The 72,089-nt window shown below is 33.1% G+C and overlaps 1 protein-coding gene across 1 annotated transcript; it reads right to left on the bottom strand.

Annotated features, from left to right (window-relative positions):
* Positions 1–22,921: 22,921 nt before the first annotated feature.
* On the bottom strand, positions 22,922–48,804 carry LOC129218277 (homeobox protein OTX2-like). The gene is made up of 3 exons (XM_054852508.1): positions 48,750–48,804; positions 25,746–25,906; positions 22,922–23,521 (listed from the first exon to the last, which is right to left on the bottom strand). The coding sequence occupies exons 1-3, from the start codon at positions 48,802–48,804 to the stop codon at positions 22,922–22,924; spliced, it is 816 nt and encodes a 271-aa protein (XP_054708483.1).
* Positions 48,805–72,089: the final 23,285 nt, after the last annotated feature.

Genomic DNA, 72,089 nt, shown 5'->3' on the forward strand with positions numbered 1-72,089 from the left:
TGGAGGTGTAGAATTACAGCATTTCTTGTTGGGGGGTTTTGTCTCTTAAGTGGGTCATAAAGTCGAGAAGAAGAAATGGCTTGAGAAAAAGAAGAATACTTGCGTTCAATTCCTTAATCAGTTAAAAGGACTTCAGAGGATTCACATTTCTTAATACTCAAGGGCTCTATTTGTCAAATATATATAAAATAGTTATAAAATAATCTTAGGAATAATGGAAGTAGTTGAGCGCCGTTTATTATCCAGGAGAAACAATTGGAACCGAAGATTAAAAAATTAGCATCTTATGTAACTATTTTTTATTTGAGTGTGTGCATTTTTTAAAATTGGCGTACAAATGTCGCATAAAATTGATTGAATTTTCACTGTTTTTTCTAAGTAACGTATTGCGTAACATTTCAGCACTTACTTATTTCGAAACTACTTTTAATTTTTTTTTTTTTTTTTTTCCATTTTTCCAATGTTTCAGTCATAAAAGAGCGTAGCTAAATATTCTACGAAATGTATAAAAGTCTTTGAGGATTTCAACTAATTCACTGACAGATACTTCTAATGTTTGCTGAAACTAGCTTCAAACTTTTATTTTCGACCCCCCCTTTTTTTTTCTTTTTTTTTGAAAAAAGTGCATTTTGCCCTTTTTTTCAGTTTTTCAAGGTCAAAAAGCGCCGGCTAAAAATTAAACAAATTTAGCGAAATTTTTTATGGGTAATAACGGGCCCATATAGCAACTTTTCCGCACTATCCAAAAACAGATTTCCAAAAAAAGTTTTTTCGGCCCACCCTAGTGTGTACTATCCATTGTATGCCAATACGTGGCTGTCTCGCACGGTTTTCTTCCCTTTTTTTCTTGCTCCCCTAATTATTTTGAGCAGTGTACTTTGACGACATGTCATTCTTCTGAAAGGGCGATAAATCCAATCTCATCTTCTGTACGTTCCCTTAAAACTTTGAAATGGAATATCTCCTTGAGTTTTGGTCGCAGAAATGTCAAGTTTTTGTGTCAGTAATAGTTTTCAATGTAGATCATTTCTCTAAATATTAGTTAGGGGACCTAGGGCCCGTATAAAAAGTTAAATTTTGTATTTTTTGACTCATTTTTATTTTTCCTTCAAATTTTCAGTATCTGAACTCTGCATCTGATTTTAAACATTTTTGCAATTGGAAGTATAATCTAGGACAATCAATCCAAAATCGGTTGCGAAAATAAATGTCTTGCAGGTTAAAACGGAACACTCTATATATTGGCATTCCTTCTCCCTATACTCCCTCCCATTTGTGGTTTGTAGTCACACTTTTCACAATTTTCAAGGTTTTCAAGCACTAGAAAAGGATTTTTTTTTTCAAGTACTTTTCTTTCTTTAAAACAAATCATGCTAATTTCTGGGAGTTGGGGGCCCCTAACAAAGCGGGGGCCCTAAGTTATAACTTGCTTAACTTGTACGTAAATCCAGGCCCGTTGCCATGTTCCACTGCGTTATTTCGGAATGATACAGTCATTAGCTCCGGCACAAACACACAAAGAAAAATAAATGAGTGTTTCAGTGAGATGCCTGTAAAAATGCGTCATTCTCTTGTATAGCTAAACTACTTTGCAGAAACCAAAACTCTTGGCCATTTAGATAAATGTGTCTATTAATGGAAGTAATTCCTCACAAAATTTAATATTTATCGCGTTTTCATTTCAATGTATAAAATATTAACTCAGTCAACTTGCCCAAAGTCTCAGTAAAGTATGCTGAAGATGTTTTTCTTCACAAACGTAATTGAAAAAGTTGGCACTATTCACATTTTGCACTGATTTTCAATTACGATTTTGTTGTACGGGAGGATGGCCCAAAGCGGGTAGGTTTTCGAAGAACGCTCGAAAATTGTAGTTTTTGGATTTCTATCGCAACGATTTCGGTTTTATTTCCTAGCAAGTTTCTTGAACTTCAAAATAAAAAGTGATTTTTTGTATTATTTCAAACTCAATACTTATTCATTCGCAAACTTTACAAACATTTGAAAAACCCGCTTTGCCCTACCAGGGAGCCCAAAGCGGGTATGCTTATCTAATTGTGGTTTGATACATTGGCCTATTAAATATGAAGTTATAAATGATTAAAATAGTTGACTAGCTACCTGTTTTTATATAAAAAAATATATATAATTGCCATCCTAAAAAATAACTTTTTAAAGTTATACTTATTCTATTGAAATAGAAAATCTAAGTCAGCTCACGAGTCAAGAAATTATAAATAAATATATGATTGAATCCTATAACCCGCTTTGCCCGAAGGCACGTTTTTTATTTCAATAATTAGGGGAAAGTGGGGTAAAACCGGGACCCTAAGGTGTGCAGGCTTCCAGAAATCAGTTTTTAGCATAAAGGGACAAAATTTTGCAAAAGTATGCACTACTTATCTGTTAATGCAACCACAGTTTCAAAACCATAAGTGTTTTTATTTTTTTAATTTTTATTAATGTTTTTGTAAAAAAAGGTCATTTTACCCGGTTTTACCCCATTAGTGGGGTAAAACCGGGTAGACATGTTATTGCTATTGGGAAATAAATTTTTTTTAAAGTTTCCACAGAAGTCTAGCTTTATTTAGTGACATATATTAACTATTTTCATAATATACTACAATAAGTATAAAAGGACACATATTGATGAGTTGACAGTAAATTTAATTGTCTTTTCCTGTAATTTTTTTGCTGTAATCTAAGGCCTATTGACACCAGTCGCAAGTAAAATAGTTATCTTCCTTTTCGCCCCCAGAGCAGCTTTCATGGGCACAACGACGACATTGGAAGCATTAGATCCACCCCTCACCACCCTTGGAGTCCGAATATAGCTCATTGCAGTAAATGCAGGCCGTACTGTCATCCTCTTCACTGGACTCATCCCTCATTTGCTTTTTCGGTTTTTCTTTTTTTGGACGCTTTATTTTCTGTCTGTTCCTTTTTGGTCCCTTTATAATGTTGCCTTTTCTTTGATTCGTTTACCTTTCTTTCAGGTTTTTTTTCTTCCGTCCATCTATGATCTTCTTTCTATCATTTTTCTTTTTCTTTTCTTCTAATGCTGCCTGAAGATGAAACTTGTATTGGGAGCCCGTCAAAATGACAATTTTTCCTTTTCTCTTGTCCTCCTTCGACTGCGTCTTTCTCTCAGTTTATGGGGGTAGTACCCGGTTCTGCCCTTCGGTTTGTACCCGGCTTTGACTCGCACGTACAGCTTTCGTAAAAAATGCCGTCATATGACTATACAGAACACTACAGACGATTACTTAGAATGATAATGAAGGTAATTAAATGTTGTACATAGAGAGCTACATACCTTTACCGTTGCAGAAACAGGAACGTAGTATAGTTGGTCTATTTTTGTTCAAAAGTTTGAAGTAAAAACCATTCAAACAGAATTTTCTTCACAGGAACGAAGAAGCGAGCTTATTGCGTTCTAATTTAATGGCCGCTGCTTTTGCATCAAGCTGAAATGTAGTTTCTCTCTTGTTCACGCGATTGCAGCGCTTACAGGGGCTAGAAAGGGGTACCCGGTTTGCTCCCAATTTCCCAGTTTTACCCCACTTTTCCCTATAACCTTACATTTAGAAATGAAACAAACGAAATGACTATCGTAGTTTGCAGATGGATGAAGTCGAAATAACGTAATAGTATTGACAATCAAAAGAAAATAAGCTGATCTTCGACTAATCACAAGTTACAAAACTTCGTTTTTTTTTTAGAAATGTATATATTTTTTCTATTTTAAGCCTAGTTGAGCCATGCCGCTTCACTGCTACTTCGCTGAGACTGATTAAAACTCGGGGGCTTTCATGTAAACACGGCATACGTAAGCATCGCTGATTACACACCTTGGGAGGGGGGGAGGCATACGAAGACCTACCTGCTTTGGGCCACCCTCCCCTACCCTTTTATGCCATATAGAATAAAAAGTATATTTTTCTTTCTATTAATATTTTGTAAAAACTAAGTCAAGAAATAACGCAAAACATAACAAATGTTACTGATTTCACAAATTACTTTATTCAGTAATGATAAATCTTAGAGGGTATGATCTTCGAGAGGAGGTAACCATGTATCCATTAATAGACGTTAATTGAAGAGCATTTTAAGGAAAAGTGGGTAAGCTGTTAAAACTGTGGGTTGCATATGGCACCTTTTAGGGTAAAACGCTTGTAGCACCGGCGGCTCCCAGTTGAGGATGCCATTTTGGCTCTCTATGGCACCCTATAGTACCCCATGGCCAGAAATAGCACACTTAAGGGTAAGTTTGTTTCAAACCAACTTTTCTTTTGGTATAGTTGCCTCAAGCATTTTTTCCCAACCACGTAAAGCACTGATTAAACATACTTATTAATTGACAAATGTATATGGATCAGTTATAAAGTCAATTCCACGTGGTTCAAGGGGTGTAGACAATGACGGACCAAAAAACTGCAAAAAAAAAAAAAAAAAAAAAAAAAAAAAAAAATCACATAAAAAAAAAATCACGAGAAATTAGAGAACAATGGTTCGGTATAATTGTCACATAAAAGTCTGACATTTTCACGAAGCATTAAATTCCCATGCATACAGGGCACCAGTAATAAATTGAAGAAATCACAAAAGTTTCTTGTTCATCCTTCATCGCAAACTTAGTTGCAAGTTTCAGAAATTAGTATCGTTTCTATGTAAGATAATTTTATAGATCATTTATATTCACGCATATTATCATTTCTTTCGAACATATCAATTTTATTCGCATATTTTGGGCTCATAACACGCAGAGTTTTTCGTCAAACCTTATTAAACTTGAAAGCATGCAAGAGACTCATTATACTAAAATTTAAATAAAGTTATGAAAACATGCTGAAATATGAACATTTAAAAAAATTGATTCTCAATGCACACTCGCGAAATATAACAGTTTGTAGCTTTCAAAATTTTGAAGTCGAACTGATTTGGCAACTTATTAAACAAATTCCAGTTGAATATCATAAAAACTTAAGATGTCGGCTACCAAAGTAGCCGAATTTCAATTATTCTCGGATAGATGATAAATCGTAATTGATCGTTCACAAAAATTCGCAACATTTGCTTGCAATCGTTCAGTGTGATTTGTGATTAAAACAGAAATATTTATTAATTTCGAAGCCAAATCTATTTGGCTGGGAAATTTTGAAAGCTATAAATTGCAGCCTTTTACGCTAGCGCAGTGAGAAATTGTTTTAAATGTTCATATTTCAGCAAATTTTCAATATTTTTATCTCAAATTTCTGTATGATGATTCTCTTGTACGCTGTCAAGGTTTTTTTTAATTTTTTTTTTTTTAAAGTTTGGTAAGGTTTTTTTGGAAACCTCTGCTTGTGTTATGAGCCAAAAACATGCGAACAAAACTACTATTTTCGAAAGAAATTCTTATATCTTTGTGAACATAAACATACGTACTACTTTCACGAAAATCTATAAAAGTACTGTACATTGTAAGTAAACTAACTTCTGAAATTTTCTGTTTATTCCCAGATTTTTACGATTAAGGATGATCGGATTTTTTTTTAGATTCTTCAATTTGGTGCTGGTCCTCTAAATGAATGGGTATTTAATGCTTATTTTAAAACGTCAGCTGAGGCATCCCTTTTATGTGACAAAAGTTAAAAACAATAATTATCTTATTTCTCGAGAAATTCTATAAAATACGCAGTTTTCTGTCCACCACTGTATATATCATATTTGCTTAATTTGCTAATCAATAAATTACATTGTCATGTGTCATTTCCTTTACTCTATAAAACAGCACCTCATGCAATATAAAGACACCCTAGAGTTCATGGAGTTCATTTTCAAGTTGAACATAAACTCAAAAGACGCTATATGAGTCAAAACAAGCTGAGCTTGACATTGATTTTTTACGGCATCGCTATTTCACAGTATGTAAGCTAGCAACAGTAGGTGGGGGACAGTGGGAATCCACCACGCAGAGTTATTGACAATGCTCTCTCGTCGAGATTTATGGTTGAAAATCTCCCACGCAACTAGGTCAAGAGAAACATGTTAGTTTTCGTGCTAAAGCTAGTCGGCTATTAGATTTATGATTTCGGCTATACCCTGAGTTAAAGAAACTGTGGGTCGTTTATAGTGGAAAGGTTACTTGATATTGTGTTCAATTTAGGTGTGTTTACAGGGTCGTCATCAGGCTTGGACTGATGGGGTAAGTATTCATCGCTCATTGGAGTCAAGAATGAGATTGAGCTTATGCTGACAGAAACAAATCACCCTATTTTTTTTTTTTTCTGAAGAATTTTTTCAGTGAAAATTAGTGAAGTATAATAGCTTTAGCGAGAGAGAGAGAGAGAGAGACAATGTCACACCAAAATTGAAATCATTGAAATAATTTCGTTTATTTTCACGATATTCCTGAGTTGGTTAATCGTTGTGATACTCTCGGTTTTCTTCACGATACTCCCGAGTTGTTTAATGATTGTGATAGTTCAGGTTTTTCGCCGATATTCGTGATGAGCTGGTTAATCATTGTAATATTTTCGTAAGATTCATCACGATATTCCTGAGTTGGTAATAGATTGTGATATTTTTGGTGTTCCTGTCTTCTTTGCGATTTTCCAGTATTGCGAACAAAATCGACGCATGAATTGAAGGAATTTAAGCTCATCACTCTAGCAAGGTTGTTAACGCGACAGAAATGAAGCCGATTTTTATGAAGGAAATAAATATTTTACTTCGTAAGAAAGTGTTAAAACGGCGTTAAATCGTAATATTTTTAAGCTATGATATCTACAAACTTAACTTGTACTCATCTGTAGAGCTGGTTTTAAAGTTGAACAATGTCAAAGTTCACCTAAAATTTATTAAGTATCAAAATGAACATTCTAATGTAATAAATTTGCATTTCTAAAATTGAACTACTGAATGAATCCAACAATATAGTTTCAGATGCAATGGAGACATAAGTTTTAGCTTCAAAAAATCTGCGGATTGAGATCAGGTTTAATGATATGGGAAATTAACATAGTTGCAGGTTGATCTGAAGACAAAATGCAGATCCTTTACTATTTTCAAGGAAAAAAAAGTAATAATCTCCGGATTTTTTTAAAAGTTTATTTTTACTCCAGATGTTGCATGTGAAAAATTAACATGTGTTTGGAACATGTGAAAATAAAACCACAGAGACATACGTTTGCTAAAAGATTTCGTTTTGGAAAAAAAAAAAATATATATATATATATAGGGGAAAGAGGGCACATGTAAACATGGTATGTTTTACTAGGATAACGTCAAGTAAACAAACTTGAAAAATTCTCAAGTAATAGCAGTATTAGTCCTACTTCTTGACCAAACTTTTAGAGCAAGGAACCAGTTTATGTTCCTGTGGTAGCAGCTTCTTTATTTTAGCACATGCGGATGTAATTTTATCACTCTCTTCTTCACGTGGAAACATATTTTAAGCTAACTAATACGCTAAAATCAACTATTGCAAACCATTATATGAACGTTCAAGTAAATTTTTGACAATGTTTAAATTTTTAAATTAAATTAAGAAGTCTTTATTTTTGAAAATTAGTTCTAAAATAGATGATGGGGCACTTTTGAACACAATATGTAGGGGCACGTGTGAACAGTTCCTATATCCTCTCCGTAATATAATACTAGCCACCTTGCAGTTCTTGACGAGATATCTCGTCCATTTAACATGCAATTCTGGGATTGTCTAACCGCAAGGGGGCTAGTGTAGGGTTATTACAAGTGTTAAAAAAAGGTGTAAAGATTTATAATTATAATTTTCGTACAATCAGGATGTAAATTTATTGTTCATTATTTTTACATTAATTTTATCACTATTTTAACACATTAATTTATTAATCACTTGTTTATTTATTTTATAATTTTATTTTTTTTTTTCAAATTCATTTGTTGCTAAATAGTTGGTCAACACTTTAGTGTTGCCTAATATTTACAAGAAAAAAAAAAAAGACAAAATATTTTCCTTTAACTAAAAACTAAAGTTTAAAATAATTTTAAAATTCATCATCACATTCTGTATGAAGCTTAAACGCACTATATAACAAGAATAAGCTTAAAATAATAAAATATTCTTTATATTATTTAATATAAAGAACTGTACCCCCCTATAGGGATACATGTGAACAATTGAAGACATTAGCAGTAAGTTACCGCCCCTAAGCCAGGGATAAGGCCCAGAACCACATGCAATATACCAGACAGCCCATTTATCACATCCAGATACACTGAAACCTGTGTAAGTTGACCACTTGCGGTGCTCTACTTTATCGGTCAACTTAAACAGGTGGTCAACTTACAGGGGTGGTCAACTTTACAGGTTTTACTGTATATGGTAAATGGGTTGGATGTGTCTGGATGTAATAAACGGGCTATCGGGTATATTGCAAATGGAAGACATTTTTTTAAGCTCCACAAAGTAAAGAAGTATATTTTTTAAAAATCTGAAAAAAATCCAGAGCACGAAGAAAAGACTATTGAATCATATTGACACTTTTGTTCTGAAAAATTGATATTTTTTGAGAAATTAAGAAATGAAAAATTAATGTTCACACATGCCCCCTTTCCCCTTTATACTCCATCCTGGTTTACTCGTAGTATAAAATTCAACCATTCTATTAAAGACGTTGCAAGGCAAGTGTGGGACTTCATTCATGAATCGAAATCCATTCTAAGGATGTATTTTAATGTAATTGATGCTGTTATTGCTCGGAATGCATTTTTCGCTTCTCCAGAAAATATACTGTCAAGCATGTTAACAGACCAAAAAGGTTCATATCAGAAAGCTAGAAATCCGTAGAATCCTAAAGGCTAGAGAAAATGTATCTGTTGATAAAGACTGCGCACTTGCCGTGTCCCGAAACTTAGTTTGAGGCTGCAGATTAAAGAGACTCACAAAATTCCCGCAATAAAGCTAAACTTTCTGAAGAATTAAAAAATAGTTTGTAAATATTCTCTTTATTTGATTTTTTTTCTAAAAAAATCTCTAAAATTCAAGTCTCTTGCCAGAACGGAAAACATAAACTCAGAGTCACGAAATTTTGCACAGTAATTAGCCTATGAAAGTCCCAAATTTTCCGCACTAAGGCTAAGTGCTCTGCTGAATTTTGATTCTTTCGACCCACCTTAATGGTCACCCCTAATATAGATTCACATCACTATGACAGGACAACGCTCGATCACACACAGCAAGGGTCTCAGGGGACTTGCTCTTCCAAATTATGAACTTCTCTTTGTCACAAATCGATCATATATGGGATCACTTGAGACGGTAAATTGAACAGCCTGTGAGTTGATCGAATTACTGACGCGCTTACATTAACTGTGGTACACGAGACGATGTAGGACATCGCCTTGGGCGGATCCAGGGAGGGGACCATGGGAGCTATGACCCCCCACCGAGAAAATTTCAAGAATAGTTAAAATCCCCTTTTTTTGAGCAAAAATGCAAAACATTTCCCTTATAATGCATACAAAGTCTAACAATAAGAAAAACGATGAGAGGGGGGCTATGGCCACACTGACAAAGTTTCAAAAATAGTTAAAAACCTTTTTTAGAGCTAAATAGAAAAAAATCCTTATTATTCCTCGAAGTCCTAACAAGAATATAAAAACAACGATGGGGAGCCATAAAACCACCCTGAGGAAGTTTTCAAGTATAGTTTTTTAAATCCTCTTTTCTAGCTAAAATTGAAAAAAAAAAAAAAAAACCTTCATTGTAATTCATGTGAAGTGTAACAAGAATGGAAACAATGCCGGGCATGGCCACCCCACAAATATCAAGTGTATACCAAATGTTTGGGTTCATTTAGCATAATGGGCTCGTCTTGTTAGATGTGTTTACTTTCCCCATGAAGGAAAGAAAAGGGATATGCGATAATAAGTGTGCGATAAAAAGTTATACATTTAATGATTGCGCATTAAGTTAAAGTTAGATTTAAGTTTTAACCTGGCTTTATGTAGTGCTATGTAATTATTTTTCATTACCTTTTTAATATGGGACCCTCCAAGCCACTCCTCTTCCTCTTGTTAATATTACCAAAGATCGTCTACAAACCACGTTTTAAAAAATAACTTGTAAAAGTTTCCAGGTATGGGTCCCCCACCTCTCCTTTTCGCCAACATCGTTCAAGATCGGCCTAAATTTTGTTTTAAGCGCTTAAGTTTCAAAATGTTTTCGGGGAAGAACTCCTCCTTCCCTAACATCGTTTAAAATCTTCAAGAATTAAGTTTCCGGAGCTTCAATTTCGAAAAATTGCTGGTCCTCTAAAAGTTACTCATGAATCATGGGAATGAAAAGTGTTGTCAATGCTGTCAAAAAAGTCATGGGGTGTTGAAAAAATTTTGGGAGTGGACCTCAGAATCTCTTCAACCCTTAACCTTTCCAAAGAGTCTTAGAATGCGTTTTTAAGTCTATAAATTAGTAAAATTTCCTGGGATGGGCCTTTCTCTCCTAATCTCTCCTCCCCTTAACATCATCAAAAATCGTCTAAAACAGCCTTTTTAGAGCTACAATTTCGGGGGGAGCGCTCCTACCTCTTCTCCCCTATCATTACCATATTACCAAAGATAATTAGAATGCATCTTTAAGACTGCAAATTAGAAAAATTTCTTGGTGTGGGCCCTCGAATTTCTCCTCCACGTATCATCGCACGAAAAGATCGTATTAAACTGCGTTTTTGGCTCTACAATGGAGAAAACCCAAACCTCCCTCTTCTTAACATTATTGGAGATAATATTTGCGTTTTTAACCGACTTCAAAAAAGGAGGTAATGATTTCGTCATGCGGCTTTTTATGTATGTTTTCGGATTATTCCAAAACTGCTGGACCGATTTGAAAAATTCTTTTTTTTGTTTGGAAGGGTATACTTCCCAGATGGTCCCATGGTAAGTTGGTCTGGATCTGATAAGGGGTCTCAGAGAAATCCAAGAAACTTTGAATTTCACACGATGTGGATACGTTATCCAGCATGCGTCAGCGGACGGAACACGTCACAGGTCACGTGACGGGTGTATTTTCGTGACCGGTATATTTTCACAGAAAAAGGTTTTGCCTTCGTCTAGAACGAGAATGCTCGCGGCATATGGATGATTAATTTTCGCCGCCTGTTAATTTTTACTTATAGGTGTTACCAATGTTTTACTACGTAGCAAAGCAGTAAATTAAATACATTTTGCTACTTTAATAGCTGAATCAATTACCTTAATATTATTTTTAACTAATATAACTTAATTTATTCGCTAAAATGTTTTTTTTTTTTTGATAATTCAGTTTTAAACATATTTAGTGTTCAATCTAAAGGAATTGAATACAGAACATCCGTCCCCCGATGATTTAGCTTATATTCTTTAATAATGTGTTGTAACTGGTGTCTGATTTCTCAAGTTTGACCAGTATTCTAGATTTACTATTTCACAATGCAGCCAGTTTAATTTGAAATTAGGGTTACATTAATTAGCAGGCTTCAAAAAAAAGGAGGAGGTTCTGAACTCATCGGATTAGTTTTTTCTTTGTACACTGTTCTATAAATACTCGAAGATGCCTGTGCACAGGGCGGGGGGAGAACACCTGTTGCCCTGGGTCTGAGAATGAAGGTGGCCCAATATTTTTAAAACTAGGAGTGAACTATAGGAGTAAACAATATGGAGGGGGGGGGGCCGGAAATGTCATTTGTGACGGGCACTAAAATTTCTGAACACGCCCCTTTCTGTACCGATTAGGAAAATTCTTTTTTTTTTTTTTTGTTTTTGTTTGAACCAGTATACTTCCCCGGCAGTCTAATGGTAATCAATTTCGGGTTTGATGAAATTGAGGGAACTCTTCAAATATCATACTCAGATTTAAAACGATTTGTACTTCATTAACTTTGTATATCGTCTCACTTAGTGACCCGGTTTTTTATGTTTTTTTTTTTTTTTTTTTTTTTTTTGGCTTAGTGGATAGGGGATGGTCTATTTTTACTTTAAGGTTGATTTACCCTATTTGTTCTTTAGAGAAAAGTTATGAATAAAAAACAATACATTTCATGTAATTTCCCTCACGAACGATTAAATATAAAACCCATTGTTAAAAAAAATGCCATAAAACAAAGGTATGTGTTTTCTTTCCACATAGTTAAAGAAAGTACTAAAATACATTATTATTAAAAGTAATCATAATGAAAATTTTGAATCGAGGATTCTCTGAAGCAAACATAAAATTCATTCTAGTGTAATTTTTTTTATCTTCATCTATAATGGGGGCATTTGAAGAACCATGCGACTTTCATCACGAGTTACATGACACGTATTCTTGTGAAACAGAAATTACAATGTTACAATTTATAATTTACAATTTTACCACTTGTAATTTACAGTTTGTTTGTAGTTTGGGAAACCGTAAACACTTAAATGGTTTTAATTAAATTCTGAACCCAGTCTATACTTTTTCATTAGAAATGAGATGTATCAATTGTTGCATTTCTGCTAATACTCGTTCATCGTGAGGTTCAGTTAAAAGTTTAAAGTGTCCTAAATCAGATCGAGCTATTACTTTTCAAGTCTTGACTATGCTGAGAGCTACGTATATACTCGTCCTTTCGCAAAGTTCGATTTTTCTAAATCTGCGACAGCTTTATCGAGGGTTGTGCAATACGTATTTTTGTGAAATATAATTTACAATTTACAATGTTACAATTTTAAAACTTGCAATTTACAATTTTACAATTTTAAACTTAAAGCGATTTCTCTTGTTTTTTTAGTGACTCGTGCATTTGCTTTCGGAAAGCAAACCGTGATAAAGTCGAACTAATAATGAAGACAAAATTATTTTGTTCATAGTTGTGCATTTGAAAAAGCCTTTCTTCACAGTCGTCGGAAGTCTCCGAGACGCTGTGGTCTATTTCTTTTTCTATCGTGCTCATCTTAGTTGTTTTCAGACTCATGTGCTCGACGTTTTCTTACTCCACATTCGCGTAAGAAAGGCCTCAACGTCATGTACCACGTACTCTATCCTACGAACTTATTTTATATTTACACCACTAAAAAAAAAAGAAAAAAAAAACTTTTTAATAAAAAAAAAAACCTCCTTCAAAAAAAAAAAAAAACCAAGGAACTAAAAAGCAAAAAATAACACATACTATTTCCTACCCAAAGAATGAAATGAAATTTATTTTACAATTCCAGTACAAAAATCAACTAAACTAAAATAAACACTGATTTTAATTCCTATACGATGAATTATATAAATACCTAACTAATTATATACGATCTCTTAATTTTTAATAACCTATTGAAGTCGGGGCCTCGTATAAACTACTACCTAACGTAACTGAGTAGGTTTAGTCTTAAAGACTTTCGCGTTTTGTTAAATTTGTGTTTAACGCGGGATTTGGTGGGTTGTCAGTTACGTTAGGTAGTAGTTTATAGGAGGTCCCGACTTCATATGGTTATTAAAAATTAAGAGATCGTATATAATTAGTAAGGTATTAGAATAATTCATCGTATAGTAATTAAAATCTATGTGTTTATTTTATAATTTGGTGTTTAGTTTAGTTGATTTTTGTACTGGAATTGTAAAATAAATTTGATTTATACGTTTGGGTAGGAAATCGTATGTAAGTGGTAATTAGTTATCTTTTGCTTTTTAGACCCTAGGTGTTTTTTGAAGTCGGTTCTTTTTTTTATTTGAAAACATTTTTTTATTCATTCACACTACTTTATTCACTCATTTAATTCCGTCACATATTAAATAATGATTTTTATTTATTAAATAATTGTTTCATTATCTTTTATTATTCATTCATCCTTCTATTTTCTCATTCCTTTTATCAAGAATATTTTTTACAATCGAATAAAAAATATTTTATTTTTCACTTTGACCCATGAAAATAGGAGACGAAAATTTTTCCCTTTTTTTTAAGACACAAATTTACTGCCAAAAATTAAAAAAAAAAAAAAGATTGTTTCTTACAGCACATAAAGAACAATTCATTATGAAATAAATTGTTCTTTATGTACTGTAATTTTCAAAACGAATTTCCAATTTGTTCATTTTAAAAAAGCTAAGTCATCTTAACTACTTCACTTTGCCCCACATTCCTCTACTAGTAGATGTGTAATTTAGGATATTAAAAGAAACGGTTTTGATAATGGAAAGTTTATTGGATATTTGCACAGGGTTGTACATTCCTTTACACTGGACATATCGTCCTTCATTACATGAAATATATATAATTCAGTATTGTGAAAAAATTGCATTTAAATGATAAGGCAAAATCTGACCACTGTATGAAAACATCTCCCTAGGAATTTATGGTTTTTGTTGGGATTTTCTCTGATAAACAAATACATAATTTTTAAATAAAGTAATAAAAAGTTGGTAATTTTTGTTCACAATTTTTTGAATTCAAAAGTTACGGATGTTTTATGAGTCATTTTTTAAAATCTAAAACAGTTAAATTTTGCTTCCAAATTTGTACATGTATCACAGTACAGTCCCGAAAGCTCGATACTAGGTTAATGGAACCGAGTTGGTAAAACTCGGCGACCCTGGCATAGTGAAACACCTGTTGCATAGGCATTCCCATTAAACCGATATTTTCAAGCTCGGTCGCCCCCCCCCCCCCGGTCTACATTAGAGTCCCAGTGAAAGGTATTCTAGTGCACATTAGAGTCCCTGTGGGAGGTATCCTAATGTACATTACAGTCCCTGGTTTACATTATGTCGAGTTTTCGGGACTCTACTGCATTAGCTTCTAAACACTACAAAAGAAAAATAAACGAACGAAACATTCAAATCGGTTTTCTTTATTTAATGTATAACAAACACTAACACTATAATACTTTTCATACAAAATTGGGTCAGATTTTGCCATCATAATTTTTTTTTACAATAGGGAGAATAACCAATAAATAATTGACAAAAGACTTTTGACAGTACAAAATGAGGCAGCTTTTTCAGTAACATTTGAAATAATGCATAAAATGTCATTTTATTCATTGCATTGCGTTTTGTATAGTCATATATTTACAAACATTTAAGCAATGTATATTTCAGTTAGTAGAAATTGTTTCTGTGATGGAACTTCCAAACCTTAAAAAATGTCTTAAACAATGAGATGCCAAAGGTTTGCAAAGGTTAATATTTCCACGTATCTTATATTTAGTATATCTTCGGAAATAACCAATGGAAAATATTGAATTGAGAAACATTGAAGTATGTTAGACCATATTATTTAACATGAATTTATTTCTTGTTTGGGAATGTATGGTGCACATATTGAAACTTTAAATTCCGTAGTTGCATCCAAGCAACGAAAGATAGTACAGTTGAAGCATTTTTAGGTTCACATTTCTGTAAATCTTTAGAAAATAATTAGTTGAAAAATGTGAACCATAGAAATACTTCTGCATTTCAAAGTGAGCTACATTTCAAGAAATATTATTGTATTTCTAGGATTGCTTTTGACACTATCTTTGATTTTATATTGCGTAATATTGCCAGAAACATGAAATTATTTGAGTGTGGAAATCAAATTTGTTCTATATTATCAATGAGCTTACTCTACATACCAAAAATATCAACCGTATCGTATAGCGAGAATTATATAGATCTTATGGCATCTCAGAACAAAATTGCGTTGTATGGTATTGTTTTTAAACATTTTTAACTTATACACAAAACAGCAATTTCATCTTTCCTAGTTAGGAAGTAACCACACTGGTATGAATATTTTCTGGTTTTGGTATTTCTACCCATAGCAGATGTGTATGGGTAAAAATATACATACATATCTGCATTGAGTAAATTTAAAAACTAAATTTTATTGTTTACAAATAAATGAATATTAAAGAAAAAAAAAATAAATGAAACATTGATTTGTTGACATAAATATTTGAATGATTAAAATTAATATGATTTACCTTTCATGCTTCAATTGTTAGGAAAACTTGATTAGAAATGCCTTTGAATAGTTGGATATACGTCTGTAGAAATATTGAATCGAGTATAGTTGAAGTGTTTAAGGTTCGTCTTGATATGACCCTACTTAATGCTTGTATGTATATGAAATGCGTTTATGCTTTCATCCATACTATTGAAAGAACATTTTTGCTGACAATAACACTATGGCTATATGTTCTATACAAATGTTTTCGAAAAATACTTTTACATATATGACGCCAGTTTTATATAGTGTGAAAAAACAAAAACAGACATTGATATCTGATGTTCGGTTATAATATGTCGTAACCATCAACCATTCAAAGGCAAATTCTATTTTTTAGACAATACTTAGTAAAATACAACTCAAGTTAATTGACTTAAGAAATTAATTAGAAACTCTTTGTAGATTAAACAAACATTTCTTATCAGCATAAATAATGATGTGAATAGATTGGATTTTTATTTTTGAACTACAGGGAGGAGACATATGAGGGTGTAGGGGAGACCGGGGTTATTGTTACATGGGGTAAGTTGTTACATTCGAATTTAAAATTAACCGCCAGTAGAAACTGACTTCCAGTGCACTAGATGATATCCCTCACCCATCTGCATTCCATGACGGTTACTAGAGTGCTTGCAGTCAGTAGCAGGAAGAGTGCTCAAGGAAAACGGTTTTTTTGAGTCTGGGAGTAATTTTTCTTTCCGCTGTTATTTTTCTATTTGTGACGAAGCCGTTGCAGATAACGCGTTGATTTCTATACCACGTGAAAGCCTACATTTTCAAGTAAGTGCTAACATATTTAAAAGTCTTGTAAAAAGATAAAATACCAGTAATATCTGCCTAGATTTGAAATGGCGTTGTATGGGGCAAGTTGTTACAGTTTTGCTGGGGTTAGTTGTTACAAGTAACAACTTGCCCCATGCAAGTTTTAATTTAGTATTATATTTTATTTTTAAAAATGATATGGCGGGGGACTAAAAACAAGACAGACAGGCGCAAAAACACCTAAAGAAACAGGTCTGGAGGTGGCTAAAGAAGTAGTTGCAGGTAGTTCATTACGAAAGACAGCCGATGAATTTCATGACACTAGAGAGATTCTGCAGTAAGATGAAAAATGTTGGTGCTGGTAAGTAGTATTTCTGATCTGTTTCATTGCATGATTTAATTCATATAAAATAATGTACTTGGATGAAGATAATTATAATAATTCTGATCTCTTTAATTCTATGATTTAATTTATTGTTAATTATGCAGTGTTGAAAAAGTAATAACAACAATAATAATAATACAAAATAATGTATTATTCGAACGTAGGTCTTTCTCCAACGCTGCAGACAGTGTAGAAGTTAAGACGGTCCGCAAGCGAAAACTATAGATCAGCGTCACTTTAACAGATACACCAGTAAAAAATGTTTTGCAAGCCTGGGGCACCAAATTCTGCGGAAAGGAAATTGTCTCTAACAGAGAAGAAATCAATAGCCACAAAGACAAAAAAAAGTGCAAAAAGGTGCGTCCAAACAGTGCGTCCTTCGGATGAAGATGCTGAAGACTGGTTCTGCATAGAGTGTACTAAATCGTACTCAGAATCCAAAAAACCTACTAAATGGCTTCAATGCCATAATTGTGACAAATGGGTACATGACTTATGTGCTAAGTTTGATAAAGTATATGTTTGTAAAAATTGTAATTCGGACAATGATTATGATGATGAAAGTTTATCAGAATAAGTCATTAGTTAAGTAAATCTGTGAAGCCGAAATTTTTTTGATTTTTTACGTGGTTAAGAATTTTTGAAACTGTAACAGAATAAACCACAACTGTGTAAAATTTATTTTATTACTAAAATATATCTCATGTAACAACTAACCCCATATAGTTTAACAACATGCCCTGTGGTGAGCTAAGTTGTTACAATCTACATTTGTTCAAAAAACTTGAAATATTTTGGAGTAGTGGCTTCTAATAATTTTTTAAAAAATATTTTATGAAGGCTAAACAATACAGATGCATTTTAAAGTTTCACACGTGTAAATACTTGAAATAGTTTAACGTAAGAAAAATATTGAAAAAAATTGTAACAACTAACCCCGGTCTCCCCGACATGGTTATCACCTACCTGTATTGTTTTTTCGCATTGATTACTGAAATACGGTTTTTTACATAGTAAGTTTTAGTTTATTTAAAGCATAAAAGTTAAAAAATTTATTTTTACTTGCAAAATCGGAAAAAATTAATGCTCAAAAAATTATTTCGTAATGATACATTCCTTACAGCAATCAAACATATTTTAACTAGATAGAAATTTGATGTGTGAAAAATGCTATACTTTACATGTTCTTATTTTTGGTTAAATGTTTACATTTTCCTGCAGGCATGGAAGATTTGTAACTGCAAAATGAGTATCATGTATAAATAAAGGTAAGAAAAAAAGTAAGCATTTCCTGCGTAATTATTTTCAAGTAGTGGAATTTAGATGGGGCTGCTTCAACAGAAAAGGATTATCAGATCCAATACCTACTGATAACAACTAGTTGCTGTTTCTATTCTGAAATAAAGAGAAAATAATACTTACTTTTTTTCGAAAGGTTTAAGCCTTAAACGCTCTCTGAACTAACGAAACTAATGAAAGCAGACATACAAAAATTGCACATATTCGAACAAATATAAAATACATAAATAAAGCTTCTTTGGAATTTATATGATAAGTAAATATTGGTTATTCTACCCGATAATTTTGAACTTATTCCTTATGTTTTGAGGAAATACTTTGTACAAGCTCCTTTTGAGTGGCGCACGCGCACATATTGTTTTTTTTTTTTTTTCCTTTATTTATTTCACATATTTTTGCTCTAAAAATAGCGAAGTTATGTAAAAAATGATTCGAAAGAAATCTGAACGAAAATTTTCGCGCACCACTCATACACGTAGCATTTTGAAAAGACATGTTTTCTATACAATACACGAAAAAATGATCATCTGTACAAGAAACGCGTTATATGTACAACGCTGGATAGCAGTGATCCAGCCACTGCTGGAGAATCTGTCCGAGCAAGACCCTGTGATTCTATGCTAGATCGCCATGATAAACGTAGACATCAACTTTTCGATGACCGATCCACAAGCCATCTGACATAGATCCAGCCATGAAATTCATCAGAAAAAGATCTAGTATAAATTTGCTTTGCAGAACATAATGGAGGGTACTGAATAGGGTAAATGTGATGCTTTCAAAAATACAAATTTGAACTAATGGAAGCACGAGCTCCAATGGTCTACTGATGAAAATGACGTCAAGATTACTGAAATGCAGTGCCTAATAAGGCACTTGGAAATTGACCTCTGCAAATCAAGTCAAACGAGAACCGCCTGCCAGTGTGAATGAATCAATAGCTTGCTCTGATTTCCATTAACTTACATTTTACTTCATGCAAGAGCCATCGAATGCGCTATAATTTCCCTTTTGTAACGATAAATGCCTTTTATTCTTTGAAGCAGCACCATCATCTGTGGATATGCACAGATAATGTAATCATAATGATTTGCTTAAACCCCAGCTCTGAAGAATGTATCGAAAATTGACCATTCTAATTTAATTTACCCTATATGCGGACACTTTTAATGGCGTTCATTGGCAACTAATGGTTTTTCAACTATGAGGAAAACGCCTGGCTAATCGAAAGTTGCTTATCATGTTTCAGTTCTGTTAAGTTATAATTTAATTCAGTTTTGTAATTTATTTATGAAAAACTTGCCTCAACTGGAGCAGCGCTAGCAGCAACAGAAACATTCCGCACAAAAGTATAAGCAACTCTTATGACGATGCAAGCAGCATTTACGACAGCACAAACAACACTTGAAATAGCACAAGTAGCTTTTGCTGTAGCATAAAATATACTTGCGAAAATCTTTAAAAGCTTATTATGTCTTACACTGTTAGCTATGCAATGGGAGTTTTTCAATTGCGATTTCATGAAAGTGTATGCACTCTCTCGTCAGGGGCATCTCAATGGGAGGTCACGGGAGGTCACTTCGATCTCCCAAAAATTTCCTTATTCGGCACATTTTATCAGACGATTCCGTAAATTGGAAGGTAATAGTGCCGAATTGAGTTTTATTTTTTATTTATTTATTTTTTCATGCGTATAATAAGTCTTCTCATTATATCTGTGGGTATATTCTAGGTGTGTATGATCTTTATTATTCGTTAAAATTTGAAGTTTCATTCGGCAAATTGAGAACTCCCCCCCCCCCCTCTCAAAAATTTAAATTCGGGGCACCCCTGCCTCTCATATTTTTTTCTAACAGGATAATTCCACTCCAGTACATTTGAAAAAAAAAATATCTTAACAAGAAATTTTAAGGAGTAATGATAAAACAACAATGATAAAAAATGATGGAATTTTTAAATATTTCGTCAATATTTCTTATTGGATTAGGTAGAGTATCATGAGGGAAGAATTTAGCAATCCAGTTTAAAATCATCCATGCCTTGTCCAATGAAAGGAATGCGAAATCAACCCGTGGCGGCTAATCCGAACAATAAGAGATAAACACTGACGTAGGGAAAGCCGATAAGGGAGGATAATGGTTATACCCTGTTAGTCTAAATACTTCACATACATAAAAGTGCCTGCTATTTACAAGGAAAGAAAACCAGCATGATTTTGCATTTTTTTTATATAAATAACAGGGTAAATTTAGTGGATTGAATCACTGTTTTGTACATTTGAAATAAACATGAGTTTAATAAATTAACTAAGTGAAATCAATGGAAAAAGAAGAAACGAATTCATTTATTTTCTTCATAACGTTCACAAATCGTTCTAATAGAGAAATTCCTGATTTGTTCTATTTACTTTTTCACTTAAATCCAGTATCTCTTCACTGAATTGCTCCATTGAGTCACTTAAGAGGCGAAAAATCCATTTTGGGCAGGCAACACACGTATAGTATACAAACGTTACAACTCGTACAATGTTTTTTTCTTCCTTTTCTGGCAGGTGCTCATTTACATTTGACCATCGATATACATACCTTTTGTATCCATCGTTGGCCACAAAGGTGCCAGATGACCGACGGAAATATTCTCGGAGTAAAAAATTTCCATGCATCCCACAATAAGATAGAATTGCCATACTTCTCACAGACATTCAAAGTTCACTTACCTTAGAATATCTGAAAGAATGCCGTCAACAAGCAAGAGTTGGTGTGTCTTTTAAAAAAGTTCTCTCAGCCTTATTCCAGATTCGGTCGGTAAAAACACCATTTTTGCTTCAGTAAACTCCATAGAATGAAGTAATGCTGACACAAAAAAAATTTAACAACCGAAATGGTCAAATATTTTATAGACTAAATAAATAATATTTAACCATTATAAGAGACAATGAATAAATAATTTTAAACCGTTTTAAGAATTTCTTTCACCAAATACATTTATTGTTTTAACATTTTGTACAATGTGTAGTTAATATTAATAAAATACTTTGTCATACAAATAATTAATTAATTATTTTCATTTGCTTAATGAATCAAATTTTGTGATTTTTCAGGGCTTAACATGCTAAGTGCTATGGTAAGAAGCTCTAAACATGCTAAGCTTTGTAAATAATATTCAAACAATAACATCAATTTTTATTAAGTCATATTTTCCACTATTATATAATTTCATATTTTTAAGTAAAATTAGTCAATAGTAATCTATGTTAATACAATCAAATATAAAAGCATACTGAAGATTTTTTTTAACTTTTCTTTTCTCTTAATGAAGATAAAGTTTCATTCTAAATAATAGAAAATATTCACGTAACAAAAATATTTACAGTTGAGAGCATACTCAATTATTTAGTGCTTTTAAAAAAATACGCTACATTTTCTACGAAACCCATATTTATCTAATGAAATGCATGGATTTATCGCTGTGAAAATTTTTCGATAGATTTTTAAATGTAAAACATCACTTCTCCGTTATAGGAACAATTGCTATAAAAGAACACAACTCAAATTTCCGACAACAAAATTTTCACTGATAACTCAACATATTATTATCCGATTGGTATCAGAGTGTACTTTGATATATTTTTTACTTTTATCGATGGGCAGCTTCATATGGAAAGTTTTCGATTTTAAATTTAAGTGTATTCATTCTTGAAACACAAATTATCCTGAAATCTGTTGCTTGTTTCGGTTTTTTTCAGCTCAGACGTTCATTGCTAGATCAGAATCATTGATTAAACCTTTGTCAAGTTGTTTTAAAATTGAGATTCTACGTAAACTGTTTTGCACCATAATAAACAATATAATGTCTATCATTAATTAATGTAGCGTGTTTTTTCATCTTCAGCATCGCTATGGTATTAACCCGCGTTTATGTAACATCATAAATAAGTTTAAATTTGATCTTAGGTAGCAACTTTTGCTTCTGCTCCTGCTGTCGTAAGGGAAAAAAAAAAACCTACTTTTCTGAACTTAATAAGTTATTTATTCTTCGTTAAATTTGACTGGTGGTCTTAGAATACATGGCAAACTAATAATCAATTGTTTATCAGTTTTTCACTCGCAAGAGCGTATCCAGAGTTGAGAGGAAGGTCAACCCTCCTGAACAACTCTTCCTTGGTTTCGAAGAATGCTCACGATTTCTTAACAACAACAATTTAAATGATTAAATTTTAAAATCAATAAGTTATTCTTAACTATTGCTCTCCATGGTAAGCTCAATTGATTTTGAACAGTGAGTTGATAAATATTTCAGGGCTATCGAAAATTTTTGCATGCACATTTTCATTTGCATGAAAATTTTTGCTCTTCCCTACGACGGAAGGTTTTGTGGTTAATATCGTGCCCTGATCTAGCAAGGAGGACTGAAGTTTGGTTGGAATCGGTCCATGTTCGGGTCTTGCTCGTCGGTACTTCTGGTACGACCTCCGGTCCTAGAGGAGGTTGAGTTTTTTTGTGTCGGGACATTGCAAGTGAAGGATCGACGCCATTCAGAGCATCTGAAACTTCCAGGCCGCAGACTTGTCACTGCTGTACTCGAGGCAATCGGTGCTGCCTGGAGGGGGCAAGCTGCCGTTAATGGGGGGCGTCCGGGAACTGAGGGACTGGTGGGACGAGGCCAGTCCTCCCATATGGGTGCCCGTCATAGCCGGGGCGCTCATCTGCGGCGAGGTCATGGTAGTGACGGGCATCGGTGGCGGCAAGTAGTCCATGTTCATGTTGCCGTAGTGGTAGGAGGTTGGACCGTAGGACTGCGAGTAACAGCTCGGCGGAGTGTTGGCTGCCATTTGGTAGGAGCGCTGCATGCAGCTGTTGGCCCCCATCAGCTCGGCCGCAACCGGACTGATGGTGGCCGGACTCCAGATGCTGCTGGAGTTGGCATTCGACGAGACCGGCGGTCCGGATGACGGCGTCGACGAAGAGTGCGGCGCCGGCAGAGAGGGTGGTTTGTATGGGGACTCCCCTCGCGACGATGGGGGCGTCGACGAAGACGGGGGACTCTTCACTTTCTTGGGCCTGCTCTTGCTGCTCCCGCCGTTCTGTTGCTGCTGCTGTTGCCGGCATTTGGCTCTCCGGTTCTTGAACCACACCTGGAAACACAGAAGAGTCAAGATCAATTTCACTGTGTTACAGTGAAAATTTTTAACGCATGCAAGCCTCGGAATCGAGATCCCAACACAAAGCACTTTTTTAAAGGAAACCAAAAAAAAAAACAAAAAAAAAACAAAAAAAAAAAAAAAACTAATCTTTCGCTACGTTGCGCATTACGGTAGATCGCGCTTTTTCTGTCTCCCAAAAATTTCAGGGGGAAAAAAATCATTCATATTTATTAAGAAAAAAGTTTTCTCCTCACGTTTTTAGCAATCTGTTAAAGTGGATTTTTTTCTATTCATTTGAATTTGCAACATTTGGAGAGAATTCCTTGAATTGTGAAATATTTAAAATTCATATTCATATTTAAAAAAAAAGCAAGCAGCAAGTTCTTTTGCTGTTTTATTTAAAAGTAGTAGTTCTAACCATTAACTGAATTCATTATAGGTACACATACCATTTACTTGTATTAAAGTTATGGTAAAAAGTTTGAAGTTATATCCATCAAAACGTTGTATAACTTGAATGCAGTTGTATTAGATACTAAAAACCAATGGCAGTTTACCATATCTGGAGTAAACTGGTGATTCTCAACCATTTTCTCGTTGCGGTACAATTTTAATCGTTTAAAAATTAGGTGCCACTCTAACAATACCGCACACTAAAAATAATTTCACCTGACTAATTGGTAGATGTGTCTATCGTCTTTGTAAAAAATAACGTATGATACAATGAAATCCATGGTAACCAAGTTTGACGACAAAATGTTGTGGTATTACTAATGCGAAAGCGAGCAAATAAATTGCGTCTAAAACTTATACATACCAAGCAGGCTACTATAAACTAGTAATAAAGACATAATGTATAAAGACATAATACATAAAACAAAATATGCACAATTAGAAAAAAAAAATAAATACATAGCTTTATCTGGGTTTAATTTTGAGCAGAAAGTAATACATGTATTACTCATAAGCATTGGACTCTATAAGGAAAGTTGAATCGACCGTGCTATTTAACTTGTATGAAACTTCGCAACAGTGTGGGTTCGGGCAGTTGCGACACACTCCATAATCGTGTGGCACACTAATTGACAGTCGCTGCTGTCTGGGTGCTACATTCAAGCTCTAATATGCGATACAAACTTCATTATATAATTTTTTTTCTTACGATTATGAATTTGTTCTTGCTATCGATAGAAATACACAATGTTTTGCTAAAACATTTGAATATACTTTCATTCACTGCAAGAAACAGTCAAAGTGATATGAATATGTTTATTTGCAAGCGATGTAGATGTTAATACTACAAGTAGTATGTTCATGTTGTAAGTAATATGATTATGCTTTCAAATGATGCAGATATTAAACCAAAAACACTAAAATATATTCCTGACATAAATTTTAAATTCTTATTGTAAACCTATACGCTCTGTTTTTACAGTTATAAATATTTCAGCAGGTAATAACCCATGCTATTTTTAAAATAAAATTGCATAATTATTATCAGAAAGTACATGGTTGTGAGAGTGTAGCACATTCCTCTGGAAATAATACAACAATAACATAACTGAAAAGAAAAGGTTTTATTATAATTTAATAACAAAATTAAACAATTAATTTTCAAATAATTAATATTAATGTATAAATTAATGTCATGCAATATGAAAAACTTAACATCATGTGTAAAAAAGAGAGACAGAGAAAGAGTGTAATAGAGCAAGATTGTGTATGATCCAAACAGGGGATTGCACCACTAATATACAAGTATTTTTTTTACTTAATATGGAAAAACACTAATTTCATTTTTTAAAAATGAATAAAGGAACGGAGAAATATTTGAGGGGATTTTTTGCATTAAAGAAATTGTTTAACCAACAAATGTACATACCCCACTGCAATTGGACTTAATCAATCTTGTTTCGAAAACAAAAGCGCTGAAAAAATTCTCTTACCTTTTCGTTTGGCAAAATTGTTGTGCTCCAACTTACCTGCTATGATTCGGTTTCAATTCTCAGAAATTGACCAAATAAATAAAATATGTATTTATACAATATGTCTGAATTGTTTTCGTAATATATATTTTCCAAGAAATAACTGATGACTTGAAAGAAAAAAATATTAACAGCAAATAAAAAGCAGATAGGGCGTGGGAGAAGGGGGGGGGGGCGTGATGTGATTGAATCTACCTTCCATAGATCAACCGTCTATTGAAGCAACTAACCTGAACTCGAGATTCCGGCAGGTTGATTTTGAGGGCCACTTCTTCCCGCATGAAAATATCTGGATAACGAGTTTTGCTGAAGAGAGATTCCAACACATCAAGTTGTGCCCGAGTGAAGGTCGTCCGCTCTCTCCGCTGTTTCCTCGGGGGAGGAGCCGGGGCTGAAAAGCACAACACACATTAGTCACCCGACAGTCTGCCCCTAACTTGAGAAAACACACGTAGAATTAATTCCGAGGATTGCGATATGTCAAGCAGAGCAGCTGGAATGCTGAATTTGGGAAAGTCATTCACGAATCATAACATTGAGAGGGGGGGGGGGGCGCAATAAAATAACGCAAAAATCAAGAGTGATTCATTTTAGTAATATTTTCTGCGACTTAAATGTTTCGTTGTATTTAATTTCAGTTGATAGCTTGATGTTAAACTGTATATTCATTTAAACAAATATCTATTGGTTTACACTCTTTACGATAGAAGTTATGTAATCTGCATAAGTTCTTCTAGAGTATGAATTTCTCCTAGTTTTTGGATGACTTTCTCGAAAGTATCTTTTTGCCACAAGTTTCAGGGGCGGCAATCAATCGCCAGAATGTGATACAACAATGGTAAAAATATTTAACAGTGTTCGCAATTATGGTATCAACCATGTTTGCCATCTACCACCAGTTTTTGGAAGAACACCGAATCGTGACTTTGAGGGGAGGGGGAGCGCAATAAAATGACACAAAAGGCAAGACAGATTCATTTAGGTTATATTTTCTGTCGTATTTTTTCATTTAATTAAAGTTAATATGTTGAAAGCTAAATTCTTAACTCGATTTATTAAAATGTAGTGCCCACTTCTAGCGAAGAAGTCAGATGAAATTATTTTCTTAAGCACACAGAAACCCAAAATTTCCATGCTGTTATTTAAAAAGGTGGTGTCCGAGTATGAAACATTAAACAGGCTGTATCTAGCCCTGTTGATATAGATTGCCAATTCCTGCCATTAAAGTTGGGTACATTAGGTTTCCATCGCTATCCAGTCCGATATAAATATTAGAGGTCATCTACTTAATTTGATCATGATTAGTCTAACCATGTAATCGACAATTCATCTGGACACAATTTATGTTTGTCTATGTTTCATGCTTAGCATTCTGAAACGTCAAAGTTATAGAAGCAGGTACTAACTCGAAATACTGGTTAAGCTTGGCGCAAAATTTTAAGTCGTTTTCTTTTGATCCTGATTTGTTGTCAATTTAAAGATTGCATTAAAAGGGAAATATTGGCGAATGATAATCAAAACTAATGAAGTATAATAATAATAATAATAATAATAATAATAATAATAATAATAATAATAATAATAATAATAATAATAATAATAATAATAATAATAATAATAATAACAGTAATAATAATCATTTAGTAATAATAACATTATTATGTAATACTAAAAGGAAAAATAAAATAAAATAAATGAATCACTTTACTCTGAAAGTTAAAGAGCTAGTTTGCACCATTTAGCAGATGATTTGTTAAAGGCAAAGTTTTTTTTTTCTTTCTTTTTCTTCCTTCCTTTCTTTTTTTTTTTTTTTGTAATGCTGGAAAGCATTTTTAGTAAGTTACGTAAAACCTGATCAACATTTGTTAATCGATGGAAAATAATACATAAACTGCTATAAATATGCATCAACCATCGGACAGCTACTATAAATAAGCGAACAGCTAAAAAACATTGATTCATTAACGAACAATGATACATATATTGCTAGAAAACATTTACCATTCAACAAAATCCTAGAAAACGTCTATTAATGAATGAACAATGATACATAAACTGCTCAGAAATTTTTATGTACCGTTGAGTTGCGTACAAACTCTTTTTATTTATCGAAACAATTATACGTAAACTGATAGAAAATATTAATGAATCAATGAACTGTTGGATAACATTTATCAATCAAGAAACAATGATACATAAACTGCTAGAAAACATATTTAAACTCATATATTACCACAATGCCACTGCAAACTTGACACTAATTTTAAAAGTTATAAGTATTAAGGTGGAAAAAGAAAATGAGAGTAATATTTACTAATTACTTTGAAACAAAAAATATGTTTCAGCAGCTACTACTTAAAAAAATATTGCAACGACTATTACAAAACGTATAACCTGCACATATTACGACTAAGTTTCATTGTATAATAATAAAATGATTTCAATGTCATTGTGGGCTGGCTCATATGAATTTCGCTGCACGAAAAAAAGGCACATTAATATGAGTGTTTTCGGAAGTGTATAGATTTCCCGCTTGTGAGTCACGACACTTTCATGGGACAGGTATATTGTTTAAAGTTTGTTTCTCAACTGAGTTATAATTTTTGAAATTATTTTGAAAAGAAAAATGTAAAACAAGAGAACGATTTAAGTTTGGTTTTTTAATTGCAGAAAATTTTGGATTGTCTGTAAACGGAAGATAAAAGCTGATAAGTATGCGTAATGTAATGCCATTTTGTTATGCCACTGTGACGTTAAAGTGTGAATTTATTAAAAAAATCTCTTCTTGGTCATAGGTAGTTACATATCTCTGAATGAACCACAGACTCGGGGGATAGAACAGGTAATAGTGATTTTAAGTATAGGAACTATTTCTGTACGTACTCAAATACCATTCCTTAAAAAAATAAATTTTGTGGTAAGTAAGATACAAACGAATGCGCTTTACAACTTAAAACTTATTGAATACCATGTTGTAGTTTCAGTGCTTTTAAGCAGTTACATTGCTTTACATGGTAGCAATTATGGCTAAAAAGCTTCGAAACTAACAATAAAAATAGCATGTACCATTAGGCAATGGTAAGCATTGGTGATTGTAATTTGAATTTGACAATTTAGCGAATGACCAAGAGACGTGGTATTTTAGGAAATTGCCATTGCCTTAATTATATCTGATGCATCAAATAGTTTTACTACATAAGAGGGTAGGACAGAAAAGGTAGTCGCTATTTATATATGGTCTGAATTATATGGTTAGGACATTTACCCCGGACGTAGCAAAGTATTTATCTTATTTGCTTTGTCGGTATTATTCATAAACATTTCGGTAGCCTAAGTTCTTTTGTAAGAAGAAGACTTTTGAAGCCATAATGAAGGTTCCATCAGGTCTGCCAAACCTAATGTAGCGTGTTGTCTACAAAACGCTCGTTCATTTTGCCGCATCCCAGCAAATTTCGGGACGGCCTATCCAAAAATGAGGGCCTAGCTATCGAAAAAAGCATCAAACGCGGATTCTTGTTTGCCGAGCGGTGAAAAATTCGTGAAGTAATCCTCCAGAATGCAGCCTCCAGAATGCAGCCTGTTGAGGGGAAGAGAAGTATTAGTGGCGAAAAAAATATCAACCATCTTCTAAAAAACTGAAAGAACTGGCCATGACAAAGGGCGTTAGAGGTCTCCAGCGTTGCGAGGAAGAATGCAAGAAAATGTGTTGCTAATCCTGTAATGACCCTAAAATGAGTGCAAGAAAGCAGGGAAAGCTTGCGGGGTACTGAAGCACTTCATTACCATTGGCGACATACTCTTTTCGAAGCTCAATGCCCTTGATGTGGAAATAGTCTTGTGGGACGATTTTGATGTGAATAATGTCTACCAAGAAGGTTGCTGAAGCCACAGTGTTGCATCAAGTAAAATTATTTGGACACCTATTCACCTAATAGACACTTGTACTTTTGCTCCTACAGTGTCCTCTGACTATTCTGTCATATACAGGAGGACACTTGGACAGTTTCTACAACTAGCATAAAAGGGGTGACCACCTTGCAAATGCTCCTAATATGTTAGATACTTGTTTCATCGGGCGGCATTAGGAAGAACATCGATTCTACTTCTAAAAAATGCAAGCAAATTTTGAAGGTTTCGGTAAAACAAGATTATTTATTTATTTATTAATTTGTTTATTCTCAGTAACAGACGTATCTCACGAGACACGACCGTTACTGAGCCAACTGACTGTGCGCAACAGTTGATACGTCTATTAAAATGAAAGCTCCCCCCCCCCAAAAAAAAAAAACATTTTCATATTTGGATACATGAAAAAGACATTTGCTAGGTGATAGACTATATTTAAAGGTATAGAAATGGGACAAAGGGTTTATTACAATGAGTAAAGGTCTTTGTACAATATGTTGAGGTTACTACACGAAATAAACCATTTTGAATCGGAGCTGGTTATCGGATTGGGTGAGACACAACCTTTCAGTTTCTAGCCTAATACTATATGAACCTCACTACTTGAAACTAAAACAAATTTCACTTATTTATTGTGTGGATTAGGTAATTTTCAGAATGAATAAAATTAAAGGTTTGCATATGAAATGAATTGTTTGTAAACTTATTGTGCGATGTAAACAGGACAGCATTTTCCAATAAGAAATGGTGTGCATTAAAAAATGCGCTAGTTTTTGTTTATAAAAAGTATAAAACTTAAAAAAAAAAAGAAAAGGCATTTCTCAATGGCATAAAAAATTGAATGTACAGTTACATAATTTTTCTTAGTATCAAGTTTAATTGAAGATTTTTATTTAATGGACATTTTTTTTTTTTTAAACGAATATTTTTTTACTGATAGAAAGTTTCAAAAAATAATGTATTTTAATTGGTTAAAAACCTACAGATAATGAAAGGAAAATTTATGAATAATCTACAAAAAATTTTTCTGGAAACGTGAAAAATGTGTTTGAAATAAATATAAAATAAGTGTCCTAGATTTTGAGCATGATTTCATGAATAAAGAGAATTTTAAAAAATGTTGCATTTAGGAATGAAAAATAATTATTTAAACCTTAAGTGAAAGTGCTGAAAGAAAAATAGAAATTCGTGTCACATGTCACGCTGTTTTACATAAGCAGATTGTTTTAAAATATATGTGATGTTACAGTTTTTGTTGCTCTCTCCCTCTCCCTCATCCCAAACTGTCATAATCCACTCCCCACTCAAAACGTGTCATCGTTTGCGGACGATCCTTAACTCTGTTTTTGATTAATTAAGCATACGAACACTTAATGTTCATTACTTATTTAAAGTTAAGTGATTTCATGCAGAATTATAGTCAAAACAAGTAAGTTTTGTTGTTCTATCACGAAGATATATATATAATGCATTATCAACTTTTGCTTAGGCTGATTGATTCTAATATATATAGTTAGAATTTAACGTGATATAAATAAGGCAAGAAAATGTATTAAAACTGACAAAACTTGATTTTGTTTAGTAACTTTATTACCATATGAGCACGAGATATTTAAATGATTTGAAGTGAAATTGTGTAAGCTAATGATAGGCATTCGTGAAACAAAAAATAGTTATGTCTTAAAAACCAACTATAAATACGTACTAAAACGGAAAACAGAGAAATAATATCTTCAAATCGTAAAACAATATAATAAATAAACAAAAAAAAAAGTAATGATACTAAACATCGATGCTTAGAAGGAGGAAAAAAAGGTTTGTATTCTGTAAGCCAACCTTTATTGCTGGAGAGAAAAAAAAATTTTCTACTTTTTTTTCTGTGGTACCTGTAACATTATTTCGATATTTGATACAGTGAACAATAACCAGCAAAATTAAGTATCATAAACTTTTAAGGAATATAAAATATTGTCTTGAAACTATTAGTATCTTTAATTCATAAATATTATAATGTATGAAAAAAAAAACAATCTTTACTATATTAAAATTTAGAAAAAAAAATAGTTCTTCAGCTTTGTATATTGTAAGCTGATCTTTCATGTTAGTGGAAAAAAATATTTCGTATATTTTTTCCTGTGGTACCTGTAACACGATTTCGATATTTGATACAGTGAACAATAATTAGTAAAATTAAGTTCATAAACTTTTAAATGAGTTAAAATATTGTCTTCAATACGTATTACAGCACGGAGCAGTCCCAGTACAAAAACAAATAACAAGTAATTTGAGCCTACCCTAATCTCTTATGCAAATTTTACTTACATGTGAGCTACTCTACACAAGATTAAAACTGTTCTTGAATTTTCCGCGCTTTATTTCGCGGTCGCGTAAGAGGATTACGCTTTTTTCAAATCCGTTTTTATCACACATTTTCAAATCGCTAATAACCATATTTACATAAAATTGATAAAACGCCGAGGAATATGTAAAAGTATTGAATGAGTGTATAATTCTGTTTTTTGTAACTTCATATTCAGTTTCGAATTCCTCCGTTTTACATAAATAAAAGTGGTAGAAAAAATGAATTTAGATTCGATATTTATCTAAATAAATTTTCATCTGACGCTTTTAAGGCTTCCGATATCAGATATTGAATATTAGAGTTACACAAATATTGTTTTTTAGAAGAAAAGTAATAAAACAATGTTTCCAATGCTCGAGCAAAATTATAATTAGTTAAAACATGCTTTTAGTTTGATTTCTTTCTGTTTATTACAGATTGGAAGCTATTGCCTTGGATCATTTAAATTGTATTTCACATTCTGGTACTTATTTACAAATGGTGGTACAAATAAGAATAAAAAGAGGTTTGAATATATAATCGTTGCTCAGATACTTTACGCGTGTCTTAAATGTTATAAACTCTGCTTGTATTTTTACGTAAAACATATTCAAAATAAACAAACAAATACCAATAAAATGAAGTAACCGGTAATTTACAAACAAATATTTAAAAAATGAAGCAATAGGAAAAATATTTTTTCGTATCACTCCATTTTATTGATATTTGACAATACATTTTTAATATTTTACTATTCTTGTTTCTAGCATCTTCGCGCTAACAATTCGTTTCATTTTAGCTCAATATTATACGATAGTATTTTTCTTTTTAAAAACTGTTTCTACGTTTGGAAACTTTTTGAAGTGTATAATATGTATTTAATGAACAAAAACGTGCGCAAGCTGAAAAAGGAGTTTGCCTAAATTTTCTTTCATATTTCGCTTTGCTGGTTTCACCATTTTTACTACTACGAAAAGAGAACTTGATTTCTACTGCAAATCGGTACGCTGTGTACCTGTAAAATACGAAGTCAACAGAAATTTTACGAGTTAACTGCATTCTGGTATTTTTTTTAAAAACATTTATTACTTTTTTTATTGCTGATTTAATTTTTCTTCATTTTTCTTTTTTATCTTTCAGTTTTTTGCAGCAAAGTAATGTATGCAATGTGAGAAAATCGCAAAATAAAATGCTGAAAAGAAGATATTAAACACGAAAATTGAAAAATGAACTATTTGAAGAGCAACTTTTCAAGCAATAATTCTCTTATAGGTTAGGATTCTCAACCTTAATGGTTTAGTTTGACTCTTTAATGATATTAAGTATAAGTAAAATATTCATCTAGTATATTGATACCAAAAAGCAGTTTGTCCCCCAAGCACAGAAAGTTATGACTAAAACCTGAACTTTTCAAAAACGGTATTGAGAACCTAAATGAAATGTGAGTTCCCTGTTAAAAAATCAAAAAAATTATAAATATTGCTATAAAATGAAGTGGTTGCAAAGTTAAGAAAGTTTTACAGCAAATTATGCCGGAAAAAAAAAGATCGCTGCTACAACTGGTTGCTGTTTAGTTTTTTTTTTTTTTTTCAAATTTTTAATTTTACAGGCGAATAGGATTAGGATACAGTAAAAAGATCTGGCAGCATGGATGCTAGCTTATTTTCCATTTCAAAAGTGTTTGGATTTGTTTTTTTTTTTTTGGTTTAGTGTTAATTTTGAGACTGATTGGATCCAGAGAAATTAAAAGGATATAAATTGATGAGAACTTTTATCACGTGCTTCAAATTAAAGTGCGTGCAAAAAATACTCTACTTGGAGTTCTAGACATTTTTTAATTGAATTATTAAGTGTAATATGCATACGAAATCGCACGTATTATCATCGGGACGGTTTTGATCGAGCAGGTTGAAGACAAATGTGTTACTCTGCTCTGGGCAGGTAAACAGCAATATCTACAACGTTTTTTTCTTTTTTTTCTGTATTTTTGTCATCTATTGTATTTTACCTTTGTTGTACAAACTTGCTTACACGTTTTCCGCTGAAAATAAGCATGGAAAGAACGTCAAATCCCAGGATTTTACTTGTGTTTTTGTTGGAAATCAAACATTTTTTTCTTCAATTATATCAAAACTCATTTTTGTATTCATACTGCCATTTACCTACCACGTTCCCTTTATCAGTTTCTGATTGTTTAAATATATATTTTTCATTCACCGAAATATGAAAAACAAATACTAGTCTCTGCAAAAATGAATCACTAAAGTTAAAAAATATTATTAAGAACAATAAATAAATACTTCAAAGGAAATCTTTTGTGCTCCAAAGAGAAACACAATCGAAGCACTGGGCCATTTTGGCATCTTGATGCTAAGAATCGAAGTGGAAAATGAATGTCTATCTTCGCTTATCAGAAGTTGTTCTTTCTTAAAGTTCTTTCAGAGTGTGATCGGTGACATAAATAAATATATATATATATATATTCGATTGCGCAATCAATAAATTGAAAAAAAAAACACTAATTTGAATTTTGTCATCTTGAATTCAAATTATGTTTTTCGCAATCACGAGTGTGTGTGTATATGTAAGCGTGTGTGTTTGTGTGTGGGGGGTATGTGTGTGTGTGTGTATGTAGGCATGTGTGTTTGTGTCTGTGTGCAGGCATGAGTGTGTGGGTGGTTGTGTGTATGTGTGTGTGGGGGTATGTGTATGTGTGTGTAGGCATATGTGTTTGTGTCTGTGTGCAGGCATGAGTGTGTGGGTAGTTGTGTGTATGTGAGTGTGTGTGTTTGTATGTGTGTATGTGTTTGTGTATGTGTGTAGATGTATGTATGTGTGTGTAGGTGTATATATGTATATGTGTGTAGGTGCGTGTATGTATGCGTGTAAGTGTAGGATATTGACGAAACCTGGAAACGGTTTTCGCTAGAGGTGCAGCATCGTGAGGACCCGGTGGACGGTGATGCTGCGGAGGCTGGTGGTGGGAAAAATGATAGGACCGTCAAAAACAGTCAAATAAAAGCAATAAGCAATCGTGATTGCTCAAAAAAAATCGTTGAAGAAGGAAATAAAAAGGTTAAAAAGATGTTAATGATACCCTAAATCTTTCAACAAAAACATCAGCCTACGCCACTGCAAAACCACTGAATGCTTTGTGTTCGAGAGTGGATATTGCTTCCCATTCCGTCGTCGAAGGAACCCCACTAGACACCACATTACGGAAACTAGTGTAACCATATGAAATATAATTATACTAGTGTCTGTAAAAAATGAATAAAGTTCTGAAATATTATTATTATTAGGAATAAATAAATAAATAAAACGTTTCTATGTTCCGAATAAAAACATGATCAAAACACTGAACCATTTCGACACTTTAATGCTAAGAATCGAAGCAAGAGATGAATTTCTAAATAAGCTTCCATTTATAAAAAGATGTTCTTTAAAGTGTTTAGGATTTTGAACATTAACATAAATTTCCCATTTTATTAATAGCAAATGAAAAAAAGTCAGCGAAGGAGGAAATTAAAAGCGTTAAAAAGAAGTTGACGTAACCCTGGTTCTTGCAAAAAAAAAAAAAAAAAAAAAAAATCAGCGACTGTCAGTGTAAACCACTGAATATTTTGGGAGGAGTATGGATTATGGATATTGTTTCCCATTATGTCTTCAAAGTAACCACAATAGACAACTCATAACAGAAACTAGAAAGATTATATGAAATAATAATACTAGTTTCTGTAAAAATGAATGAAATTCCAAAAAAGCATTGCTATTAAGAATAAATAAATCAAAAGAAGGCATCCATGCTCCGAACAAAACCATAATCAAAACACTGAGCCATTTTGACATTTGATGCTAAAAAATAAGGAAGAAAATGAATTTCATCTTAAGCTTTCATTTTATAAAAAGCAGTTCTTCTTTGAAGTTTTTCGAATAGTGAACAGTGACATAAATTTTCCATTGTGCTATTAACAAATTGAAAAAAAAAAAAAAATCGTTGAAGGAGGAAATTAAAAGCGTTGAAAGAATTGGACGCGACCCTCCTTCTTCCAACAAAAAAATCAGCGTACGCCACTGCAAACCACTGAATGCTTTGAGTCGAGTACGGATATTGCTTCCCATTCCGTCTTCTAAGTAACCACACCCTCGCAGAAATTCTTCAGCCTGTGGAATCGGCTTCCTCTTCAGCCCTTCAGGACAGTGACGTCCGGTAGCTGGGGTCACCCGTTGCTAAGCGACGTCCAAGAAGAGGAAGGTTCGGCAAAAGGGAAGGTCTATCAATAAAGAGCATTTTCGACTACTCCCTAGAAATCGATGGAGAAATTTTGAGGTTACGTTCGGCCTGCATTGCGGTGGTGATCGTGGAGGCCAAAAAGAAAAGGCAGATAAACAGGGGCCAAAACGGTTTTTATAGAGGATAGAAACTAGCTGAAAGTCATTGAATTTTTATTATTGAATAGTTAAATCGAAGAACAATCGACGATCTAATCTACCAAGTTTGATAAATAGCTTGGTACAAAACTGCCGAGAAACAGCAGTGGCTTAGCTTCAGTATCAAAATTTTTACTTAGGTGAAATATATATTCATGGTTTATCAATAAAGGGTATTTTCTACTACCAAGAAATCGATAGATAATTTTTGAGGTTACGCTCGGCCTGCATTGCGGTGGTGATCAAGGGCCAAAAAGAAAAGGCAGATAAACAGGGGCTAAAACGGTTTTATGAAGGATTGAAACTCTACTCGCTGAAAGTCATCGAATTTTCATTTTTGAACTGTTAAATGAAGGAAAAATCGATGATCTGGAAAGTATAATTAATAGCTTTGTACAAAGAGCTTTGGGTAGAACTGCGGAGAAACCGTAGTTTGACTTTTGCACAAAAGTTTTGCTTAGTAGAAAAACATATTCATGGTTTATCAATTAATTTAATTTTCGACTATTTCCTAGAAATCGATGAAGAGTTTTTGAGGTTACATTCGGCCTGTATAGTGGTTTTGATCGTGGAGGCCAAAAAGAAAAAGCAGATAAACAGGGACCAAAACAGTTTATAGAGGGTAGGAACTGTACTCGCGGGAAGTCATTGAAATGTTACAAAATAATAATAATAATAATAATAATAATAATAATAATAATAATAATAATAATAATAATAATAATAATAATAATAATAATAATAATAAAATAAATTGAAAATTGAATTGTTAAATGAAAGAAAATCAACCATCTGCAACGCTTATTAATAGCTTTGCACAAAGTGCTTTGTATAGTACTGTCGAGAAATCCGTTGTTATTTAACTTTAGTAACAAACTTTTTACTTAAGGTGAAAAATATATTCATGGTTAATCAATAAAGAAAATTTTCGACTACCCGCTAGAAATCGATGGAGTATTATTGAGGTTACGTGTTCGGCCGGCGTTGTGGTGGTGATCGTGAATACCAAAAAGATAAAGTAGATAAAGAAGGGCCAAAACGGTATTTTAGATTAGAAAAACTACTAACTGATCATTGCTGAATTTTCAGCACTGAATTGTTAAGACGGTACTGCAAGAAAAATCAATGACCTACAAAGTCTGATTAATAGCTTTGAACAAATGTTACTAAGTGCTTTGTGTAGAATTGCCAACAAACCATAGTTGGTTAACTTTAGTGCAACATTTTTATTTAAGTGAAACGTATCGCTCATTTGAAAGAAGAGTGCTACGATACGAAAAAATGAAATTTTATAGGAGAAGCGTTTGAAGTTGAACTCTTCAGGCAATTTGCATTAAGAAACGTAAGTTTGCTGTGCTCTCCAGTGGTTAATATTAGAACAAAAAATCTATCATCATTTTCCAAAGAAGATAACGTCCTTTGAAGGCCTTTAAGCGAGAAAAAAGGAAAATTAAATTTCGTATTGTGGCACTCATCTTCCAAACGAGTGAAATGCTCATGAAGCGAAAGAAAATCCAACAGTTAGTCATTCAGAGTAACTGAAAGCCGAAAAAAAATTTCTCCACTTTTAGCTCCTCCACTAATATTTTAACGATTTTTTTGTATTCGTTGGTAGAAAAGGGAAGAAAAACTCGCTAAGTATTTTATAGTTATCCGAACTTAAGAAATAATTATTATTAAATCCATTTAAAATGAATTTTTGTGCTGGCTCAAAGCAATTTAGTGGTATCCATTTAATGTAACTTTGAACCACGTCAGAAATGGACTGTAAAATAAATTATTTCAATAAAAGTACTGCATATTTTTATCAGAAAAAGAAGATTTTTAAATGTTTAAAAACTCCCCCTTTAAACTTCATATTTCCACAAGATTATTATCACTTACAATATTGTATCGGATATTCCAATGAAGAAAGAACGATTTCAAGCGCTTTAAAAGTAGCTGCTGAACAGGAACTTCAGAATTATTGAATGACGCAATGTTCTGTGTTCAATATTTCCAACCTTTTTTTTTAAATTAAGAGTTATTAATTCATTATAAACTTAGTTTTTTAATTAAAACTAATTTTGTAACCTATGCGCAAATTGAACCTCCATGCTCAACGTTCCTCTAAAGGGTTACTAAAGTCAAAAAACAAAAATCTCAAATATATTATTAACCAGGAACTGGAGTAAATATTTACTTTTTTTCTTTGATGCTAAATTTTGCTTGATGTTAAAATTTTGATATAATTTGATAACTAAGCCTTTTGTTGATATTTCCGTGAAATACCGAGGGACCCTATATTTAAAAACTGGAAAGTTGTGCAAATATAGTTCAAGTTCTATTTTATATATATATATATATATATATATATATATATATATATATATATATATATATATATATATATATATATATATATATATATATATATATATATATATATATGTGTGTGTGTGTGTGTGTGTGTGTGTGTGTGTGTGTGTAATTAACATTTTCTAACACTCTCATACTTGTCACAATTTCCCATTGTGACGAAGAGGAAACACAATGCAAAAGTCAAATTTATAAGCATTGGTCCATGGAAAAATAATTGATTTTTGTGAAACTAAATGAACGGATAACAATTACATTGTTAATCCCTAATAGTATTTACATTTCTTACTCTGCTTATCCAATCATTTTAGATTATTTTCTTAAATAACTTAAGTTGCAAGATTTTTAAAAATCATATTAAGCTCTCAGTTTACAAGCATAACAGCGAAACTTAGTTAACAATATAATACAGCTGTATTGGTTTAAAGATAAGCATTAATTTTATATGGATAATAATTATGAAAAGTTTTAAGCAGAGAAAAGCCAATTATTATGTTGAAAAAAACGTGATACTTAATGTTTTCTGGTTTAGAAATTTCTTAATTAAATAATGTCAGTAATTACATTCAGTTTTTGTTAGATCGAACTTTGAAATCCTATAAGCTAATGGAAAGAAAAAATTGAAATAACATTCAAAGTTTTTCTGCACATTAATACAGTTATGTCGCATTATTGTGTAACAGAAGTTTTTAAGTTTGAAAAAATGACATTAATTTATGTTTTGCTTTTAACAATAATTATTTTAAAGTGAAGAGTAAATAAATCCTTTTATCAATGTGAAAAGACGGAGTTTGAATTTAAAAATAGCATGTAATGTAGACACCAGCACATTTATTTTGATTTCGATGTTTCTTAAGGGCCGTTAATGTGCAATTGTTTTTCAATTCTCTCGTATAACCTTTGCAAAAAAAAGGGGTTAAACTATTTAAGCGGTTTTTTTTCTTCTAAATACAATTTCTCTTTTGAAATTAAAGATCAAATATAATACGTACATACTTCAAGAAATCAGAGGCTGGAATATTTTAAGCATCAATGAGTTAGATTCAGTCTTATCCTCTCAGTACAGGTGTATTTTATATCTTTGAAATTTTACTTGAAAAACATTTGAATGAAAAAAAAACGTCCTTTTGAATATTTTTATGCACAAGAAGAAAATTGTTTTAAATCCACAGCTATTGGATTACAGTGAGGTGGATTTGACTCATTTTTAATGTTTTAGTACAGAAGAAATTTTTCTTAGCTGTAACCTTAACTAGAAAAAATCCATTGACCATTCAGAATCATTAATAAACGTTTTTGATTAAACTGTAAATAGAACTTCCGTTTAAAGTACACTTTTTTTCGTAAGTACTAGTGTCCATTAAAATAACATGTAGAATTTGACAAAATAGCACAATCTAAAATTTGTAAATTCTTACTTCCGAAAATATGACTTTTGTAGCGATCAAAATATTTTTTTTTTTTTTTTTGCTAAACTTTCAACTAAAAAAGTATATTGTTTTTGTGTTTTAAATCTTTCCAACCAGAAACATTGATGCATGAAACTTTTTAAAACATTATACTTTTGATTACCCAAACCATCAAAATGTGAATTATTTCACCTATTTTGATTGTAGCTGATTGATTTATATGTATGTTTAATTCGTATTTCGTAAACATCCTTACCCCCCCCCCCCTCCATTATTTCTACGTATTTCGGTATTTTGCGAATAGCAAAGGTCAAAGTATGTAAAAATATTGAAATTGCAACTTCAAAATGGACTTAATATGCAATTTAAATCTTTTATTATAATCTCAACATTTATTCTTTATTTACTTATTTATTTGTTGACTTATACTATGCATTATTGTACATAAACTGGTGAGATATCTAAAGAAGGAGACCGCTTAATGCTTATAATTTTCAAAGGAACAGACGACTAACTATCTTATGTTTTTTCTTCATGCAGTTCAAATCAATTTTTGTAAATAATTTGCTTGAGGTATGTCATGCCCTCAAAATCGAACGGTTCATTAAGAATCACTTTCGAATTATAGATCTGTATTTTTTAAAGTGATTTATGAATCTATTGCTGCTTTTGTTTGATAAATACAAAATCAACGTTAAATCGAAATTTGTAGTAATTTCAATTGATTCTAATGTTTAATAAATTAATATTCCTATTCTGGACTTCGCAAAATATTTTCGTCCCAAAGAATGTCCCTTTCACGTAAACTACAAGTCAATTAATGGGTTAGAGTTTCTTTGAAGCAAAATTCATGTCAACCATAAGGCGGTTGTTGAGTGACCGTGAGTAAAGAAAGCTTGTTAATTCAAAGAAATCATTGTGAAATTTAATGAATTTGCTTGTACTGTCAACTAAATTATAAATTTGCCAATTGCTGTGTTTTGTCTACGTAATTCAGTTTTTTTTTTTTTTTTTTTTTTTGTATTAATCTAAAAGTGGACCTGATGCTGAAGAAATACCAAAATGATAATGCAACAAAGAAAAAAAATATTGCATTGACAATTCAAGACGTAAAATATAAACCTTTGAAGCTTGTAATATGAAAAATAATAATATATCTGTATCTGTACAAATAACAATAAGTATCTGCATAATAAGATTTTTAAACACTGCTGGCTTTCTAATGAGCTTATTTTCATTTATTTAGTGCAATTTAAACTAGGAAAAATAATTGATTTGTTATCAAGATTAAAATTTCAATTTGTGTAATGAAAAAAATCCTTTTTAACGCATGAAAAAAATACATTCAAGTTTTTTCTGTTTGGTCACACTCTTATGATTTCGCTTTACCCGCGAGAACACATAAAAAATTACTCCATGTATATATATTTTTTATGCCCTTTTTTTCCCCTTTTCAGGACATTAGCAAGAGTTTTAATCCGAGACACGCTTCACTGAATATATTCCATATTTTCCTCAGTGGACATAACAATATTTTGCTAATCTTTTTTAATCTATCCCGCTTTCTCCATTTCCCTTGTGCACGGCGCTTTTCCCCAACGGGGCCTCAAAGCATTTGTTTACGGGGAAAAATGGCTTGACGGGTAGCTCTTGTTGAGTTTCAACACCATCAGGGCCAGCTTTACAAATCTTCTATGCAAAACGTTCATAGGATTTTCTTATAAAGCCCCTCTTAGGACCTACAAATTCCTCCTGATTTAAACTCCTAAATCCACTTCCTACTCTGAGCCACCCTGGATTCGATGTATTTTAGGACAGATTACGCACTTGTTGTATAGACATCGCAGGAACTCTAACTTAGTAGGACTAAAAAGCTCACAGATTATCTTCTCAAATACTTCTGAAAAAGCAGTTGCCTCAGTAGAAGCAACCCCAATAAGTGTGTTCCTCTGATAAAACACTTCAGATTACTCAGAACATCATCTAGATCTGATGGAAGGATAGTAAGGTAAAATTGGATTCTATGCAGTTAGAAATACATTTGGAGAAGCATTTCGTTACAGACGGGTTTAAATCGGCGTTGAAAGACAAATGCCTTCTTTTATAAACTTTACTCTTATGAACGACACTAAGAATAGAGATGAAGAAAGAACCCCCTTTCGTTCATTTAAGAAAAAAATTGCATTATTTAAGATTTTGCTATTGTCTTTAAAATTTACTACATCTTTTAAATCTATTTACGGTTATATTCTAAAAGCAAACTGTTTAGATTTTTTATTCATTATTTTTTTTTGTCTGAGTTTTATGGAAAACAAATAAATTATAAACTTAATGTTTTAAGTGATATATTTTTATAAAAATATAAATTGATACAGATCTTAAGTACAAATAAATTGCTTGTTAGTTCAAATATGTCTCTATTTATACTGCTCATTTTGTTTTTCGATGTTCAAACTATAAATCTAAAGCGAATCAAAGACCGGTTAAATACAATCTATGGATTTATGGAGAGTATCTTGACATGCAAATGTATTAAAATATTTGTTTGTGTTGCTATGTTTCTTAACAATGAAATATATTCGCTTTTTTTTTTTTTCATTTGGTCCAATACAATGTATAAATGTCGATAAATCGTAATGAGAAGAGTGCATAAGAGAAATAACTGTAAGGTTTAGTTATTCACTGGATATCTGAAAATTTCTTAGGAGATACTTAACTTCCTTATAACTTCCTTCAATATAATTGAAAAAAGCGAGGAAAAGGGGAAAAAAATAATAAGACTATGAAATGAGAAAACGATTCAGGAAAAGTGAAGATAAAAAAAGTAAACCCGAAAGCGCAATAAAAATGGAAGAGTATAATAATAAAAGAGTAAACAAAAAAAGAAAGAAAGAAAAGATTACAGCAACAAAACTTTGAAGAAGCCTTCTTGAAACTTGAGTTTAAAATAAAAATCCAACATGTGCATTGACTAGAATGTGTTTGTTCACGGGTTAGACATGTTCATTTACTGGGATTGCTTCTCAACTTCTTGTTTAACCCCCACCCCCCCCCCCCCCCCCCCCCCCGAAAACCTTAAGCCTAACCATTCTCCCAGTCCAGTTTTTTTCTTAATTATATATATAAGTAAAAATGTTTTTACGGATAATGATGATTTTACTGATTATTTTTATTGATTTTGTACAGATTTTTACTAATTTTAGCAGTGTTTTTATTGATTTTGATGATTTTACTGAAATGTTTTTTCTGCTATGTACGAAAATGCTAGTTTTTAATGAAATTATGAATTTCTGATTTGTATTAAAGTTATATTAAGTTATCTTAACTATATTTAAGCGTTCGTTTACTGGCAATACTAGCAGCTCCTGTAGAATTTATAGACACTATTTTTTCCTCCGATTAGTGCCAAAGGATCTAAGTTATTCCATTTGCACAATAATCAAAAAGTCTGTTATTAACATTTTCTAAGTGTGATTAAAATGTACCAGCTTTCATTGAAATTATGAATTTCTGAAAATGAAATTGTTCATAAGAATTCACTTAGAAATACTTATCAAATTCAGAAACGCTATTTTTTGCCAGATTAGCCTCGTAGTAGATAAATGTTTCCGTTTAATTACAAAATAATTAAAAAATAACACTTTTACGTGTAATTAAAATAATAAAAAATGGATCACACAGCAAAATCAAAATTTGCTTCGCGATATCAAATAAATGATGCTTTAAAATTTAAACTCCACTTTAATATCATTTAATTTCTCGCAAAAATCGATATTCATAAAAATTTTAATGTACGATTTATTGATGTGAATGCAGAGGTGACTGAAAAAAAATATAAATATTTCCATTAGCAGCGATCCCATTTGTCGTATTTTTAGTTCCGAGTGTTAAATTAGTTCTTACGTGTCATTTACGAATGAGGAATAAAAATCTGTCGTTGAAAGGGGATTAATTCTTATCGTCTGCACACTTCCCCTGTTTGAAAGTTGAAACTGAGACGCAACAAAGGCTTGATGTTCCAGCAATAAAGTAATCATTCTCAACATCAACTTTTAAGAGAGAAAAAAGAGAGAGAGGGAGAGAGAGACAGAGAGAGAACTTTTCGTTCCTGCTTGATGCTTTACGAATAGATCCAAAACTCCGAATAAAATTTAAACTTAAAAAGTGAGGTTGTTTCATTCTTGATTAAACATTTCGTTGTTATCGGGAAATATAGTTGGAGCTAAAAATATTCAGCTTTGGAATGAATAAACAAAAATGAAACGAAACGAAACGCGTTGCAAATATTTTACTCTTTTATCAAAACCTCTAATCTGAAATTTCGATAATTAAGAGTACTGCCTAAAATAAAATGAAAGTTTTGCATCTTTATGTTTCCACAAATACTGTCCAGTAAGGGAAGACTTTAATTAAGATGCGTTTAAAAAAATGCTCATTGAATGCAATAAGGAATATTATGAGCAAATTAAGAATCATATATGATATGAAATAAATACACTTTAATTGTTAAAATGTGCTGATTTCTTTAAAGTAGAATTCAAAAGGATTTATTTATGGTGGTAACTGTCATTCTGTTTCTTTGAAATTTCTTTTTATTCATTCGCTAATTATGGCGCAGTCACAGATATTTTTGACGCCGCTACAACAGTAATTCGCGTATAGAAAATCGAACATACGCTTGAAAAATCTTACCAAGCATCTTACTTGCATCTTAAGTAAAAGTTCAGTTTCATAGATAGAAAGGGGGGGGGGGGTAATTTGAATATTAAAAATACCGCATTTCAGTGCTTAAAAATATTTTTTAGGTTCAAAGTGCATTGTAAAAAAATGTGTAACTTTACTCCGTAAAAGCGGTGGCAGCTTAGCTGCCTCCATAGCCATGGAGTAACTTAACTGATAAAACTGGTGTAACGCTCAAACGTTGCACCAGTTTTATCAGTTAAGCTACTCCGTTGATATGGAGGAAGCTAGCTGCCGGAATAAGGTTACGCAAAATGCAAAATGCTGCCATCATATTTACGGAGTAAGGTTACACTTTTTTTTTACAATGTGACAAATATTTTAAAGGTCAACACCAAAATAGTACATATTTGTTCTTTCTCTTCCATCTTCCGTCTCATCCTTAGAAATTTTTTATGCAATTGATCACTATTATTGACATTACTGTTTTCGTATATTTCACTCGGCAAAAATTAATTTCACCCTTCTCAAAATTTCTTGGCGTAATTTCACGCTTTGAAAAACAATATTGCATCATGATATTGGGTTGGTCTATAATTGACATAAAACAGTTTCTTAACCATCACCTCAAAAAGGTAAAACTAGGAATCTTAAAAAAAAGCGACTTCATTATTTTGTTATTGCCTTTTCGCTGCACATTTGATAAAACTTAGTTTCATTTAAAGAATGAAGTAAATTGTCAAGGAAGAATTGTAAGTCAAAAGAAAAATAAGTTAAGTATTTACTGTTTGAAAAATTGATGAAAATTTCATAAAAATTCCCCTTTTATTTAAAACACTTGAACAAATTATAAAACTAAAAAGAAAAACAACTTCAGTTTGTTTGCATTTGCTCAAATATTGAGCTTTTGAAAAAAATTGCATTTCATTTAAAATTTATTACGACTTTAAGATCATAAAGCAAAGAAATCAATACATATTAAATTAGCTGTAGTTTATTTATAAGTTTTGGTTAAATAGTTTATCCAAAATATGGATGTTTTCATTTTTAAGGATTGATTCCATTTCTTTGATTGTTATAAAACTATTACCTTGAAAAGAAACAAGTTAATTATGAGTTTTCACATTGCATATTTATTAAACATGTTCTATAATTCACTTTTTTTTAAAAAATAATTTCATTTTTATTATAGTAAAATTCTAAAACATTAATTTTAGAGGGGAAATAACAGTCCCGCATGCTTTAAATGAATTTGATTCTTTTCATGATTTGTAATTTTTTCCCCGTTTTACATGATTTTGTCTCCGATGATCATAAAACGCTTAACACTTAATTTGAGAGTCGCTTTAACAGTAACAAAACATCATTCCCAAAGATTGGTTTTCTTACCCACATCGCGCACGTATTCAAGTCTATTTTTGATTTATAGGTGCCGTTATTGAAGCCCTTAAAGAAAGTTTTAAATTTTTGCTAATAACTATATTCATATCATCGGTCATCTTACAAATTGCATATGAGGCACCAGCACAAAAGTTATTGATAAACCTTCCTCGGTTTGGGCAAAAGATCGTACTAGCATTTATGGTAGTTGCGGCTATACAGCATGATTTAGAAAAAAATTCAATGTAAGCCTGCTTAGAACCGGAATTTCAAACACGTATTACTCAAAACTTGAAATTTTCCATTTAAATCTCTTTGCTTCTCACTGCCTCATATATGATCTGCCATGATTTTGGACAAGAGATCAAAAAATGTGTTTTGAGCTCTTTTTAAATAGATGTTTTAGATTACAAACTTGTTAACGCTTCCCTCTCCCCTCTCTCTATAAATAAACCTATATGTTTTTATATAATTTTAAAAACTTCTTATATAACAAGGAACACAAAAAAAAAACCCTGAGGGGTAATTTTCGGAGCCTAAAAATTATTAAATTGCCTCTCCTTCTCTTTTTTGACTAACATCGCGAATGATGTGTCTACAACAAGGTATTTGCCGCCTCTTAGTATTCTGCATCATTTTTTCAATCGTAAAAAAGCAAACTTAATTATGATCATTAATTAGCTAGCTCTATATTTATGTTTCATCGACTGAATTGCCAAACAGACGTAACTTTTTGAAATCATTGCTCCCCCCCCCCCCTGTGAAAAAATCCTACGTACATCCATGCTACCGGTTGTGACTCACATTTAACAAACATGTTCAGCAGTTAAAAAATCGCGACTTTCCATCAGAATAGAGGCAGCCATGATATGAATATGAAAGGCGGACGCCCCATCGGCAGTGTTCTAGACCACATTGAGAATGATGAAAGCAACGAACGTAAATGGAGTGTAATAAAGACACACCTAGGACATTCAAGGGGGGGGGAGGGGGTCCTACGAACTATGGCGCGAGATATTTGAACGTGGGCGCCGTTCCTCCGCCTTTTATTCGGCTGCTTGTATAGCAGGATTAAAAATGGCAAACGTGTGGGTTGCATTAGCCTTTTTGGTTCTTCCCCATGATTAGAAGGAAATCAGGCCCTCGGGACCAGCATTTCAAATGGGATTAGCTAGCTTCCCCAACTAGCCGCCCGCCTAATGATTTCTTTTTGATGCTCCCACCGATTTCAAGGGTGGGAAAAGGTCTAGAAATGGGGAAAATCACACACTGTTTAAACATTCTGTTGATGCGAGAATTGACCGAATTCATTAAGAGCATTTGTTTTGGAATCGAAGTCTTATTCAATTATGTTATAAACTAGATAACTACTATTGTGCATGGTTTGCGGTAAACGCAGGGGCGCCCCGATGAGAGATCACAGGAGGTCACTGTGACCTCCCAAAAATTTTCTTAATCGGCAATTTGACAAATTCGGTAAAATTACCATCATTCGGCGAAATTTAGGGTTCTATTCGGCAAAATTATCACCATTCAGCAAAATTTGGATCTCCACTCGGCAAATGGAAAACTTCTACCATCCGAAGTTCGGGGCGATAAGTTATGGATCACTCTAATCAGAGAATCGTTGAAACATAAAAAAAAAAAAAAAATGGATAATCATACCAGTTTCTTCAAAGTAGGGTTTGGATGGACAAGGTATAATACAAATGTTCTCAAAAATTGCACGTTTTTTATTGAATAAGAGCTATTAACAAATATCGAAATTATGCCTTTTTTTAAGGACTTTAAAAAAAAATTCCCACAAATATCTTGAGGAGAGACAGGAGCAATGGGTTTGAGGGAGGAGTGAGATAGCAGCATTTTTGTCGAAATAAAAGGTGAAAAATGCTTTCTGGTTTGTCCAGTAACTCTAGCAGCTTTAGATTCTTGCTTGATTTCAGTCTGCTTCATCTACTGAACAAAAGCTAGAAATAATTATTCACTTTTTATTCCCGACATACACTGCTGTCCCATTTCTCCCGACTCTCCCCTATGTTCTGCATCTAGGAATTTTTATAATGATGGTCTCAACAAAGGATTTTAAATAAATGACATGTTTCAATCGTTCATTGTGTTTGACATCACTAAGCTGTCAGAATGAATAAGGAGTTAGCACAATAAAACTTTTCACTAATGTTTTTGATCTCAATCTAAAAATTTCCCACTTATAAGTGGTGAATTACAATGCAGATGATGATAGTTAAAACAGAGTGTAAAGGAGCTTAATATATTAGCATCGTTCATTATGTTCGACATTACATACTAACTACCAAGCGGCACGACCTCGAGGGTCACGGATCGGGACGAAATTCTGCATTTATGTCCAATCGCGTTAGATATGAACCCAGGTAAAGCAGTTTGACTGCATAGGCCCTATTTTGGCCGCAATAGAGGTCCAAAGTTGCTAGTTTAACTCCAGAAAAACAATGGTTTTAAATTTCAAATTAAACTTTTTTACCATTTTCTTGCAATTACATTGCAGTATCGCCCAAATGAATGCATTCACAAAATAGAATAAATTCCCCCTCCTCTACACTGTACTAACAAGAGACAAGACGGTAGGAGAGCAAATATTGTGCCAAAACTTCAAATTCCAAGGAAAACGCCATTGCAGTTCTGAAGCCAAACAAACAAATTTAGATCCTCCTTGCAGTCGAACTAGAGCTTATGAGCTTAAACTGTTTTACCTGGGATCATATCTAATGCAAATTGACCTAAATCCAGAAGTTTATCCAGATTCATGACCCTCAAGTTTTTGCCGTTTGAACCAGACTGAATTCCAGGACTCCAGAATTGCAATGGTGTTTTCATTAGAATTTGAAACTTTGACAGTATTTTTCCTCTCAACACATTCGGCGTCTGTTGTCAGTACCATGTAGGGGGAGGGGAGCATTCTATGTTATGAATGTGTTCAGTAGGCTCTGCAATTCAATTGCAAGAAAAGGGTTTAAAAAGTTCAATTTCAAATGAGAAACAGTTTTCTGGACTCAACTAGCAACTTTTAAACCCCATTGCAGCCGAACTACACTGTAAAAAAAAATCTGAAACGTTACTGAGTATTTCCGTGTAACGATTCGGGATTTCTATGGTTTTTATCCACTTTCTGGAAAAATCAAGTATACTTGTCAAAATGTTTCCTGAATTGCTACAAGTTGCACGAATGCAGACTTCTCACTGTTGTAAAAAATATTTTTAGCTCCCAGTTTCAAGATAACCTGAGCGTATTTATAAAGTGTATCCTCTTCAGTTCCATTGCGGTCCGTCCGGACTGATAAAGCGTCCAAAGGGCGCAAATCAGTCTATGGACTACGTAGCTTTGCAAGAATTGCAGGTGAGTAAAATTTTTGATACTTACTTGAAATTCTGTCTTAACTTTGGCCATGTTTGCAATACTGCTTTAGGAGCTTTCCTCAAAACGCAGTAAAAGGTGCCAAACTATTTTACAACTCAAATTCAAAATAATAGAATACTTTAAACTTTTTAGAGAAAGTTTATTCTAACCAAATATAAATGAAATATAAATGAAAATTAGGTATTTAAATGAATGTGCCACCTTTCTTAGACCTTATCGTGTGCATTTCATTTCAAATATACTTAATTAAAACTAATCTTAGACAGAATAATCGAAAAGTTTATAATGATGAAAGTTTACATTGAGTAAAAAAAAATAGAATATTCAAATTAAAGGGGGTAAAACATTTTCAAAAGAAACAATATTAATACTTGAATGCGTCATTTTTTGCTGGATTCAATTCTTTAATCCTTTCACACACGGGTTCTACCATCTATTTACATTCCATCGCTTCTCTCTCTCTCTCTGTCTAACACTGTTTCCATACTCAATTCAACGCGGTAACGAGTTCAATTTTGTTCGTGGGCACTCTGTCTTGAACCGCTTTCTCTAGATTTGACGGTACCACAAATTCTTGATGGTTTTGAGATCGGTAGAGTTGCTTGACCAGTTTAATACTGAAATTCCTCTTTCTGGTTTAAAATCTACGAGTTGATTTAGAGATGTGACACAGAGTAGAATTTTGCTGAAAGATAAAATGCGTCACTTAATGTGTCACTGCTGTGCCTCAGATGAAGTATCATGCAGTATTATTGATAAACAGTGGAAGGCACACACTGTTTTATTTTAAGATACATACAATCGTCTAATTCCAGCAGCCCTCATTCACCCACACACCGTAAAGGATGTCTCAATTTTGAGAGAACTTCTTACACAAGATTTCTCATTATTTCTTTATTTTTTAAGCGCCAAATCCAAACATCTTTTTTGTTCACAGATATTTCAAAAAAATATTCATCTTTGAATATAATACTTTTTCAACCTTGTTGCTACTGTATGAGCTTCTCTTTGCTCCAGAAAAGTCGTGCACGTTTCTACTTCATGTTTATCTTAGTCATGTTTATCTTACTTCGTAGATCTGCAATTGCAACTGCAGTTTATGCAATCGTCTAGGTGTAGTTAGCTTGGGCACGATAACTACAAATTCTTTCAAACACTTATGGATGTAAGAGGCTTTTTTAAAATGACTATTTTTGACGATTCACTTTAATTTAGGTTCCTCTCTGTCTGTTGTTACACTTTTTCTACCTCGTTTACTTCGGTTACTTTTTAGTTGGTCAGTCCTTCGATATTCATTTAAAATCTTACATATCGTAGATTGTAAAAAGTTCATTTGAATTGAGCTGGACTGTTTTTTCCGAACTTTCAGTAATGCGTAAGCAATACGTAACTTTGTTTTTTCCCTATTTATCACTTTGACAATCCATTTTGAGCAATAAATGGCTGTTATTAGGTCGTAAAACTATACGGGCGACAAGCTTCATACTTGTGACAAACTATCGGTTAACAGGCATGCAAATTTTTTCGCTACTTTTTAAAATTCACATTGAATGAATAGATTATTCTAATTTTTTGACCCATATAAAAAATCAATATAATGATCCATAAAATGTTAAAATAATATTTGCAAAGTTGTTGAAATTGATTTACCCATTCATGAAGAACGTGTTTTACTCTTTTAGATTTGCATGCGTTCATTTTTCCCGACTCAGGAACAAGTTTGTTCAAACAGTTCAAATATTCTATTATTTTGAATTTGGGTTGTAGTATGTCCACCTAAGTTTATTCTAAGATTCCAGAGATACTACTGGCTTTAAACGGGAAGAGTTCTGAATATTTTAGGAAGCTTCCAGGATAATTTCAGTAAGGTTACTGAATATTAGCGGAAAACGTTCCTGGTTTTTGTAAGAAAAGTTACTGGAAGAAATTGGTCACACATCAGCTGCCCACTATTTTCCAGGAACGTTTCTGAATTGTTTTTACAGTGTAGGGCCTATACAGTCAAACCGCTTTACCTGGGCTCATACCAAGTGCAAACTGACCCAAATCCAGAATTTTGTCCAGATCTGTGGCGCTCAAGGTCGTGTCGTTTGGTAGTAAGGTCTCAAAGTCTCAAAAGGTGGTTTTGTACGAGATACAAGCAAGAGTACGAGATACAAACTGTGCTACGTAATTTGCAACGTTTTAATGAGTATACGTATATGTCACTGTAAAAGCTCGAAGGTAAATGTCGACATTAGCAAGTAAATATCTGCATTCATCACATACCGAAGGCATCGACGAAAGACCGAATATTTCCGGAGATATTCGACATTCTCCAATTTGGCCTTTTTGCGGACCGAATACACAATCAGAAACGTATGCTCAAATTTTAGTCATATTTGACGAAATGGTTTCATAAAAAAATATCCGAGAAAACGTATCGTAAAATTTACGAAAATTTCGTGAGATTAGAGCACGAGATTTTGAGCCAGCCAGAAAAGTATCGTTTTATATTATGAATGCGATGAATACTCAAAAGCGAATGATTCATTTATGAAAGTGGAGAATCCAGAAAGTGCAGAAACTCACTGAGTCAGAATCTCATGCTCATATCTCACGAAATTTTCGTCAATTTGACGAAAAGTTTACTCGGAGCATTTTTCACGAAGCATTTTCCTCATGTACGAATTCCGTAAGATTTGAGTTTCTGAGAGTGTAAAGATCCAGTAATTAAAAAAAATTAACTGCTTACTGTGTTTGTATTTATTGCTTTATCAAATAAGAAATCTGAAAATGCTGCATAAAAAGTGAGTTCAGTTTTCAGTTTTGACAGCAAAAGTCCAATTAAAATTACATAATTTGAATATTAGACATGGTAGTTGCACGAAATGAAGCCCGGTGGCTTAGTGAACCGCAGATCTGTGTTAAATTTCCGGGTTGGGCACGGCCGACTCTGCCTTTCATCCCTTCAGTGGGTCGACAAAATGCGTGCTTGGGAACTAAACACTGGGGTTTCGTGTTCGGTTGACCACCTCACCAGAACCTTTGCACCCAAAGCCCTCGGTCACGAAAACTGAGATGTACACAGTACGCCTAGGTTTCCATCATCAGTTACGTCACTGAGTTTAGTTTAGTTTAAGCTTTCAAAAGGTGATTGTGTAAAGGAGATAAACAAACTGCGCAACGTCCTAATGAATGTCTAACTATAAATGTTTCCGTGAAAGATCGACATTGAAGAATGTCGGCCTTAGAGTCTTTCTAACTACACTAAACTTTTCTAAACAAAACAAAGCTCTTATCAGTTTTAATGAAAACCAAAACTGAGTTCAGTTTAGTCGCACGAAACACTTAATCAAGACGGATTTTAAATCTATGGATTTTGTCTCAATGTAAAATTTTCCTTTTCATATTCTTAAAATTCCCATGAACAACTAATACAAAAACATAGTCATATTTTATCTTGTTCAGTTTTTAAAAAAAACAGTATTTGTACTGATTTACTTTTTCTTCTTAATCAAACTAATTTACTTTACTCCTTGTTTAAACTACGAACATGAAAATCGAAGTTAATAAATAATTCAAAAATAAGACCTAGACAAATATGTTGCATATCAATCTGTGTGTTACTCAAATTATTGGAGTAAATATGAGAGAGCAAAGGAAAATATTTTGAATTTGCTTTGAATTTGTTGATATGCTTTTTAAAAATTCAGAAAGTCGGGGATTAAAAAAAAAATGTTTTCATCAATGATTCATAGAAATACAAACTATGCGCAAATGTAGCTTTTAATTCAGCATGCTAATATATAAGCACACCTAATTGATTAATGATGTAAGTATATTTTACTGCAGTATGTTTGGACAGTTTCAAATAATAGCGTGTTAGTAGTACTGCTACGAAGCTGTGATTTGGAATTAGAAACTGTTCACGCTGTTTGAAAAAGCGTTTTCATTAAATATAAATAAAATTAAGAGTGGTACATAAAATAAGAGTAATTACATTTAGAAACTGTTCTCTTTTTTTTTTTTTTTTAACTTTTTCATCTCAAGTCTCAAGTGGTAGGTGAATTACGGTGCCTCCCCAGCTAAAAATAATCTTCAGAAAATCTGCAGAATTTTTTTTTTTTTTTTTTTTTGAAGTATTTTTCAAAATTTCTGCAGATTTTTAGAAGACACACAAAATCTGCATTTTGTCTTCAAAATAATCTGCAGAAAATCCTCACAAAAAAGTTTTCTTTTTAGTTTTCTCTTAATATTCTGCAGATTTTTTGAAGATAAAAAAAAATCTGCAAATTGTCTTCAATTAGATCTACAGAAAATCTACACAAAAAATTATCTTACAGTTTTCTCTAAATAGTTCGCACGTTTGTAGATATTTTATGGTCATTAAAAAGAAATCTGTATTTCAATTTAAATTATTTTTCAAATTTTTATTACAGCATAAAAGTTTTTCACACTTTTAATTTTTTTAATTTTTTTTTTTTTTTCAGTTTTTAGAAAATTAAACACTTTGCTTTGTTTTTCTGATTTAAATCAGTAATAAATAACTTAAACTTTTCCCCCAAGAACTTTGATTTATATTTTGATAACTTAAATTGAAATTTAAAAGCATTTCAACACGTCTGAAACATTTACCAAATAAAAAATGTCTGTTTTCAATTTTAATATAAAGTGCATGATTCAAATCAAATAAAAGTGAAATTACAATACTTTTTTTTTTTTGTTGAAAACAAAACGATAGTGAATAACGCAAGTTATTACATGGTTTGAAAGGGCTTTCAAAAATGTCAATTTTAAGAAGGATACGGATTTGAACAGAGTCAAATTTGTCTTACTTGGAGAAAAATCAGGAAATTGAAATTAAATAAGAACAAATATGACTTGAAATAATGTTCTCGAACGGCATTCCGCCGTTCGAGTATAAACGCACCGAAAGCAAATCCTCTTAGCGTCCGCGGAGGCCCCGGTCCGTCCCGCACTATGCGTGTGCCACAGGGCTATGAGAGCAGATGACCGCTCGGCCAGTTGACGCGCATTGTTTTTGCTCCGTCACGGAAACAAATAATTAGGGCAATTTCAAGTTTCATCATTGGAAACCCATGAAAAAATATTGTATTCATGCCCCGGTTCACAAAAAGGTAAGACACTTTAAAATTCAGCAATTATTATTTGATTAAATTAACTTTTATTTAATAAGTGTATAATAGATTAGGGTTAGTTTGAAATTGTTATGCCTGATCGGAGGTTTTTAATTTTTGAAATATTTACTTTTTCACCGATTGACTTAAAATTTTGAGCGAACATTTACGTTGTTAATATCTATTAATAAAAATAAATGTGTTACGATGTCTCAATAATAACCAGCCTAATTAACTTAATTACTTTCCACCACGTGGTCAATTTGGGGGAATTTTGCAAAATTTTTAATTCTTACAAATAGTTCTATTTATTATTTCGTCTTGAAACTTTATACTAATTTTGCAATCATAGCGATGTATTTTGTGAGAAATTTGGTTTGATTATTTCAATTTGCATAAGCACCAAATTAATAAAATTTAAATTTTCATTTCGGAGGAGAAGTTCAAGATTTAATTAAATGTTTCGTTAAACGAACATGAAACACCACTCTGTAGTGAATTTACTCATTTTTATTAAATAAATGTCGAAACTTAAAATAAAAAATGTTTTCGGATTTTTATTGCATTAATTTCATTTGTTATTAGTTGTTATGTACTATTTTTAGTTTGCTGGGTACATTTTTTGCAGCTTATCTACAGATTTTCTGCGGAATATTTAAGTATATTTGAAACATGCTTTCTTCACAAAATCTGCAGAAAAAAATCTTCAAAAAATTTGAGCATATTTGGAACACGCTTTCTGCAAAAAATCTACAGATAAAAACTGCAGATTTTCTAGAGAAAGCATGTTCCAAATATGCTTAAATTTTCTGCAAATTTTTTAAAAAGATTTTCTGCAGATTTTTTTTAGCTGGGTAATGAAAAAAATGCACTAGGTATGCAAACGGAGAAGAGCCATTAAGCAGTCACATTAGAAAAAAAAAAAACTCCTTTTTAATATCAATTTTTGGCGGTAATTTAGTCAATGTTCGTCATAAACTGTTTAGGTTTCTTCAGTAATTGAAAATGAAATGAATATGTTTTTTTTTTTTTTTTTTTTTTTTGTAGTCTCAAGAATGATGAGGTAAAAATATTTTCCCGACCAGCTGACCCGAAAAAGCTGTTTACAAAGCAATGTACCCCAAACAGATTTTCATACTTGAATGCAGCAAATACTTATACTGGTTAAAGTCTATTAAAAAAAAGAGAAAAAAAATAAAGGCAAACTGTGAGATTTTTTTGCTCGTAGATCAAGGGTGAAAACCACCCCGGAGTGAGATTTGGGTGGTACATTGTCTGATCTCGGTATGAGAAGGCCTGCGTTGTGATAGTGAACACGGTAGGCTGGCTGACTCAACAAGACATCCTGGCCGATGCATACTCAAGCAGGTAATAGGCTTTGTAGATGCAGACCCTTATGCAACTGGCAGAGGTTGATATACATTTTCACCCACCCCACACACACAACGTCTTTTAGCAACTTTAAACTGACAAAGACTATTTTTTTGCCTAGGTTCTTTTGGTGGTGCGGATTAAGCCCGCTGTCCAATCTGTCGGCAATCGGTTGCATAAAGGCACAAATAACTGGATTAGGGGAAACCCAGCAGCCGATATTCGCAGGTGTGGTGCAGCATGAAAGAATCTCTCCTCTTCTTTAAATCCCTTTTTTCTACGGTTTTTACATTCCCTGCTATCCCCCATCCATTTTCCCTTCCATCCATCCCTAATCTCTATCCTTTTGTGCGAAGTCCACGCGTCTAATCCTCTGGCCCCCTCAGCTCCAGTATGATGGAGAGAGAGTTATTAATAACGTCCCCCGAGATTAATCCTATCTGTGTTCCGCGGTTGCAGTGACCCTGGGGTCGCCACTCAATACTCGCTTTTGCAGCGATGATACCACCTACAATGGGCTTGGCGCACAATCACCCGCTATCGATGCGACCCTTCGATCGGGCAAATGACCATCCCAAGCATAATAGGAGATTTCAAACATTCTTCAGCAACCATTTCCACAACAGCTTTGCCCTGCATGCTTGTGGATCCTGACAATTTCTATTAGCTTCCTCGCATATCTGATCCTTGTCGCTCACGAAATCTACCTCAGTGTAAACTTTGCCTTTCTGAATTTCAAGTGTCTGTATTAGCTTATCCAGACTTATCTCTTCAGGCGCTTAGTATATCTTCCACTGACAAGAATTTAAACAAATACTACAGCTATGCCCAAACATATTTAATGCATAAAAGACGAGTCAGTTCACTTTGCATAACAAGGCGTTAAAAAATAAATAAATAACCATGAAAAAGATACTTCTTTTCTCCGACCATTTAATTGCTTTCATTTATTTAACTACATCAACTTGAGACAGCACTTTATTTCTATTCTATAATTATACTCAAAAAAGGGGGTTCTCTCCCCCCCCCCTTCTCCCATCTCCCTGCCTTTTTACGGTGTAAAGGTAACTAACATCTAAACATACTATCTATTCTATCTTCTTTTTTTTTACCGATTGAAGTTGTATCTTGTGCACTTTTCTGTAAAAAGTTCTTGCAAAAAATACTGTTTCCTTCATTATTACCTCATTTTTTAAAATTAATTCACATGAAAAAAGAAGTGTTAAAAACGTAACGAATCCATATTTTTAAATACGAGGTAACAGTTCAACTCAAATAAATAAAAGATGCTTGATTCTACTCATATTAAAAAGAATAGCATTATGAAATATTTTTAAAAGCTATCTGTAACCCAACTCTGTTCAATTGAGTAAAACTATTTCTTTTAAAATCTCTTAACTTCTAAACTGCCTTGTTCCCGTGATACATAACATCAAAAAAATACAGAAAAAACGAAACTATCAAGCTTAATATATCAAGCCAATGGATAGAAGTCCTTAGCTGAAGTATATAATCTGCGGATTAACAGACAAGGAGCTTTGAAATGTTGGCGTGGATTTCACAGTTGTATACGACATATAATCCTTTTTTAAGAAGATGAATGGAATCTTCCCCCATTTCGAGAGTATGTAAAAGATTCTAAATGACTAAAAAAAGGGAGTGAAGTTGTGCTACATTTTTAGAGCGGTAAACGTAGAAACGAAAAGTTAAATGCTGGAAGTAAAATAAAAGTTAGATGAAACTTGAAGTCAAACGTTTACAAACTATGTTTTGTACTTGAATTTCACATAAAAAATGAAGGCTTAAGTCAAATACATACTTTATTTTGTTGGTTTATTGTGGCTCGGTTCAGATGTTGTTTGACCTTTTACGATCTCATTTATGTTTGGGTTGAAAGTGGAAGTATTCTTAGAATTATATCGGCAACGAAAATCGGCTTGACTCGCCCTTATTTTAACAATTGAAAATTTAATTAATTTTCAATCCATCTGAAGTCGACGTATCAGAGCCATACTATAAACATATCAAGAACATTCTTGACACCTGTTTTTAAACTTAACCAATAGCAATTTTCATTGAAAATAAAATATTTTATTTTTGAGCTTTATGAGGGGTCTGCTCTTGACGACAGTATTATGTTCTTAAAAATTGAAATTGATTCTTGTTATAATAGGGAAGTTGCAACCTATTAAATGTTCATATTTTGGCTATTGGATATTGTTAATTGACCCTCAAAACTAAAAAATTCACCATCGCCGAATTTTAAAACACCGTGGTTGATTTTTAATGAATTTTTAAAAATCCACGCGCAAAAGTGCGCGCTTCTGAAACGTCACTAGCCTACGTCACAGGGCGCGAACGGGCAGCCTTCCGCCGAAGATCCCTTGTTTTCGCTAGGAATATTTTGAGCGCGCTGATATTTGTATTTTTTGGAAATTCAATAATCCTTTTGAACACACTATGGAGACCGGATTCGTTAAAGCACAATCTAAATAATCTTCCTCATGTAACATCAATGAGGATATTCGAATATTTCCGAGAGGATGAGAGGTTTAATGTTCCAGAAACGCGGGAGTTAAATGCGAGGAGATAGCCTTTTACGTTTCGTCTTCGAAGTCGAATGCGTGACCTTCGGCTTCTGCCCTACCGGAAGGCGCATAACGTCACTTCCTATGCCATCTGACGTCACAGGCGCTTGAACTTTAAAAATTAATTTAAAAAAAACTACTTATCGTATCGCAAAAAATTTTTCACCTATGATGTTCATACATGTTACTCTATCATATAAAAATAAATTGAAAAATCGAAAACTTCCCTATTATATAAATTTACTTTCTAAGGCTGCTCAAAGTAAAAATCTACCATTTGATTTCCCTAAATTCAGTAGTTTCCTATTATTTAAGACTAATTTCGGGCCCCAGTTATGAAAGTCATTAAAGAAGTAATTACTTTTCCCTCATCTAGTACTACATTATTTTATTTAAAGTTTTAACTATTAACATGTAATATTAAAACCCAAGGAAGGCCATATTTGTAATCTCTCTTTTATACCTTTTATACTTTGAATAATTTTATTAGTCTAATACTTCAACAACTAATGACTGCTCGTCGGTTTCCTTTGTTTTCTAAACAGCTACAAACGATTATTTTGAACTCAGACAAATTATTAGTCATTGTGTTTGTTACATTTTACTTTTAATTCATTCATTATTTTACGTCTATTTCAAGAAAGTGTGAAAAAAAGGGGTATTCGTTGTTAGCCTCAAACTAAAATTATTATTACGCTGAAGTAAAAAATATTTTAAATGCCGTGAAAATATATTTTAGTCATAGAATAATTTGATAAAAAGGGAGATGGAATGGAGGGGTTAAAGGCAATTATCGAAGTAAATAATTGACTAAAATTAACATTTTACCTTTGTACAAAACATGAAAGAACAGGAAACAACGCTAAACCCAAATATCATTTATTCCTCCGCCATTTTTATTCTGTCCATCAGAATTTTTCTATATAGTCCTCCTCGCGATTGTTGGCACTCGGCAAACTGCAAAAATCAATAATTTTATAAACACATCACTTTCAAAATTGTAAACAAGCAGCACTGCTTCTCGACGAAACCTTGTTTTAACAATATTTGATTCTAGCCCAATTCTGGTATCTCTCACTTTCAATCGGTTTTTCAGCAAATTCAGCTGATGACGCATCATTGCAACAATCGTGAGGTGAACTATACTTGCTTTTATACTTTATTTGAAATTATCCTTGTCTCGATCGTGTTCCTGATTGGTTCACTTGAGCTTTTAATTTTCTCATCGGTTTTTAACTTATCTTTTGTTTTCACTATTTAACCATATATTACTTTATCACTTTGTCTCGTAATTTTTGCCGTATGCCTTTTCATCCAAAAACTCATTTCTTTAGTCCCTAAAGAGGTTCTTAGCAACTCCGAAACACGGGTCTGCAATTCTCATTACTGTTTGTAAATTTTATGTTGATTTTTAAATCTGAAATAATCTGCGGCTAGAATAGCAACTCTTATCCCTATTTGTAAATTGTATGTTGATTTTTATATCTGAAATAATATACGGATAGAATTGCAATTCTTATTACTCTTTGTATATTTTATTTTGATTTTGATATTTGAAACGGCTAAAATTACAATAATTGCCTTTGTTCCTGCTGGATACACTAATTAATTCAGAGTTATTTAGCTTGAATTTGCTAGGCAAATTATGTACTTGTATTTTTGTGGTTATAAAGCACCTCTCTTCCCACCCCCACTTCTTTATTGCGAGAAATCTGCGGTATGCGAGAAAAATGTCTTCTCTCATTGCACAAAAACAAGAGAAACGGGTACTTCTAAAACGAGCACTGTTGAAACGTTGTTTGTTTACAATTTTGCGAGTGACGTGTACATTAAATAATTAATTTTTGCATTTTGCCGACTGACAGCAATAGTAAGAAGGACCGTTGTGGTAAGGTAAAGAGTAGTATTTACATTTAACAAAAAAAATTATGTTTTGCATTTTTGTCACCAATTGCACTTCAGCTTTATTGTGCTAGGTTGCTTATTTGGTTTTCAAAGAAAATAGGGCACGAAAAAACATCAAATACTAACATTTCACTATTGTTAGTATATAATCCAAAACATGTTTCTTCAAGTATCTCAAAAACTCATTTCTACAGTTACTACTCTTTACCTCCCCATGGCAGTACAGCACACGTTATGTAGCTTTCATTACACATTTTTGATAAACCGCATTCAATTTGACAAAGCCTATTACTCATTTAAATCTAATTTTATCCTCTCTTTTAGAAATTTACACCTAAAATTTCAGAAATCAGACACTTTCGAATTTATAGTTTACTTGGAACATTTTGTAAAGGAATTACTGCAAGAACGATTGAGAAACGCGGTTATATATAGAGAGAGTTACTTAATATTTACATAACACCCCATTATCGAAAACAAATGCTCCGTTGTCCAATTTTCAGAGCATTTATCAGGATCTTCCTGCCTATTGTGTACATAGTCTTTCACAGCTGCTCTGTACGGTTTCTCTACCCGTACGAGTATTGCATACAAAGTACTTATAATTAGATGACACAGCTTTAGGATGTAAAAGCGTATTCAAATGAATTCGTATTCTCTTTAAAAGTTTCTGTTAACACTGTTGGGTAATTTATACGAAAGTTATTTTCATTTAAATTGAATATGTTCTAGAAGCATATAAAAGCGTCTCCACTCTCTCTCCCCCCAAAAAGAGATGACCCCTTTAAGTAAACAAGAAATCGTCTCTAACTATACGCATTATACTGTGCAACGTGGTTACAATAAAAGTTACCCTCTTTAAACAAACGTAGAGCTCGTTCTAATTAACGGATTCCATTGAAACTTGGTATATGTTATAAGGGCTAAAAAGTTTTTTTTAAAAATATGTACTGAGAAAATACTATCCAAATTTTTTTTTATCCCCAGACATCCTTCTTGCTGCCTTCTTGCTTACAGCTTTCTTGTTGTCCTCTTCATCCATTACAATTATGATTGTCAAGTCGCTTGAACATGTGCTTGAAGCAAATGGAAAGCACATTGCATAAATTATTTGATGAAATAAAGTTTTTTGTCCCTAAATTTTTGTTTATTTTTATCGTGTGTTTTTTTGACCTGTTTGCAAAAAAATTGAGTTTGTATTTCCTTGTTGCTATTTTCTTTTAACCATTGCCCATATAGCGTATGCATCAAGTTTCAATGACTTATGCCTATACTTTTAATCGACACGTGAACAGCAGCTGAATAAGTAGGCAAAAGAAACTTCATTCATTTACAGGGACAAGAGAGAGGGTGCTAGCATTTTTTTCAAAATCTAAGATATTTAGTTTTTTTTTTTTTTTTTTTTTGTTATCTTTCTCCTCCTTTTTTTTGTTTTGCTGGTTTGCATCTTCAAAGACTCAAAGGATTTTCAATTTTTACTTTATCCCATCGAGAATGTTTGTTAGTGCTACTTTTGCTCTCAGATGAATTATGAAATTGTTTTTCCGAAAAGGGGTATCTCTCTTGAGAGTTCATTCACCATAAGAAGAAGAAAATATACTGTAATACTTATTCAACGAAGCAAAAAGTTCTTCTTTTATATGTGCATTTCTTCTTCTTTCTCTGAGATAAACTGTCTGGTGATATTTTAGTGCATTTTGTTAGTAATTGGCTTTAAAAAATGATAAGCTGCTTTTGGTAGTTAATCAAAATTAACCAAACCACAATCACTAGAGTAGTGTTTTCTAGTAGATGATTGGGGCATTGTATTTTAATTAATTTTTAGTTTTAATCGGATAGCACGTAAGTCTGGTCAAAATTCGGGTAACCATTTACGTAATTTTATGAGCACTATTAATGAAATAAAATCTGAAATGTCTTTCATTTTGAAATTTTTAAAAATACATTTAGTTCTAAATCTGATTATTTTTTTCTGAAAAGTTTTTTTCAAAACATGCATGGTACTATTTTAAGCACTGATAATAAACTATTGTTCATTTTGTATGAGAATAGTCATTGTGCGCTATACTACAGTGATAACAGAAACGTATTCATTTCCTTTTTTTTTTCTTTATTATCATTATTGTTATTGTTATTATTATTATCATTATTATTATTGCATTTTCATTTCTTTAAGCTATCAATAAGAACATAAGAGTATAGCTTTGACTGTAATTGTGTAAAGAAGACGCTATGCAGTAAGAAAGCCGTATAAGAACTTACTCAAATCGATTCAAAATCATTGCATAATTGAATGGTCAATCGCGATCGACCTGTTGGCCACTCCTGTTCTAAAAATGTAGTTGCTAATACCGCATATGAAATTAGAAAATCTACATGTTAGTTCCGACAAAAAAATTTATTTGTGAGAAGATTACGGTGAAGTATGTGTTGAAACAACCTTTCGAAATATTTCTTGTTGGTATTTTTATATTAACTAAAAAATGCAAAGTATTAAAATGAAGAATGGTAATTAGCAATGTAAAATACACTTGTGCTTCAAAACGTAATTTTCTGGAATTATTGACAAAAATCATCAAAAATATTGCTTAAATAATGCATACAATACATGATCTACCACAAATCCTATTAAACTCATTCAATGCTCAGTTTTCACTCGTTTCCAACCAAGGGCGGATTCAGGGGAGGGTCAAAGGGTCAGCTGACCCCCCCCCCCCGTGACAAGAATTTTATTATTATTATTATTATTCAAACTTCAAATTTTTAGATATGAAACACTAATACATAATTATATGGAATCTATGTTAACCTTTTTTTGCTTCATTCTGTAGGGTTTTTCTTCCCAGTACGTCATAATCCAAAGGATATGACTAAGTTCGTTTACTTTACTACTGCTATTATGAGGTTTTTGTTCATTTTCCAAAGAACAATAACCTCAAATTAACTTAATGTCTTTCCTCAGCACTACTCTATTTCAAACCACACGATGTGTGTGCTATAAAATGTTTATGTAAATCTATCCAACTATTTTATACAGTAACGTGATCAGCCTGCCTACCCAATGAAATATGATTTTAATGAAAATGTGGGGCAATATGATCCATGGCAGAGGTAACACCAGTGAAAAATTTAGGGGGAGAGGGTGATTTGAAAGAGTTTTGATCTCATTTGGTGGTGGGTGGGTTGTCCTAGCATATGAAGGGGTATGTCCACACCCTTGGGGGGATGGTCACTCCTTTTAACTGATTTTTTTAAACGGTGTAACAGGCTGACCACTGAAACTTGACCCCCTTTCAAAAAATTCTGGATCCGTCCCTGTTTCCAACTCCAATACATCCTCCCCCACCTAAATATATTTCAGGAGATCTTTCTGAGCGTTCTTGAATTGGAATTTACCTAACCTGCCCACACACACACACACACACACACACACACACACACACACACACACAAATAAAAAACAGGAAAGATAGTCAGGTCACAATCATTTCACTTAAACATTTAAATTACTACGAAGTTTGAAGGTGGAAAAAATTGTTGTATCTATTTATAAATATTCTCTAACTGTTTCTTTCTTTGTTTTTTTTTTCTTTCATTTTTCTTTCTTTTTTTCTTTCTCTTTTTCATTTTTTAAAAAAAGTACCAACGATTTAAAGCAAGTCAAAAATCTTGAAGATTAATTAAGAACAAATTTCTTAGTTAATTTCTCAGCTTTCGCTTGTGTAAGTGGGGAAGGGGAACCAAAGCGTAAAGAAGTGCAATTTGATTTTGTTAGTAATAACATTTTCTTATCCCTTAATGATTTGATACTAAGAAAGAATTAACGTCAGGGCGGAGGAGCTTAAGCTCGCCAATCTAAGGAGTTCTAATGAGCCAGATTAAGAAGAAAGCTTATTCCTTTCAAAAAAGGGAATCGAATCGCAAATTAAGCGGCGCCAAGGAGAAATTTATAACGCTCGCGTCGCCAATTGGATGAAACGTTTCGATCATTTGTTTCTTTAAGCATTTTTTATTCATTTCTTAAATCTGCTTAGAAATTAATTTTTAATTGGCATATGAAGGTCACTCTTAAGCGGTGAAACTAACATAATATGTCTGTATTGCACGTGTGACATACGCAGCGTAAAGGTTAAGAAACCATTGTAAATAAAAAAAAGAGTTCTTACAAATTTGCTTATTAACTGGCTTAGTAAAAAAATAATATTAATAGTTTTCGACAAATTCTATTTGAGAATGTTTCAATAAGGAATGACAACCCCCCTCCTCCCATATTTGCGAACTGGGGAGGAGGTTGAAGAAAAAATTTAAGTTTCACAACCATCGCAAAAAAGTATTTATCTAAAATATATGTTCGTTATGTGAGCGTGAAATAGGCAATCGTTCCCTCCCATTCTCTAGTCAGCTTGCGGTTTAGCTATCTCTCCTCTCCTCCCCCCCCCCCAAAAAAAAGGCTCAAGCCTTGTCAGGATTTATATCACGCCAAAAATATTTGTCTGAATTTACTTTTCAAAATGTATTTTTCATTACGGTGGTTGTAGCTTTGTATCTTTAATGGATTATTTAGGCACAAATGTCCCATCCATTTACAGAAACTCTCTTCGCCAATTTTCACAGAACTTAGCATAATTTGTTATTTATATCCCCATTTAATATTTTTATGCTTTAAGGCCGTCTTCATACGAAGCAATTAAGTTGATCAACTCTCAAACGGGTGGTTATTAAGAACTGTAACGAGGTAGAAAAGTGAAGGAATCGTCAGTCATCCTTCACTCGACAGTCAACTGGGCCCAGTGGCGGGTACGAGGGGAGGGACATGGGGGTCATGACCCCCCCCCCCCTAACCGTCTACAACAGTATCCGTGCACATTGTGTTCAAACACTTAATGCATTTAATGTAAATGATTACAGTATCTTTCAATTCATTAATTATAGTTTTGAAAGTAAATATTTGGACTTCTACTTCATTACATTGCTTATGAAATTAATTTGCAACCTTTATCCCCATTTAAGTGCCTTATTCCGGGCCGATATGGTACTTTTTGTTGATCCCCAAGCAGTTTCAGAAATTTGTCGTACCCAAAACCATAGGCTCGTCCATGGGGGAGGGGGGAGGGTCATTCTTCAGCACGATCCCTCCACCTAAAATGGTTTTCTGTATCCACCCCCTGACTGTGCCGCTATCATTCTCGTCCCGATGGGTGTAATCAACTTTTTAGCTAATCACACTCATCCGGACATTGCCAAGAGTTTGTTTTACACATGAGTAAACTAGTGGACAGCCAATACGATTCAGTTTTAACAGCGTTGCAGAACGTCTCCTCGAATTCATTCGGCTAATAAGAAGAAAATTTGATTCAACTAAGTTGCCTCGTGTGAAGACGACAAAAAACGCTAGTTAACTAGTTGCCAGGCAAATTTTTCAAAAAGTTGATTCAACTAAGTCGCCTCGTGTGAAGAAATAAAAAAATACCATTTAACTAATTAACAGGTAACTTGCTCGAAAAGTTGATTCCACTGACCGCTCCATGTGTAGAAAGCTTAAGAATTTCCATGCTCTACCACAAAGCTTATAGTCCTAAAAGAGTTAAGAGAGGAATCTTCACGATGAAAACAATCCGGAAAAACTGTAGACTGCCGTGCTAAGCACAAAAGTCTTATCTACACTTTTTGTCAAAATTAAGTTACAATCAACAGGTGGTTCTTTGTCACATATTTCACCTAAATACAACGTTTTATGGTCATTTGTCAATGGGAATTTTTTTTTTAATTTTATGAAAAAGTTACATCTGAATCAAATACATGGAGGCGCAAAACTTTAACCGGCAATTTCTGCTTTTGAACTCAGCTGTAGATACGACTTTTGCGCTTAGCACGGCAGTAGACTGGATGTTTCTTTTACAGAAGATGGATGTTAGTCTTTAGTTTTTACCAGAGCAGGGCGCCGGAGTCGGAGTCATGGAATCGAATACATTTTGGGGTCAAGGAATCGGAGTCGGGAAGCGAAGACTTTGAACTTCCAAGAGTCAGCGTCGGTCCTTCTCCCTCCGAATCCGTAATCTGCCACGGCTGCGGAGTCAGAGTTGGAGTCGGACTGATTCTGGCGTTAAGAAGTCGGAATCGGAGTCAAAGGCTCTAAAAGTGCCAGAGTCGGTCATTTTCCTTCCGACTCTGCAGCACTGGTTTTTAATAAAAAATTTCACAAAGTGTAGGATAAATGATACATAAAAAGATTTTTGAAAGCAACGTTGTCAAGTGTTAAAATCAAAATTAGGACAAAAAGGAGATCAAAACAAATATTATGTGGAAAAAAAATATTTTCCCAAAAGAAGTAGTACCGAAACGGAGATCCGGTGCGTTCTAGAACGATACTCCCCTGCTGGGAAATAAATGGATGTCTATGACAAGATGTTGTTTTTCTTGTAACATAGCCCGATCTTCAGATGCCATCACAGGCTTCCGTTATCGCGTATGCTGTTTCCGTTGAAAACGTGTACCTCATGTTGTTTTCTTTGCGAGCAAATGTATATTTAATGTGATCTTTTTCTTTTAAAGTGAAGATGCTTCTGATATTCAGAATACTTGGTAATAATTTAAATATATCATGCATATTGATTTTTGGAATCCATACACAAATTATAACGTTCAAAGTTAAACTGCTGAGAAAAAAGCCGAAAATAAAAATAATTAAAAAAAAAATATTGACGAATGCAATGTACGTACTACACATTTTACAGTCATCACTTTATAAAATGTATATTTTAGATTTCATTTAAAATGGTATGCTACCCGGTATGGAGTAATGACATTTAAAACACTACATTGTTTCGGAAACCGAGCCTAATAACAGCTTGCGTACGAATGGGAATAGAGGAAAAAAATCTGTCAAACCAATCCCGTCAAGTATTTGATCTCTACGCGTCATTTAGTCAATGTTGCCACGAAGAAGGGGGACTGCATCCCGCAGAGAGCCAGCGTGTTTGGATGGGGGATGTTCAGAGGGGTCGTTTGAGGTACGTAATGGACCGCGTAGGGTTGGTGTTAAATTAATTACGATCTATTATCGGTGTTGTATGTACACCCCCAACGTCAATTGAGTATGAAATCAGTTTGGCTCTCGCCCTTTCTATTAGATTCGGGCTTTTCCATCCATTAATACGGCTTCAAATCGGTCCCGATTGCATTACGATGGTCTTTATTAAAAAGGCAGTGAGGAGAGTTTACGTTGGAGGGGGGGGGGGGAGTACCGCGGCCACTCTATTTGTTGATGGATTACTCCGCTAGCTAAAATATCATCACATCGTAAGTAGCAAACGTTGAGAATTCGAGTTTTTGAAATTTTCGTTGAAGGTCTGGTTTTTCTTTACGAATAAAACTAATTTCTGATAAAGTACAATTAGCTCCATAGTAGGCCTTATCATATTTGTGATTTCATAAAGATATTATAGTTTTTGTATGCTCACACCCCGACGTCATTTGAGTATGTAAACCAGTTTGATTCTCGCTCTTTTTATTAGATTCTGGCTTTTCCATCCATTAAGTCCGCTTCAATTCTGTCTCAATTGCAATAGGATGGTCTTTATCAAAAGGACAGTGAAGAGAGAGTACGTTGAGGGAAGTACCCCGGCAATGCTTTTTGCTGCTGGATTACGCCGGTGGATAGAACTCTCAAAATATATTATTTGCAATCATTACATTGCAAATAATATATTTTGAGAGTTCTTAGTTAGGAAATTTTGGATTTATCTTCGAAGATCAGAGTCTAAATTAGTACAATTTCGAATACACTGTAAAAAAAAAAAAAAAAAAAGAAAGAAAGAAAGGAATCGAAACTTCAAAAATGAAACTGTAAATAAAATTCCGTGGAAAGTTTCGGAATTTCACTGGTTTTCACCTCTTTCATACTTTGAGAGAGTTGTAGGTTAACTCAGTTGTGTGCTTTAAGGTTAATTTTTCTTTATATCTTCTATACGAAAGAAGCATATTGCCATTAACCGGTGCATGAATGCAATTTAGTCCTCTCTTGAATACGTTTGATATAATTTGAAGACACAACACATGAGCAAGGTGGACCATGGTTAAATGCTTGAACTCATGAATTTCAGAGATATTACTGATACTTGCAATTGTAAAACTTTATCATATGAATAAAAAGCTACTAATTAGTCGCTACGTTTCATTACTTTCGTATTAAAAATTAAAACTGATGATCGTGGGATTTCATTTAAACATATTCCAGAAATTTTAAGTTCTATGCTATCAATCAACAATATTTACTTACCAAGCATTTCCTTCTCCTCTCCATGAGTCAGTACCAAGTTAGTTTCAAAAACCCAGGGTTCGCACACTCTTAAGTCACGCCAGATTTTGTAAGGTCTCTTCCACTTGTGATCATATAAAGCTATGTTACAGCTAACGAATAACCAATTCATTAAACCGCGAAACTGATCTTTCTGATGTACTGGGTGGTTGTCCGCGCAAAATGAGTAATAGCTTAAGAGTCCGACTCTGCATTTTTGAAACTAATTTTTCATTGGTTTAAGTACATGCTTGGAAAGGAAATGTTCTTAATTGGTAGCATAGCAGCCTGAAATCTCTAAAAGTGTTCAAACAACATCACAAATAAGATGTAAAAAAGTATTCAAATGTACAAACTAAACTGCGACGGAGGTAGTATAAAACAAAGAAACTGAAACACTCATAGTCGAATTGATTTTTTGCACCTGTCAAGAAAAGTTTTTCTTTGAATAGCTATGCTTCGAAATGGACAGCAACAGCTTCAATACATAAATCTTTTCCCGACACTCGTGGGCAAAGTTGATTTAAGAAAATAGTACTTCCGAAAGGGAACCAAAGCAAACGTCCGAAATGATTTACCAGATGCGGATTCTAAAGGGCTTATCAGATTATATAGATATCCATCAATTCGTATACGAAAGGGTTTTCATATTTCGCTCCGTATAAATAGAAGGGAAAAGGAAGAAATAATAACTATGTCGGAAGCAATCCTGGTAAAGCACGCGAATCCTTAGCGAGGATGAGGGGCAAATTCTGTCGGGTTCACCGCACATATATACATGTCTCTATCGGCAAGCACTGACCTTGTTGTGCTTGGAGGAGCTGTTCAATAATTTCGCTTCCCTGGGCTAGCTGAATGGAGGGGGTGATTGCAAATAAGACTGCTACTCTTGGGTGGACAAACGATCCGCGGGGTTTCGTGTCGACACGTGACCTCGACCCCTCACCTGTGACCCTGAGGTTCTCCCACCCCGAGCCGCCAGTTGCCTGCTTGTGACAATCTTTGAAGTCGTGTGATCGTCAAGATAGTTCTGGAGGATGGAGGTTCTGGAAAGGTAGTAATGGGGGCGTTGCATGATGAATTTTACCTGTGGTTGCAATTTTGCTCATGATTTTTCTAAAATACAAAGGTTACTTTCGTTGATTAGGGAGTTTCTGACCAATTTTGGGAACTGCGCGCTCTTTTATGTTATTTATAAAACCCGACATCAGTTACACGAAGATTTTCATAAGATGTGTTAGATGACCGTAGACTAGTGGACACATACTGGTTGATATTCTGTTTGATTCTTTTCAATCAGAAGCAGCCGAGAACTTCTTCAGTTACAAAACTTCTTAGATGACAAACTTAACAGTCCTCGTTGCAAACTAAGTGTTAAATAACTTTGACAATTAGTACTTCAAACGAAAAAAAAAATCTCGCTTTATTTTACTAATTGAATGAATGAATCGGTTCTATTGAACAGCTTATGTGAGTACAACTCTATTGAATATCTTATTTCTAGACTCTTTCAAAAGTACATAGTTTAAAATGGATTAAGCTAAAAGCCTCATCAGTCATCCAAATGCAATAAAGACTAGCAGCCAGGGCCACTAGATTAGCGGACATCTCAACCTCCCTGTCTAAGGCGGCTCGTGCAATCATCCTGCGGCGGGTTGGCGCTCACCGCAGAAGACGGTGTACTTGGAGGGACTTCGCCCCTTTTTTCGCCTGCGATGGTACATTAATTAATGAGCAGTACATTAACATTCAGCACGTCGCAGCTCAAAAACTCTTCGAAGTTCCGCTGTATATCTCTAACTTAAACAATTAACCCGGACCATTCTAAGATTGACTTTTCTCCCCTTCTACCGAGACCCTATGGCGTAAAGAAGAGAGAGAAATTATAGGCCACTTTCCAATTGGAAATAAAGAACCGCCGAGGAAAAACATTTTGACACGAATGAAACGTTCTGGAAAATTGACATTTTAATTAAAACCTCCGTTAATTAAAGTCGTAGAATAATTTAACCTTCCCGAACATGATGCCTGAAAAATTACGAATCTATCGATACCTGCTCCGATCACCAATTATCTGGCATTTCAGAGCAGTTTCGATGATGTACATACATAGATAGATACATTCAGATTTTCCTATTTAAGATGTTTCCGATCAGCACTAGCATTGATCTTAAAAATAAACTCATCTCTGTTTAATGTCATCTACGCAGCGAAATTGTATTATATAAACTATTCAATGAAACTGATCCATACATTAAATTGCCACGCGTTAGAATCGTCAAATATTTTTAGACAATGTTTAAAGCTTGAACTGATAATTATGTTATTTATAATAGAGGAAGCTCTCGGCATTTTTCAGTTGAGAAGAACAAAATAGAATATCCATAATCACACTGAATGCGATACTATTTCACACATTTGAGTTTTTATCGCTATCAAATATCCGCACCGCTAAACATATCTAAAACTACAAAAAGAAGCAAGGTTACACTGTTAAAAAAAATGTATTCAAAAATGAAACTCTGAATGTATTCATTTTTTTTTGAATAAAATTGATTCAAAAATGAGTAAATGTGGCATCAAATACAAACATACGAGAAATACGAGTCATCATATACGAACATACCCAAGTCATCATATAAGAATACAACACATTATCAAACACTAATTCATGAATAAAGATGCATACAATCATTTAATACTGCAGCTAACGTTTCAAGAACATGGTTTAATAAATATTCATGTATAAATAGGAAATATAATAAGCGTGACTTCCAAGAATAAAACTCGCGAGCTTCGAACTCTTTTCTTATTGCGCATGCTACGCGTCGCTCAAGAGCGTGAACAAGTGTCGACAATGTTCATACGCTTTCGGCTCATATCGGAGCGATCGAAATGGCTGATCTCTGTTCGTCAAGAAAAAACAAGATTGGAAATTGGAAGAGTTTTCATCGAACTTTGAAAGTAAGTTTTACTTTTATTATCATAGTAAGGATAATAAATGAAGGGTTGTATCTAAATTACCCAAAAATTACTTGCCTAAATTGCTCGATAGCACATTCAACATCCGACTGTGCTCGGAACATATTTTTAAACATTATATTTTATGTGGATATATATGTTTTCAAACTGTGAAAGAAAGTTCATAACGAGCTTCGTAACCTTTATTATCGTAGTAAGGATAATAATTGAAGGGTTGTATCTAAATTACCCAAAAATTACTTGCCGAAATTGCTCGATAGAACATTCAACATCCGACTGTTCTCGGAACATTTTTTAAACGTTATATTTTATGTGGATATGTTTTCAAACTGTGAAAGGAAAGTTCATAACGAGTTTCGTAAATTTTATTATTTATATTTTACTCTTCAAATTTGAAAAAAAAAAAAGCGAAA

This window comes from Uloborus diversus, chromosome 3 (genome assembly GCF_026930045.1).
Source record: "Uloborus diversus isolate 005 chromosome 3, Udiv.v.3.1, whole genome shotgun sequence".
NCBI lineage: Eukaryota > Metazoa > Arthropoda > Arachnida > Araneae > Uloboridae > Uloborus > Uloborus diversus.

Bases quoted from the DNA above. Each gene is read 5' to 3' on its own strand.
- LOC129218277 (XM_054852508.1), bottom strand. From the start codon at position 48,804: ATGAATCTGGATAAACTTCTGGATTTAGGTCAATTTGCATTAGATATG. The intron at 25,907-48,749 runs GTAAAACAGTTT...TGTGCTTTTCAG, and splicing joins TGCATTAGATATGATCCCAG to CCCCGGCTCCTCCCCCGAGG. The intron at 23,522-25,745 runs GTTAGTTGCTTC...CTGTGTTTCCAG, and splicing joins TGCCGGAATCTCGAGTTCAG to GTGTGGTTCAAGAACCGGAG.